The sequence below is a fragment of the Muscardinus avellanarius genome, assembly GCF_963383645.1.
Source record: "Muscardinus avellanarius genome assembly, chromosome: 15".
NCBI classification, from domain to species: domain Eukaryota; kingdom Metazoa; phylum Chordata; class Mammalia; order Rodentia; family Gliridae; genus Muscardinus; species Muscardinus avellanarius.
The window spans coordinates 27798171-27870259 of record NC_137801.1 but is presented as its reverse complement, the minus strand read 5'-3'; positions in this window follow the sequence as shown (position 1 = coordinate 27870259).

Genomic DNA, 72089 nt, shown 5'->3' with positions numbered 1-72089 from the left:
CCCTGCCCTTCACTTTGGTGTAAACAGAAAAGGCTTTGTGGTATTTCTTTTACCTCTGCAGGAGCTAGGGTTCAGACGGACCTCTGTGGACAGGAACCCAACAGTGATGGCGCTGCCTCTGGTTACTGGACTGTTTCATAGTAATTATATCATGTAATGTTCACAACCACCTTTGGAAGTAGGCAAAATGCCCTTACTTTAGAAATGAGAAGATGGAGGCTTAGAAAGCCTAAATTATTTACCAAAGTTCACTCAATTAATTTGTAACAATATAGAGTAAGCCAAAAAGATTCCTAAACACCAAGCTTACCTAAACCAAGTTCATTTTCTTTCTCTTGCCAGCATATATAAACATATGCTTTTAAAATAATGACAGGCTAAATCTTGTAATCAAGGTAGAGAATTCCAGTAAGTCTGCAAGTGGCATGTTGTTTTCACAAAGGATGACTAGGATATGACACTGCCTCCTTCTCTTACACCCAGCCAGAAAGCTGACTGTCAAATAGGACTGCTGTGATCTGTTTAGCAAGGTCAACTTCTTGATTGCTATGAATAATTGGACACCATTAATAATGGTCAGCTCCAGGATACAGGAAGTTGGCCATGTGTGGTAATTGTATTTTGAATTCCTGCAGATTATTTCCTAAGGAGCAGGAAAACTATTATATGGGATACAGATCCTCTAAATACAATAGAGATAATTGCTTTCCTAAGGTGAGGGGACAAGCCAGGGGCTCTTTTAATAACTTGTGTGACCTTCTAGTTAGAAATCTAGAGGTCAAGGTTTTGCAAGTTATGGCTAATACTGAGAAAACTGGTCATTACCCAAAGTCTTCAGTAGTTAACATTCTTATTCTTTCCTTCAAATTAACACGAGAGCTTTATGAGTTGGGGAACTACACTTTAAAATTTGAAACTCCGATGATGTCAGACCAATAGCTGATTAAAAAATTCTAATACAACTAATATCCAGCTAAATATGTCGTTGTTTAATGGGTACTAAATGTCTACTGCATATTGAGGGCTGTAAGTACTGCAGAATAATTATATCAAGCAGTATCATTATCTTTTTTTATAAGAGACTTGTCCAAACTGAAGGCTTTTAGCTGGGTGTGATGGCATACTTGAGGGGATGAAACATGAGGATTTCAGGTTCAAGACCAGCCTAAAGCACCTAGTAAGACTCTCAGAAACCTAAGGAGAACTTGTTGCAAAAATAAAAAGTGTCTAAAAGGGGATGGGGGTGTTATTCAGAGGTAGAATGTCCTTGAGTTCAATACCACCAAAAAAGAACAAAGAAATTGAAGGCTTTGAAAAATTCTTCCAGAACATAACAAAAAAATGAAAAGTTAAAAGGTACATTTCACAATCATGTGAAAAGGAGAAACAAAGTAATTTTAAAGGATGATAATATATTGTTTTAAGAAGTAAATTAAGAGCAAAAAAAGTAATAATTCAATAAACTACTATTTATTTCAACACCCTTTAGTCATAAGTTTGAACTTGAATATGAAAACTATCCCTTAAATTAGAAAACATTTTGTACAGAAAAAAATTAAAGTAAAATCATATCCTAGCAGAGGTATAACTAAAATAAAGATGGATGAAAACATGGAATAATGATACAAATAATCCAGGTGTGGTGGCGCACAACTGTAATTTTAGCACTTGAGAGGCTGAGACAGGAAGATCACAGGTTTGAGGATAGCCTCGGCAAGTACTGAGACTCTCAGCAACCTAGCAAGACCCTGTTTTAAAGTAAAAATAAAACAAGGCTGGGAGTATAGCTTAGAGGTAGAATGCCCCTGGGTTCAATCCCCAGTAACAAATACACACACACACACACACACACACACACACACACACACACACACAGAATTACCAAAGCTAAAGATACTCAGCACATGCTTTAATTCTCATCAGATTTTAGCTTTTTCACATTTGGAATGAGCTACTAGGAAATGAACCATTTTTAAACCTTCCTTCCTGCACTGGCATTCATTGTTTAGACGAACTCTGAAATGTGAAAGGAAAAGAAACAAGTGATCATAGATCTACATGTAAAAGCTAAAACCAGAAAACTTCACATAAGAAATATGTCCTCATGACCTTGAATTAAGCAATGGTTTCTTAGCTATGGCACTAGATGACAAATAGAAAAAGAAATACATATGTATATATTTAAAATATTAAATATATTTAATTTAAACATTTATTATTAGATATTTATTTCTTGTTAAATTTATATTAATTATTAATTTATATTATTTATATAATGTTCTATATAATTATAAAATTATATTAATTGTATCAATAAATTATATTAATGAATCATATTTATTTTTAACAAACATTTATTTTTTTTAATATATTTTTTATTGAAAGTAAATGTTATACATTTAATCTGTATTTGGTGCCCTCTCTCCCCCCTCCCAACAATTAATACCCAGGCTAACCTTGCTATATTCATACTTTTACACCTATTTGGAAGTAGCTCTTCATCTATCAAGTTCAGCCTCCTTCCTCTCTTAGTTTTCCATTCAAACTTTGCTGAGATTTCCCCTCCATTATCTGGATTCCCTCTGGTATCCCCAATGCTCACTCGTTTGAGCCTCACTCGTTTGAGCATATTAGAGGAAACATATGTCCCTTCTCTTTCTGTGTTTGGCTGATCTCACTTAACATAATGCTTTCCAGAACTTTCCATCTTCTTACGAATGACATTATTTTGTTCTTCTTTACAGCTGAATAGAATTCCATTGTGTGTATTTCCCATAATTTTGCAAACCATTCATCTGTTGATGGGAACCTAGGTTGTTTCCATATTTTGGCTATTACAAATTGTGTATGCATATGTTGCTATAGTTCTCTGTTTTCAACCCCTTTGGAAAAATACCCAGGAGTTGGTAAAGCTGGATCATATGGTGGATCTATTCCCAGTTTTCTAAGGAATCTCCACACAGATCTCCATAGTGGCTGAACTAGTTTGCACTCCCACCAACAATGTAAAAGAGTTCTTCTTTCCCCACATCCTTGCCAGCATTTGTTGTTGTTTGATTTCTTTATCCTTGCCAATCTGACTGGGGTTAGGTGGAATCTCAGCATAGTTTTGATTTACATCTCCCTGATGGCTAATGATGAAGAACATCTTTTCATGAATCTATATCTCTTCTTTTGTAAAGTGTCTATTCAATTCGATTGCCCATTTCTTGATTGGGTTGTTTGTTTTGCTAGTGTAGAGTCTTTTGAGCTCTGTAAATTCTGGTCTTAGAAATTAGACCAGAGAATGTGAAGTTATTAGAGGAGAGCATAGGCTCAACACTACAACATATAGGCACAGGCAGTAACTTTCTCAACAAAACCTCCAAAACTCAGGAAATTAAAGCAAGAATCAACAAGTGGGATAGCATCAAACTAAAAAGCTTCTTCTCGTCAAAGGAAACCATCAAGAACCTAAAGAGGAAGCCTACAGAATGGGAAAAGATCTTTACCAGTCACCATTCCAATAGGGGGCTAATATCCAGAATATACAAAGAGCTCAAAAGACTCTACACTAGCAAAACAAACAACCCAATCAAGAAATGGGCAATCGAATTAATGAATCATATTTAAATTGATAGATTACATTAATAAATTAATAGTAAATATATTTATTATTAAACTTATTAAATAATAAAGATATATTTTTGTGGTACTGGGGTTGGAACCCAGGGACATTTATACCTCTGAGCTATTACTCCCAGACCTATTTTCATACTTTATTTGGAAACAGGTTCTCACTAAGTTACTGAGAGCCTCACTCAGTAGCCGAGGCTGGCTTCAAATTTGTGCAATCCTCCTGTCTCAGCCTCCCAAGCTGGAATTACAAGTGTGTGCCACCACACCCAGAAAATATAAATGTATTTAATATGTAAATATATAATATATATATAAATTAGACTGCATCAAAATTAAATTATGTTTGTGCTGCAAATAAGACCATTAAGAAAGCAAAAAAACAGAATAGAATAAATTATTTGCAAATCACATATGTCATCAAGACAAATTGGATGTCTAAATGTGTCCCTTTTACTCTACTCCTGACTCAGGGGCACCTGTCCCATTTAGTTTGACGTTCCATTCATAAAGGAAGGTCATTTGCCTTTTGGGTTGTTTGTAGATGTCTCTCCATCAGCTCATTGGCCCCCGTCACTTCACACTTGCCTTCCTTGCTGTGCACCCTCACTGCTAAGAAAGGCTTTTGCTTTTCCATGGACCAATCAGAAGCATCCCTCCCTGCCCAGTGCCAGTTGTTGATGCTGGTGGTGTCTACCTGTTCTTCCATGATCTAGCGTGGACATCAGCTTTCCTATCATGCTTCTACCAGCTCCCAAGCAGCCATGTCCACAGCCTCAAAACCACTTGGCACCAGCCACCCAGCAGCACCTGGAAACTCAAGTTTATTTATTTATTTATTTTTTGCAATACAGAGAATTGAACCCAGGGGTACTCTATGTCTGAGCTACACCTTCAGCCCTAATTTTTATTCTTTAGTTTGAAATAGGGTCTCACTGATTTGCAAAAGCCCTCATTAAGTAGCTGAAGCTGGCCACGAACCTGGATCCTCCTGTCTCAGCTTCCCTTCCCGAATGCTGGAATTACAAGCTTGAGCCACCATGCCCTGCTCAAGTTTATTTTTAAGTGAGGTGGAAATGCTCTTAAATTACATTATGATGATGGTTACACAGCTCTGTGAATACACTAAAAAATTAAGTTGAGTACTTTCAATGAGTGAATCGTAAGGCATATGAATTATATTCAATAAATTTAGAGTTGTTTAAAACAAAATCAAACATAAGCAACAACAGCATTCCATATTGCCTCTTTCCCTAATGGCAGAACCATTGGGTTTTCAAAATGCAGGTCCAGGAGGAGAAAGCAACTTTCCCAAGCCCCTACACTGAGCAGATAGCTAAGCAGGTTCTCAAAGATTTCTGCATGAAAGTTTCCTAGGCCCAGTGCCATTGGCAAATTTCTTAACACTTTATGGTCTGATTGGTTGTTATTGTCTTTTCTTCTCAGCAATGAGAGTTTTATTGGTGTTTGTGTGCAGGTCCATGTCCATAAGCTGACATAGAGAGGGAACAAGGTAACCTAAAGGGAGTAGATAATGCAGCCTCACAGAAGCCTATTTCCTAGACAATGGTAAAGCACTATCAAAGGGTCTGAGAATGGCTTCTAGGCATGAGAAAATTACATGAACAGGAGGCGTTCCATCTAGAAATGAGGACCAGGACCCCAAATCCAGACTTCCCAATCCTTTATTATGCTTCATGGCTCAAGCAGGGACAGAATGAGTGAAGATCAAGTCCTCCTTTTTCTTTTGAAACTGATCCCTTTGCCCAGTAGAGAACATCTATTTCCTTCAAGCACTATTCTAAAATACACACAAGGCTCATAGCAGCCAAAAAGGGTAAAAAGATTCTCATCTCAGATGCGGGATTTCCAGCACCTTCAAGCACCTTATTTGAAAACCAGAAGGCTCAGAAAATTCCTCTGACACTTGCACAATGGATGAAGTGAATACCACATACCTGAGAGAGCTCAGGAGAAATACAATCCGAGCCCAAGAAAGAAGTAGCAGAGGAGTGTGTGTGTGTGTGTGTGTGTGTGTGTGTGTGTGTGTATACGCCTAGTTGAGAGAAGCCAAAATAAATACAATTTGAGCCCAAGTAAGAAGTAGCAGATATCTGTGTGGGTGCATGATGTGTAATATGTGTGTGATGTGTGTTTGTGGTGTGTATACATGTATGTGATATGTATGAGTGTGTGTATGATGTATGTGTGTGCTAGGAGTGGTGGGGAGTGGAAAGAGGGTTTAAGGAAAGTTATAGCATTTTAAGGGCTTCCCAAAATGGAAGAGAAATGACACAGAACTTCCCTCTGCTTGAAGAGGCATATGCGAGATGGAGAAACTGAAGGCGTATCTTTGTTCTCACTAATGCGCTCCATGCGTAAAAAGAAATTTAATAAATACAAAGGATTCAGGATTTGTTTTTGTCCAAGGCTAGTTCTTTTATCTATAATAAATTTGCAATTTTCAAACTCCTACTGCCCTCATTGTCTTTTACTTCTGCTTCAGTTATTTTTATTTCTTTTTCTTTTCATAAAATAAAAGTGTATCTCCAAGAGAGTGCTGGCAAGACTTGAAATAGAGTAAATTAGCTAGTAACCACTGTCTTGCCAACTATACAATCACTACAAACTTGCCTGAGTGTGGGAAAGAGAGAAGGTGAGGGAGGAGGTCGATAGCCTATAGAACTCCATGTTTTATTCATCTTTCCAGAAAGCTGTGGATATTAACTAATTGCCCTACTATATGCATCTCTGTAGGATAAAGATGTTGTGATCCAACTGTGCCCTACTTTAAGAAAAACTGATTTATAAGAATTGAAATTTATCAAAGCTATAAATTATGAAATGAATCAAAATATATTTAGAAAAGGGTTCAATATAAGGTTGTATTTTTAAAAGAGTGCTCCCCTAGTGCATGTAAAATATGACTTCATTTATAAAACTTTGAATTATGGTTCCACCAAAAACCATTATTAAAAACTCAAGTTTATAAAAGCAGGTACATTAGGGGGTTAGTTGTTATATTCATAAAAAGATTTCTTTAAATAGCATGCCACCTCCATGTCCCACCTCCAAGTAGTAAAATTATGAATTGATTTTCCAGCAGCTGATTAAATCAAAATTCAGGGAAACAAAGCTATTGTAAGAGCTAAGTATGCTGCATTTTTCTTGCTGTTTCTGTCAGTAAATAGAAAAATTGAAGTTCTGAGAAATTAAGTAGTCATTCTCATATTAAGTTTTATAATTAAGTTCTCCTAGTCTCTCATCTATAAAATATCTGTCTGTAATGCTAATATAGGTATAAATTTTTCATGCTAGTAAAAAAGGTAGGGAAAACAACACTAAATACTGAATAGCTCCAAAATTGTTCTATTCTAGTTTCTTATTTCATTTTTTATTTGTACTAGATGTACACTCAAAATATTTCAATGACACAAAGATAGATATGTGAAATCTAATTTTTCATGCACATGAATTGAAGTTGAGGAATATTAAGCAGAATGTCTAGAAGAAACAGACCCAGGAATAGAAGCCCCATACATGCTCTAATCTGAGGGTAGTCCTTGATATTCTTTGACATTTTCTGAGAAAAGCAAAATGAAGAGCTTTTAGGGACAAGTTACTATATACTGATGCTTTTCAAACTAACAAGCTGCATTTTTAAATAAGCCCCCATAAAGGTACCTATATCTTGAGCATCTTTAGGCACTAAAGAGCATGCACTGACCAGCTTACATTTCTACAGGCAACACACATGACCACATACTTTCCCTCTCTAGTCTACAAGGACCCAAGTACTGTGTAGCCCACCAAGAGATCAGGGACAAGGTAGTTTAGAAACTTCAACAAATATCATCTCCCAAAACAAAGTATAAAATACCAGTTCAAGGCGAGAAATGCATACTATATATTATGTTATGATGGATCTTTGAATACAAATTCAATTTAAATTTTTATCAATACGACTGGAGGTTTGATCGAAAGAAAGCAATGTGACCTATTTAAAATTGAATATAGGGTCAGTATTCCAGATAATTCCAAGGCAGACAAAAACTAAGCTTCATATAAGATTCTAAACTTGACTAAGAACTTTATCTTATTAATGCACTCTCTGGCTAATAACCAAGTCTGACAAGGCCAGGTAAAAGGAAATATAATTCTCGATGAAATAGGAGCACAGGACCACGTAACATAAGGGAATAAAATTGCTTCTAACAATCTATTTAAAGATTCCATTAAGTAATGCTGATTCGTTTTGAATCTTGATAATAGGGCTACCTATGAGTTCCACATGAATATGGAATGATTAAAAACAATGCTCTCAGACAATGAGTACTAAAGCAGGTTATGCTTGTGGAAAACAGATAAGAGACCTTTTGGTAAAACCAAAACACTGGGGCTGAACATACATACTGAGTGATCTATGAGAGGGAGACTATGGTTGAATGAAGATGTAAAAAACAAAACAGTGCTATGAATAGGGACAGCCATGCATGTAATTTTTGTCAAGACAAATTGGCTGATTAAAGCTGTGAGATATTGTGATAACACAAAAGGGGAGCTGGTGAGAAAATTCTCTCAGTTCAAATGAATAATAAAACTGAAAATGAACAAAGATTATAACATCACTTCAAAAAGTGAAGCTAATAATAATGCTCCTTGTGTCCGTAGCACCTTTTATCTTAGCAGTTCAAAGCACTTCACAAAAATCACTGAATCATGGCTTCTATGTTTGAAAGTAACTGAAAAGATGATTGAGTCCAAAATACATATCCAAAGATTCTACCTCCTCTACAACATCCCACACTCAAAGTCAACCTCTCTGAGCCCTCCAGGAACTTCCTCCTAGGAGTGTCATTTCCGACCCATAAAGTAGAGTTCGAAATCTTCATATTTCTTGTTTCCTTTGCAATGAAGCATATACTGAAATCCCTCAGAAAGCAGGGTTCTGACTTGGTAAGCCAAGAGAAAAGAGAAAGAAGAGAGGACCCTGGATGTTTGTAAGTAAATAGGTAAGTCAGAACTTACTTTGCACACATTAGAAAGTTTGCAATCAGTCTGTTGGATATTATGAATTGAGACCCAAAAGGAAGAAAAACCTTTCTTGGAAAGGCTCAGGAATTGTAATACCTCTGAAAGTAGGGTACAGATTGTACTTATAAACATGGGAAGGTGTGGTTAAAACTCTGTATAGGGAGAAGAAGCCAGACTTTCAGAACTTCTCCCTTCTCCGGGATAGTGAAGCAGTTGTCTCAGTGGTAGAAAATCTATGTAGTCATGGATCACACTGTGACGTTTTGTTAGACAACATTCCACATATACAATGGTGACCCCATAGGAGTACAGTGAAGCTGAAAAATTCCCATTGCTAGTGACATTGAAGCCATCATAAGGTCACAGCATAATGCATCGTGACTTCTGTGTTTGTGGTGATACTAATGTAAATAAATCCACTGTGCTGCATATAACAATAGAATTCACCATTAGGTACATGGCATACTATTTAATAATCATAATAAAGGACTATGTTACTGGTGTGTATATTTACTACACTATATTCTTTATTGTTATTTTAGGGAATATTCTCTAAAAAATTAAGTTTATTGTAAAAAATTAATTATAAAAAATTAAACTTAATTATAAAAAATTAAGTTTATTGTAAAACAGCATGTAAGGTTTGGGGAAAGGAAGGATGGAGAAAGAATGCTTAATGGGCCCAGTGACAAAGTTGAACAAGAAGAAAAACATATTCTACAGCATACATAAAATAAATGTGGTGGATAGCAATTAACTAAATATTTCAAAATAGCAATTAGAGATGATCTTGAATGTTCCCAACACACACACACACACACACACACACACACACACACACACACACACAATAAATAAGTACCGGAGGTGACAATTGTCCCCATTACCCTAATCTGAAACTTACACATTATATATTAGTATTTAAATGTCACAATGTACTCCATAGATATGTTTCATTATGTATCAACTCAAAATAAAATATATTTTAAAATAATAAATAAGGCGATCAGAAAAGGATTTTTTCTGGGTAACAGATGACCACAAATTTGAGGAAGTTCAGATGAACATCTGGGACAGGTCTAAGAGCAGGTACCAATGTGTGAAGGGTTCTTATCAGAAGGAATATCCAGGGCAAGGGTTTTGACAGAGGATTTATCTGGAGAGCAGTCATCCCAGTGTCTCCGTCAGCATTTTTGCTGCCATAATCAAAATAACTGGCCACATAACTTAGAGGAGAAAAGATTTATTTTCTTACAGTTCCAGGCTCAGTCCATGTGAGGTTGGGGACTGTGAATCTCAATGGGAGACTGAGGGGGGCGGCGTTTGGGCTGTGTTCTTTACATCTTGGAGGCTGAAAGCCAGAAAGGAAGAGTGAGAGCAACATGCCATCTAGCAAGCAGGGGGAGGAGGAACCACCCCCAGGGACCCACCTCCAGCCACACCCTACTGACCTACCAGGTACCACCCAGGTAAACCCATTACAATTGATTTATCCACTTCTGGGATTACAACACTCAGGACTCAAATATATCAACCCCAAGCATTAAGTGAGCTCCTTAGGACACATTTTATATCTAATTATAACACCCAGGAAGGAAACAACAATACAGCTCAAGGGGAAAACCAGACTTTGGAGGGCCTCTTCAACATTGAAGGAATTTAGTTTGCCTTTACTTGCCCTGAAAAATTCTTGACAGGCTTTAAGAGAATCTGCTCTGGGTTCTGGGCAGGGGTCGCGGGCTGGGCACGCCAGATGGGGCCCGGGTCGCGGGACTCTGGGCCCCTGCCGAACTGCGCGTAGCACGCCAGACCCCTGGAGAAACCAGACCCAGTAAGACGCTGGGTTCTGGGCGGGGGTCGCGGGCTGGGCACGCCAGATGGGGCCCGGGTCGCGGGACTCTGGGCCCCAGACCGAACTGCGCATAGCACGCCAGACCCCTGGAGAAACCAGGCCCAGTAAGACGCTGGGTTCTGGGCTGGGGTCGCGGGCTGGGCACGCCAGATGGGGCCCGGGTCGCGGGACTCTGGGCCCCAGGCAGAACTGCGAGTAGCATGCCAGATCCCTGGAGAAACCAGGCCCAGTAAGACGCTGGGTTCTGGGCAGGGGTCGCGCGCGGCGCACAAAAGCCGGGGCCTGGGTCGCGGGACCCTGGGCCCCGGGCCGAACTGCGCGTAGCACGCCAGACCCCTAGAGAAACCAGGCCCAGTAAGACGCTGGGTTCTGGGCGGGGGTCGAGGGTCGCGGGACTCTGGGCCCCTGCCGAACTGCGAGTAGCACGCCAGACCCCTGGAGAAACCCGGCCCAGAACAGAAAAAGATAAAGAAAAATATCGGAGAGGTGGTAAGAAAGCCGTTATGGATGCCAGGACACTGGAGATGCAGACAAAACTTATCTAAATGCACTGGAACTTATGGAAAAATTCGCCGTGAAAGAGGACTGCTATTTCTCTATATTGTTAAGAATCTCAGACATCACATATAAGGAGAGAGTTTAGCGGAGACCAAGGAGAAATGCGGTGTTGAAAGAGTTCTTCGCGATGGTGGTAGAGACTTGTATTCAGGAGAAGCAGAAACCGGATCTTACCAACTTTATTTTTTTGGAGAAATTACACCAAATGTCGAATGCTACCATCACGCATGCTTAGGAACACTGGACAACATTCAGAGTGGAAAAAGAGCCTGGGAAGGATTTGAAACGGTGGAGGCAGTGGCAATGCCAGTGGCCAATATTCGGGGGAGGCAGAGATCTGATACATTACAACTGGAACCTTTGAAATACTAACCACAGAGACAGTGATCGGAACCTGCTGAGGGGTTAGGCGGGCGCTGGGGCCAGTGGCCGACATCGGAGCTTGCTGTGAGGCAGGGCCACTACTGAGGCCTCCGTGGCTGGGATTGGAACCTGCAGAAGGGTTAGACCGATGCTGGGGCCAGCGAGGCTGGCATTGGAGCCTGCCATGATGCAAGGCTTGTGCTAGGGCCTCCGAGGTCGGGTCCGGAACTTGCTGAGGGGTTAGGCCGGTGCTGGGGTCAGCGAGGCCGGCATCGGAGCCTGCCGTGAGGCAAGGCCAGTGTTGGGGCCCCCGAGGACGGGACCGGAGCCTGCTGAGGGGTTAGGCCGGTGCTGGGGCCAGCGAGGCTGGCATCAGAGCCTGCCATGAGGCAAGGCCGGTACTTGGGCCTCCGAGGCCAGGATAAGAGCCTGCCGAGGGGTTAGGCCGGTGCTGGGGCCTCCGAGGCCAGGATAAGAGCCTGCTGAGGGGTTAGACCGGTGCTGGGGCCAGCGAGGCCGGCATCGGAGCCTGCCTTGAGGCAAGGCTGGTACTGGGGCCTCCGAGGCCAGGACAAGAGCCTGCCGAGGGGTTAGGCCGGTGCTGGGGCCAGCGAGGCCGGCATCGGAGCCTGCCTTGAGGCAAGGCCGGTACTGGGGCCTCTGAGGCCGGGATCGGAGCCTGCCGAGGGGTTAGGCCGCTGCTGGGGCCAGTGAGGCCGGCATCGGAGCCTGCCGTGAGGCAAGGCCGGTACTGGGGCCTCCGAGGCCAGGATAAGAGCCTGCTGAGGGGTTAGGCCGGTGCTGGGGCCAGCGAGGCCGGCATCGGAGCCTGCCTTGAGGCAAGGCCGGTACTGGGGCCTCGAGGCCAGGATAAGAGCCTGCCGAGGGTTAGGCCGGTGCTGGGGCCAGTGAGGCCGGCATCGGAGCCTGCCGTGAGGCAAGGCCGGTACTGTGGCCCCCGAGGCCAGGATAAGAGCCTGCCGAGGGGTTAGGCCGGTGCTGGGGCCAGCGAGGCCGGCAGCGGAGCCTGCCGTGAGGCAAGGCCGGTACTGGGGCCTCCGAGGCCAGGATAAGAGCTTGCCGAGGGGTTAGGCCAGTGCTGGGGCCAACGAGGCCGGCAGCGGAGCCTGCCGTGAGGCATGACCAGTGCTGGGGCCTCCGAGGCCGGGATCGGAGCCTGCCGAGGGGTTAGGCCGGTGCTGGGGCCAGCGAGGCCGGCATCGGAGCCTGCCGTGAGGCAAGGCCGGTACTGGGGCCTCCGAGGCCAGGATAAGAGCCTGCCAAGGGGCTAGGCCGGTGCTGGGGCCAGCGAGGCCGGCATCGGAGCCTGCCTTGAGGCATGACCAGTGCTGGGGCCTCCGAGGCCGGGATCGGAGCATGCCGAGGGGTTAGGCCGCTGCTGGGGCCAGCGAGGCCGGCATCGGAGCCTGCCGTGAGGCAAGGCCGGTACTGGGGCCTCTGAGGCCAGGATAAGAGCCTGCCGAGGGGTTATGCCAGTGCTGGGGCCAGTGAGGCCGGCATCGGAGCCTGCCTTGAGGCAAGGCCGGTACTGGGGCCTCTAGGCCAGGATAAGAGCCTGCCGAGGGGTTAGGCCGGTGCTGGGGCCAGCGAGGCCGGCATCGGAGCCTGCCGTGAGGCAAGGCCGGTACTGGGGCCTCAGAGGCCAGGATAAGAGCTTGCCGAGGGGTTAGGCCGGTGCTGGGGCCAACGAGGCCGGCAGCGGAGCCTTCCGTGAGGCATGACCAGTGCTGGGGCCTCCGAGGCCGGGATCGGAGCATGCCGAGGGGTTAGGCCGCTGCTGGGGCCAGCGAGGCCGGCATAGGAGCCTGCCGTGAGGCAAGGCCAGTACTGGGGCCTCCGAGGCCAGGATAAGAGCCTGCCAAGGGGTTAGACCGGTGCTGGGGCCAGCGAGGCCGGCATCAGAGCTTGCCTTGAGGCATGACCAGTGCTGGGGCCTCCGAGGCCGGGATCGGAGCCTGCCGAGGGGTTAGGCCGCTGCTGGGGCCAGCGAGGCCGGCATCGGAGCCTGCCGTGAGGCAAGGCCGGTACTGGGGCCTCCGAGGCCAGGACAAGAGCCTGCCGAGGGGTTAGGCCGGTGCTGGGGCCAGCGAGGCCGGCATCGGAGCCTGCCGTGAGGCAAGGCCGGTACTGGGGCCTCCGAGGCCAGGATAAGAGCTTGCCGAGGGGTTAGGCCGGTGCTGGGGCCAACGAGGCCGGCAGCAGAGCCTGCCGTGAGGCATGACCAGTGCTGGGGCCTCCGAGGCCGGGATCGGAGCCTGCCGAGGGGCTAGGCCGGTGCTGGGGCCAGCGAGGCCGGCATCGGAGCCTGCCGTGAGGCAAGGCCGGTACTGGGGCCTCCGAGGCCAGGATAAGAGCCTGCCAAGGGGTTAGGCCGGTGCTGGGGCCAGCGAGGCCGGCATCGGAGCCTGCCTTGAGGCATGACCAGTGCTGGGGCCTCCGAGGCCGGGATCGGAGCATGCCGAGGGGTTAGGCCGGTGCTGGGGCCAGCGAGGCCGGCATCGGAGCCTGCCGTGAGGCAAGGCCGGTACTGGGGCCTCCGAGGCCAGGACAAGAGCCTGCCGAGGGGTTAGGCCGGTGCTGGGGCCAGCGAGGCCGGCATCGGAGCCTGCCTTGAGGCAAGGCCGGTACTGGGGCCTCTGAGGCCGGGATCGGAGCCTGCCGAGGGGTTAGGCCGCTGCTGGGGCCAGTGAGGCCGGCATCGGAGCCTGCCGTGAGGCAAGGCCGGTACTGGGGCCTCCGAGGCCAGGATAAGAGCCTGCCAAGGGGCTAGGCCGGTGCTGGGGCCAGCGAGGCCGGCATCGGAGCCTGCCTTGAGGCATGACCAGTGCTGGGGCCTCCGAGGCCGGGATCGGAGCCTGCCGAGGGGTTAGGCCGCTGCTGGGGCCAGCGAGGCCGGCATCGGAGCCTGCCGTGAGGCAAGGCCGGTACTGGGGCCTCCGAGGCCAGGATAAGAGCCTGCCGAGGGGTTAGGCCGGTGCTGGGGCCAGCGAGGCCGGCATCGGAGCCTGCCGTGAGGCAAGGCCGGTACTGGGGCCTCCGAGGCCAGGATAAGAGCCTTTCAAGGGGTTAGGCCTGTGCTGGGGCCAGTGAGGCCGGCATCGGAGCCTGCCGTGAGGCATTACCAGTGTTGGGGCCCTCGAGGCCGGGATTGGAATCCTGCCAAGGGGTTAGACCGGTGCAGGGGCCAATGGCCAGCATCGGAGCCTGGCGTGAGGCAAGTTCACTCCTGCGGCCTCCAAGGTCGGGACCAAAGCCAGCTTAGGGGTTTGACCGGTTCAGGGGCCAGCGAGACCAGAACTGGGTCCTCCCATGAGGCAAGGCCGCTGCGTGAGCCAGCGAGGTCTGGATCAGTCCACTGAGTAGCCAGGCCACTACTGGGACCATCAAGAGTGGGATTGGTACTTGCAACGCAGCATGCACAGAGAAATATCGCAGAAAATATAAATCAGACGCTTCTCTTAATCAGCAATAACTAGGAGGAAAAGGGCAACAGGAAGAGGTTGAGCTATAGAAAGGGCCCTATAGTGAAGCAACTAATGTGATCAATCAGAGGGTATGTAATACTGGAGGACGGAGCCTCTTTAAAATGCAGGAGGTACATAAACAAATGTATCAAAGTAAATCACCAAAGAAATGTGGGATGGAGGGAGGGGGAGGGAATGGGACGGGGTCTGGAGGAGGGCTAATTGGATGATGTGTGCTTGTATATCCTCTCAAGTCTTGTACTCCAATGTGATTGATATATGACTACAATGCACCAATTTAAAAAATAAATTAATTAAAAAAATAAAAAAAAATAAAAAAAAATAAAAAAAAAAATAAGAGAATCTGCTCTGGATTCCTTCCTATAAGCTGCTCATGGGGAGTCAATACACTAAAATGAGTTCCTAGAGCTCCAGACTCCATCATATTGATCATGGAAGTTCTTAACCTTAGCCTAGACTTGGTCCTGAAAAGGGAGACTCTGTCTCAGTTGCTTGCTAGTGAGATCCACTTCCTGGTTGCCCTGGCAACGGGAAGTATGCTCCAAAGTCTGAGGCAGGAAGCTGTTCACCCCTCTAGCAGAACCTCTGCATTTTCTGAGAAACATCACCAAACAGCTCCCAAACTAACAGTAGTTGTTGCTTCCTGTCCTACAGCATGTGGGTTACCATGGCCTGATATTTACAAATGAAACTGGCCCTGAGCAACAGTCATCCCAATAGATAGCAAAGAAAATCCATTTATTTTTTCTTAAAGAAATACCTTGGTATGTGAGCAAATATTCTTGTGGTTTTGGAGGCTGTATTCAGAGCCACCCTGCTGCTGTTATGATGTACGTGTAGAAATTAAATTAGCTCACAGTACTCCTGCCAGGGGTCACTGCTAAGACCAGGATTTTGGATAACAGGTCAGCTGAAGAGACTGAATAGCTTCTGAACTTCAGTGCAAATGATTCTGGTGATACACAATTCAATAGTGACTACCTGGAATACCCTTAGAATATATTAAGCTCCCAGATATTATTAAAAACGTCTCTATTTCCTCAAGGACCTTTTAACTTTAGAGAATGAACCCAGAACCATAGTATATCATTTCCCTATCTTGAGGGTGTTCAAGAACAAAGATTTTTAACCCAAAGTCAGTGTGTAGAATTTAAGGCATCTCTGACTTGTTTGATTTTTAAAAAATCTTTATTTTTACCAACAATTAACTGGAATTTAGCATATTATTTAGCTGTGAATAAACAAAAATCCACAGTGGATTCAATAGTACCTGTTACTTAATCACCAACAGAATTCACAGATATTTTCATATTATAATTGGCCACATTTTTCAAAATGTGCTCATACTTCTTCAATATATGTTATTAGACTCATCAGATATTATTATTTAAAATGTTAACAAAAATGCACATGGATTTTTATTACAGTTTTTAATATGTTCATATTATATTTTAATATTTCAATACAATTACATAAATTGATAGCATATATAATTGAGTTTCTTTGCAGCTTTTTATTTTACCTTATACTTCTCCTGCCTTCTAAGATAAAAGAGTATGAAAATAAGAAGAAAGAAAGAAAGAAAGAGAGAAGAAGAGAGAAAGAAAGGGAGGGGAAAAGAGAAAATGAGGAGCTCAGAGGCATTCTTCAGGGATGATGGACTCTGGAAGTATGTTTGCATAAGTTATCATACAGCCCCACAAGAGTGAAAAAGGCCACTCAGATTTTTATAACAATGATGCTGCTCATAAAATAGCACTTTATTACCACTGTCCTACTATTAAAAACCAGAGATCCCTGCTAGAACTCTGTGTCCAGATGTGCACAAGCAATCTCCTTCATGAGGAGGGTCTAGCAAAGACATGTGCTCTTGGCATCATGGGCACAGCAGTGAACAGGTACAAATGAGCATATCCTACCACTCTCCCCCACCCCATTTCTCATTTGCTATTTCTCTACATTGAAATAGAATTACCTCCTTTATGCCTTCAAAACCTGCTACCATCTATAGCACTGCCTTCTAAATTTCCTCTTTTCAAATCACATCCCCATTTCTCAGCTTTGATCTTCTAGATTCCCTGTTCTGGACTCCTGGTTTACTTTGCATTCTCCCCACCTCCCCACATGGGTGATACTTAAAGCCATCACCCGCCCTGTGGGCCTCAGATATTCCCAAACAGGTGGAGGCCGCCTGCGATCCTGAGTAAGCCTGGCTTACAGCGAGGACCGCAGGCCCACAGCTAATGTTTGCAGGTTCACATCTCCCTCCCACAGTAGCTTTTGAATTATGCTAAATGGAGGAGTCTGTAAACTCACAATGAAATCAGTGCTCAGAAAATATAATTGGAACTGGCTGGATTTGCGTGGAGAAAAGGCACCTACTGATAGATCATACAGAATATCTAAGAAAGATGGGTGATTCCAGGAGTGAAGGAAGAGAGTAAGGAAGAAAAGCTGTAGGTAACTTCTCATGAGAACATCGTCTAGGTCACCTGAACAGTGGAGAAATGGGATGGACAAAGACAAACGGACAGATGACCAAGCTCCTTCAGTATTGAACATGGGTTAATTATAAGCAAAGCTGAAGTAGACCTGGAACCCTATTCTGATTTGCTGGTACAGCTGTTTTTCAGAAACAGATTTTTAATTGACCACTCCAAAGAATAAATTGGCCCTTTCTGCCTCTCAGGAAGATACTCAAGGAGGAAGAGAGACACTGAATTGGAATCACTGTGGTATGTGTACACTGCCAGAACAATCAGTTACAAATGCCAATGAGACAAGGTACAGTGCCTTCCAAGAGCCTAAGAGTGCCACCTTGCACTCAGAACCAATGTCTACCTCTACCACCGTGCACCAGGCCTTCTGTGACCTGGCACCATCTCATCTTGGGTCATTCTCCCTTTGATCTCTGCCTCTAATCACACTAGCTTTCTTTTTGTTTCCCAAACAAATAATATTTTCCCATTTAGAATGTTTGCTTTTACTATTTTTCTGCCTGGACAAATTAACTTCCAAATTTTTCTATGACTAACTCCTTTTCACCTTCCAAGTCTTAGCTCAAATGTCACCATAGCACAGAGGCTTTCCCTGACTACCAAATTAGTGTCAGTCCTCTTCCAGCCCTGCCTCCTACCACTTAACTTCATATTCCTCAGTACCCTAATCTTGTATGAAAATCTTTCTTTGCTCATCTTCCCTTTTCTTTTCCATGCAAGCAAGAACTCAACCAATTTAGCTTGGAGTTTTCAATTTCATGAATATTTCCAAAAAATTGAAATAGAATTAAAATAGGTAGGAAATCATAATCAATCCCTTGCATATTATTATTGTATTTTGTATTAATTTATATTATCTTTTCATAACATTATTATATTAATATTATATTTGCATATTATATTCCATATTTATGTTTTCATTGGTGTTTCATATCTGGGACAAAGGGTCAAAATGGGTTAATCTTTCCCAGCCATAGTCCCAGCCATTAAAAGAGTACCCACAACAGAGTAAGTTTTCAGTACATCTTTGTGTGGGTTGAGTCAGCATTAAATGACCATACCTAGCCAGGCATGGTGGTGCACACTTGTAATCCCAGTACTTGGGAGGCTGAGACAGGACTGCAGGTTCATGCCCAGACTCAGCTACTTAGTGAGGCCCTCTGCAACTTAGTGAAAGCCTGTTTCAAAATAAAGAATAAAAATATAAAACTGGGGTTGTAGCTCAGAGGTAGAATGCCCTTGGGTTAAATTCCCAGTACCACAAAAAAAAAAAAAAAAATGACTTTACCTGCTTGAAACGAGTCTATGGCTTGAAATAAGTCTAGGCTAATCAACCATTCCTACCCACCACAGTGGCAGAGGAGAAATCACAATGGAGTTAACTCTGGGCTATTCCATACACTTTACAGCAGCCAAACTATGGTGTCCTTCAACAGATGAATGGATTATGAAACTATAGTATATATACACAATGGAATTTTATTCAGTCATAAAGAACAAAATTACATCATTTTCAGAAAAAATGAATAGAGATAGAGAATTTTATGCTAAGCTAGGTTAGCCAGTCCCAGAAAGTGAAGAGCACTATGTTTTTGCTCATATGTGGAAGTTAGAGAAAAATTGGGAAACAGAGGGAGATAAAAGTAGATAAATAAAGGAAGATACTAGTAGAATAATTGAAGGGGCTTTGAGGGAGGAGGTGGGGAAGCGAAGGGTGAGACTTGATGAAAGAAACAGTTCATATAAAGCTATATTTATATATGAAGTTTTCAAAACCAATTTTAATATTATGTATGGGGAGGAGGAGGGAGTGGGGTGTGATTGAAGGAAAACACAAGAGCTGGGTGAGTGTTTGTTTCTATCACTTTGAACCTCATTATGATCTGTAAGTATAACACACTAATAAAAATTTAATTGTTTAAATGAAAAAATTCTGAGCTACGTCATTAATACATTAATTTGATGGGATCCAAATGCCACTGTTGCTTCTTCATACTTTAGCAATTGGCAGGTATTGCAGAATAAACAGGAGTCTCGGAGGTAGGCCGGTGTGGATTTACACCCCAGCCCTTCCACCTCTGAAAGCTTCACAATGAAGCCCTAACTCCAAAGTGACTGTGTTTGGAGATGGGGACTCTAAAGACGTGATTAAGGTTAAATGAGGCCTATGGAGTGTAACCATAACCTGATAGGACTGGTGAACTTATAAGAACAGGAAGAGACACCAGAGATTTCCATGTTCTATCTCTCCCCTACCTACCAAACATTCATAGAGGAGCAGCCATGTGAGGACAGAGTGACAAAGTCAATTCACAAAACCAACCCTGCTGGCCCCTTGATCTTGGACTTGTAGCCACCAGAACCATGAGAAAATAAACTTTTATTGTACAAGCCGCTGAGTCTGTGTTATAGTCTGCTATGACAGCCTGAAGCAGATGAACAAAGCTCTAAGCAGCGTGATCTCGTACAGGGTAGTAAACCTTCTTAGCACAGTTTCCTCCTCTACAACACCAGAAAAGAAAACCCAGTTTGGCTTGGCTTATAGTAATCACGTCTCTACGCACATGCATACGCATATGCATATGAATATGTATATGTGTATTAAGACAAGCATATTAAAACATCATGTTGTGTACCTTAAGGTATACAATTAAAAAGGAAAGATGAAAACATAGTGCTGGGGCTGCTGTGAGGCCCTGGGATGGTTTTCTGTAGACATTCAAAGGAAGGGCTTAAAGGCCATAGTGCAACATATGCTGCCAACCCCTGGGTCACCTGTTTACATCCTACTGATCCGTGAAGATATTTTTCTCCCCAAATCCAACTGAACACCTGTGAAGAAGCCAAAATGTTTGTCAACACAATATAGAATATGCAACTGAGTGTTAAGACTACATCCACTATCAAATACGTAGATAAATAAATGGGAGGAAGGATTTTCAATTCTGGCCAATCGATTTGTATTTATCAACATACCTTGCTTCAGTGTGAAACAGGGAATAAAAAAAGTTAACTTGCAATAGATAATAAGTAATTAAAAATTATTTGGATAACTAAATAGTGTGATTTTAAAATGAATGAATAAATAAACAAATGAATAGATGTTACTTCCTTATGTAACTTACATGGAGTGTCTGGGCCTCAGTTTCCTCCAATGTCAAGGGGAAAACTGGTTTACATTATTGTAAAGACCCTTCTGACTCTCAAGATCCAGTAAGAGGCTCCTTTTTTACCTGATCTGGCTGCCACCCCACCTAGTGGCCATCTGCAAACTCTTGCAGGTCAGCACCCAGATCCACCAGTAATCTAGATCAATGAAATCCAAGTTTATGTCTTTAAAACATCCCCCAGTACTTTAGTGTCTCAACAATACAAATTTTTCTAAAACCACGCATTGGAGAGGGTATTAGCATACAATTCCCAGGCTTGTGTCCATTCTCTGGGGAGGAATATAAACTGGCAGTACTAATGACAGAGCATTCATGGCTCAGATCACGATCATTGCACCAGAAAACCTGTTTTGATATGATTTAGCCCACCCCTATGTGAGCAAAATTCCAAGCACCAGTCAAGATGGTATTGTGTCTGGCCCCAGTGGTGCATGAGAAATCTAAGTTCTGAGAGCTTATTACGCTTGGACCCTGAGTGCATGACCAAAGAGAAGGGACATATTTGCTATACACGTTCACTAAACTACTGCAAATGGTGAAGATTTTCTCTTTTTGGAAAAGGAGGGTGTTAACTGAGTATTTGATTTTTTTTTCCTGTGAGGTATAAATTTGCAGAGGAAGCATTCAGTCAAACAAAAGATCTGTGTCCTGATAAAACACAGAATTGTGTTCTTTGCCCTGTAGAAGTCTCCACAGATCCTGTTGATGTGACCCCCATAGAAGAGTCTGACAGCATGAATAAGCACTTTGAGTCCCTAGCATTGGCTGACACTTCCAACAGAATGTCCAAATAGTTCTTCATACTTCTTTTATGCACTTTTTCTTCCTTTATGTATTTTTAAGTTGACAAATAAATGTTATATATATTTGAGGTGTACAGCACGATGTTTTGATAGATGTATGGAGTGGTCACATGGAATTAATTGATATATGTATTACCTCACCTATGTTTTGGGATTAAAAACATTTAAAGTCTTGAAAATCTTAGCCATTTTTAAATATATAATACATTGTTATTAGCTCTATTAACTATAGTCACCATGATGTACAGCAGATCTTTTGAACTCACTCCTTTTATCTTACTGAAATTTTGTGACCTTTGAACAACATCTTCAGGCTCTTCCTTGTAAACCATGTGGGGGAGGGGAGCAGAGGGATTTTGGTAATCGAACCCGAGGCCTTATATATGCTAGGCAAGTGATCTCTCACACAGCTACATCCTCAACCTTTAAGTTATTTTGATGGGAAGAATGTTTTCACATTCATGTGACCACAAATAACATCGATATTATATCACAATTATTGAAATAACATGCATTTTAAACACTGTAATCTTTGTATATTGTTTCATCATATAAATGTAGGTACAAAATACTGTTTATAATAAACATGCAAGTTGTTACTCTTGCTGGCAGCTCCTGACAATCCTGGTACACTTGACTTGCAGCATCTCTTCTCTGCTTATAAAGACATCACTCATTGAAATTTCAAGGTCCACCCTAAACCCAGTATGAAACCATTACCTAACTACATCTGCAAAGACCTTCCAGTTCTAATTTAACATTCCAAAGTTCTAGGTAGACAGGACTTTTAAATTCCTTTTCTCATAATTGACAAAAATCAAACATCTTTATGGTATCTACTATGATATCCTGTTATGTATACATTGTGGAAGAGCTCAATCCAGCTAATTAATATGAGAACTGCCTGACATACTTATTTTCTGTAGTGAGAGCACAAAATATACTCTCAGCTATTTTCAAAAATAAAATACTTATTATTAACTGTAGTCATCATGTGCCATAATCTCTTGAATCTATCCTTTTTAAACTGAAATTCTAGGCCCTTTGACCAACATTTCTCCAACCCCAGCCCTTGGTAATCATCATTCTAACCCCTGCATTCATGATTTCAACTTCTTTATATTCAGATAGACAGGAGTTTGAGGGAACAATAATCAATCCACTACCAAGATTGGGGTAAAAAACTGACTTCCTAGGCCTGTCTTCTTTGGTTTGGTTTTCTCTGTGTGTCCATTTTGTTCCTAATGAAAATGAGCTCAGGAGAGGCACAGCAGAATTGCTCCCTCTCAAAGACAGCATTTCTGATTCTTCAACTGTCAACTTTCCCTGTGCAAAATAATTTGTTTACATCTTACTATGCTCACAGGCTTTTAGTCTTTATCCTACCAGGTGCCCAAGAAGTCAGAAGTGAGAAAGCCCAGCCAGGCCGTTCAGTGCTATCTTTTCTCCAACCCCACTCTCATATTATTTGGTCCTTGCAGGGCAAAAACAATGTTCAAGATGAAATCCTAAACTCTAAAGCCCTCTACATACATCAGAGTAAACAAAAGAAGCCAAGAGGAGCGATAGAATGAGACTTCTTTGCTCCCTCTAGAGAGGCTCCATGCTCCAGCAAAATGGTTTATGTGTGAACTTAAACTCCCAGTTCTAGTAGTTAAGCTAGTTTCAAAGGGAAGGGAAAAGGTGCCTGTATTCGTTTGTCACAGCTGCTGTGACAAATCACTACACACTTGGTGGCTTAAAATGACACTAATGTATTCTCTCACTGTTCTGGAAGTCAGAATCCTGACATCAGACGGAGCCGATTCCTTCTGCAGACTCAAGGGCACAGTCAGTTTTCTTGCCTTTCCTGACTACCAGAGAACTCCTACATCCCCTGGTTGGTGTCCTCTTCCTTGAATCACCCCAAACTCCTGCTTTTGTTGTCCTGTTTCATCCTTCTTTTCTGTAGTTTCTTGTTAGTGTCTAGTGCACTGGAGACCTAAAGGTGAAGCTGATTCACGGGACACAGGGGAGGCAGGTTTCATGTACACTGCATGTTTTATTGAAAGAGCAGTCAGACTTTTATAGAGAAAGCTTCTATGGGATCCATAGACAAATTAACTATTTTAGACATTACAAGGTTATCTTAAAGCAACAGTGGATGTGTGTGAGTAAAGCCAAAGGACGAGTCTCAAAGCAACTTTTGTTTTACAATTAGAAGCAAAGAACACCTGTGTCTGCTCATAACATCTCAAGGTGTTTATCATACCAATAAGTTTTCTGAGAGATGTCTATGCTGGGAAGGACATTCAGAGAGAGGGCTGGAGCTGCTTCCGACCTTGAAGGCAACTGGGCAAAACTCATAGCTCACTGATTAGAGGAAGTATGCTTGCCTCACAGCCTGGCATTCCAAGCTGCTTCTCAGGAGCCAGAGTTGCTTCATTAACCCTTTAAGCAGGAGCCTGCATCTCAGTACTCTCACAGTTTCTGTAGTCAAATTCCCCCACCTCTGTCTTCAAGGACAAATGTGATTACAATTAGGTCCCATCTGAATAATCCAGAATAATCCTCCCTCTCAAGATCCTGAATTTAATCACTTCAGCAAGGTCCCCTTTTCTGCATAAGGAAACATTCATAGGTTCTAGAAGTTAGTACCTGGATGTCTTTGGGGGGCATTATTTAGTCTACTGCAGGATCTTTTTAATATCTGAACAAAAATGAAATGACCACCATGTACTTTAGGATTTGGCCATTAATACACAAGACAAAAGATTATAGTATAGCTACAGAGCTTCCCACTAGCTACACAGGCCATCAGAGACTCTGAAAAAAAAATCTATTCAGAGTTCCTGTTAGATGATAGTCATCCATAAGAAATGTTAGTTAAGTGTTCTAGCCTCCTTTGTTTTGCAAAATAAAGAAGTCAGCTGTCATCGTCCTTAATTCTGACAACTGCAGCAGACACTAATTGTAAAATAGATGTTGTCTTTATAAACTTGCAACTTTTGCTCACAGGCAGGGGCTTTGATTATTTTTCAATGTGAAGGTTTATTTTTGAAAAGGGAGAAAATAACAATTTATCTTCTCATGGAAGTTGGGTGGATTCACATGATTTTGGTGAAACAATAAGCCTGAACTTTTAAGAAATTATTTTAGGGCATGAGGATGTCTTTGACATACATTCCTGTCACCCCAGAGATGGGGCCTGGTATTATTAGAAAGGGGACTGGGAGGAAAAAAGAGAAAGTGGTTGGTTTTAATTGAGAGAGGAGAGGACGGGGAGAGAGAGGATATGGAGCTAAATATAGACAGAAATGACATCTGTAAGATTTTTACAATTGGTATCATTGGCACAAACCAGTAAGAATCAATGCCAGGTGAAAATTAGTCTCACAGCCGGGAGTGGTGGCGCATGCTTGTAATCCCCACGCTTGGGAGGTGGAGACAGGAGGATCGCACAGGTTCAAAGCCAGGCATGCTGGCTTAAGAGACCCTGCTTCCAAATATTAAAAAAATAAGTATAAAAATAGGTCTGGAAGTGTAGCCTGGAGGTACCCCTCCAGGTAAGGAACCCCAGTACCACCAAAAAAAAAAAAGTCTCACATTCTTACTTAAACATACCTATTGCTATCAGCTTTGAACAAGAAGTGAAATTTATCATGAGAAAATAAATACAGTAGTGTTGGTTCAGTATTCTCATACATTTCTCCACTTCCTTTTGGTACTACAGCTTATATAATTACTCTATTTTTTAATCATTTTTATAAAAATAGGGAATTAATTTTAACAAAACTGAAAAACATCAGCTTTAAAGCATCATAGTTTCTCTTTGGAGAGAGGTTTTGAAACAGAGAATTGAGGTTTTGAAAATTAGGGTAACCAATAGCTGAGTCCTCCCTCATGAGATTAAAAAGCCTCTTTTTTTACTCTGCTGACTAAAAACTGCATCTCTTCTTCTAACTTATGTCTCTTATTATGTGATCTATTACAATAGATCTATAATAGTTTCTCTCCCCTTTCCTTTCTCTTCCATCTCAAGTACATGCATGTGTACACACACACACACACACACACACACACACACACACACACACCCCTACCTTCCTGACCTCTATGACTTCCTTCACACCCACAGTTTAAATTCTCATTTCTACCTGAATGATTTCAAATTTGTAACTCTAGCCAGATTCTTTTCTCCATCATGAAATGCATTTTGTAAATATCTTGCCTTTACATAAAATTTAATATGTCTCAATAAGTATATCACTTTTACTCCCTAATTTATCTATTCATCTTGTTAGACCCACCTCTTTCCATGGCCTCTAGAGCTAGAAAACTATGAGTTTGGGACTATATTACACACAGGAAACAATTGTGGGTCTGAGAAGTAATCAGCTAAAGATTAAATTGGTCACTGATCAAGATAGGAGCTGAGGAACTGAGTTTCTTGAACTCCATGTGATTACTCAGAATTTTCCTTTTAGGTTTTTTTTTTTTTTTTTGCTACTAATGCTGAAGCAACAATACGGCATTGTGTTTAGCCAAAGGGAATGAAAACTTTACCTTTACTAACAAATATGACCTATATGGTTATGGTGATAAAAGAATCTGGGGTAGGATGTGATGGCACATGCCTGTAATCCCAATTCTTGGGAAGCTAAAATAGGAGGATTGTAGGCTCAAGGCCAGCCTAAGCAACTTAGCAAGACCCTCAGAAACCTGGTGAGGCCCTGTTTCAAAATATAAAGGGCTGGTGGGAAGGTATAGCTCAGAGATTTAATCCCCAGTACCCATGCTGCTGCCCCACACACAAAAGAATCTTGGAAATGAAGCAAAGAAAGCTCAAGAAAATAAGATAATGACATCAATGGCAAATTGAAAAATCTAATACCTTCCACGCCGGGCTGTACAGTTTATAAAGCACTATCATGTATCCCCTTAAATATTTTTTAAAATCACCTTATTCAAACCTATAAAGTTGGTAGTAAAACCTGTATATCCCTACTGGAGAAAATGAAGCTTGGGCTCTGTTCCTTTCTTCTTCCATTTGACTACCAAAAGAAACTGCCATTGTGCCATTTTTATAATAATACAGTCATTTGGTTTGGCTGATTCAGAGAACCAAGGAAATAAATGAAACAATTATAAGAAACAGATTTTTAGAATGGCAATGATAAGTCAGTTTTGTCAAAATTACCAATTCAGAATCCACACATAGACAAATTAAAATGTCACCATGCAATGGCACAACATGTACCACCACGCAACCCAGCCAACCCACATCAGCACATTAGCCCACTCCTATGAACACTTAGGGAAATGACATTAGTCACTCCGTGTCCTTGTGTGATGGAGGATGGCGGCACTGCTAATAATAAATGCAGGCAAGCAACGGCTAATTGACAGGTGAAAGATGAATTGGAAGTTTTCAGGCATTCTGCAACTTGGCCAGATCAATCTGAAGTGACAGCAAAGTCCTCAGAGATCAAGAGTTTTCAATACGTCAAGCAGGATCCATTCTTTACTTCCTGGGCTTCTAGAAGTAACACTTCTTAGAAGCTTCTCTCCTATAGGATACCAAATCACATGTAAATAATAAAACAGCCATGTCTCTCGACCAACACCTCCTACCACTGAAATAGGCTGACAGACATGGCAAAGGCAAAGAACACAGTCTCCTAGCTCAGAAATGAAGCATCAGGAATGTGTAATATAACCCAACATGGCACCAAAAGGACTTGGCACAAACACAGAAACTTCCTTCTGCTCAGACACAGGTCAAGCCCCACAAGGGCAGGAAGCATTCATTTCTGCTGGCTTAGTCTCCTCTGAGGCAGACTACCCTAGTCACAGAGGAGATGTTTATTTTATGAAAGATCCAGATGACAAGCAGGGCCCAGGCCTACCTAGTGCATTTGAAATAGGCTGAGTTCCCAAACCCTGAGTCTTGGCACACACCCAGTCATAAAACAATGAGCCTCTTAAACTAAAGAGTCATTGAGAAACATTATCTTAGTTATCTTCCTCATCCTCAAAAGAAAAAAAACTGGAAAGTAAAGCAGGGTCTGGTGGCTCACACCTATAATCCTAGTATTGGGGATGTTGAGATAGGAGGATTGTGGGTTAGAGACCAGCCTCAGCAACTAATGAGACTCTGTTTCAAAACTAAAATTAAAAAGGGCTGGAGGTTTCGCTCAGAAGCAAAATGCCCCTGGGTTCAATACCTAATATCACACACAAAAAAAGGCAGAAAAGTGAAACAGAGCATTATTACAAGAGAGTAATATCTATACCTTTAGGATACAGCGGTGCCATGTCATGCCTGGAAGTTATTGGTAACTATAGAAGTTCCTTGATAATTTGGTGATAGCAAAGTTTCCTGGATGCTTATTGTGTACCAATAACTACACAGAGAGAATTTCTACATTAATCTTAATGAAATCCCATGACATGGTGCTATTGCCCTCATTTTAGAGATGAAGAAGCCAATGCTTCATAGTCATGTGGCTAGTGACAGCTTTATCAGTCCTTAATCTCTCTATGATACTGCCTCTTACCCATCTCCAACTTTATAGGAAAGTAGAATATTAAATTCCATAATGATCTAATAAGACTGCAGCTATAGTTGCTCATTTTTCAGCAGTTTTTTATGCCTTAGATACTTTCCAAGGTGGTGGCTACTTATAGCTATCAAGCCTATCACCCTCCCTAGATTGCTTATCCCCAGAAACATTAATATTTCCTATGCTGCATTCAGAAATTATTCAAAGTACTTTTCTCAAAAATTCCTCTACAGACTTTAAATCCACTGTGGCCTTCCCATCCAATGACTATGACCATGTGGAGAGTGCTGTCATCTCCTGGCTTCTACCTATGGGCTGGAGCCTTCACCTTCCCCCCCCACCCCCATGGACTCCTCCTATTCTCAGATACAGCATTTGTACTTATCAGAGGAACATCTACATCCTCTGAGTCCTTTCCTTGTATGATTTTCAAATGCTGTGGCTAGGAAAAGACACAGAAAGAATTGGATTTTTTTTTTTTTGGTACTGGGGATGAAACCTAGGGGCATTATACCTCCAAGCTATACTCCCAGCCCTATATTTTATTCTTTATTTTGAAACAGGGTCTCACTAAGGGCCTCGCTAAGTAGCCAAGGCTGTCTGTCAACCACGATCCTCCGAATGCTGAGATTAAAAGCGTGCACCACCACACCCAGCAGAATTGCAATATCTTAATTTCTCTTTACCCTTGCTTTTCCAGTCCCACTTTCTACTCTACCCTGCCTTAGATCTTTCAACTAAACCAAGTTGATAGACAAGGGCTCCAGACTGGAAGAAGAAAGATGGATAAGGAGGCATTTTTTAAGAGGAGAGAATAATGAGAAAGGAGATAGTAGTTCAATATAACATTCTAAATGATGAAAAATACAGAAGTAGTTCCAAATAAAAAAGATTAAATAATTATAAATAAAATTACAAATAATAATATTAAATAATTATAAAGAATAAACCAAAATTGATAATTGAAAGTAGATGGTAGTTCAATATCATACTAGTTTACAGTCCAAAGATGTTAAGGCAGTTATAAATAAAATTTCTCTAGTCCATGAATAATGAGAAGCATTTAAACCATCATCATCATCATCATCACTAACAGGTGTAAAGGATTACTTTGTGCTTAATGTTCTAGAAAGAGTATCTCACTCAATTCCTAAAACAAACATGTAAAATATTACTACCTTTTCTGTGCCAGTGAGGCTCCTGCATGGTTTTTCTGGCTCTGTGGGGTGAAGCTGGCCCTCTAAAGGGCCTGAGGAGGAGCTCTAAGCCTGCACTTATCACACTGCTGTGTGATTTAATACTTATATATCATTTAGAGTCTAATAATCTGTGAGCTCCATAAAGGCAGGAGCTGGACCTTCTTTACCTTCTCCCCTGATCTTTCCAGGGTTCCACCCATAGTGAGTCTGCAGTTGACACTAGTTGAGTTGCACACATTAAAAGAAGAAAAAATAGAAAATATGAGAGATTCAGAGTGTATTTGGAGAACTTCAGAATTAGAAACACTGTTCTTGCCGGGCGTGGTGGCGCACGCTTGTAATCCCCGCGCTTGGGAGGCTGAGACAGGAGGATCGCACAGGTCCGAAGCCAGCCTCAGCTACTTAGTGAGGCTCTCAGCAATTTAGTGAGACCCTGTTTCCAAATAAAATATAAAAAAGGTCAGAGGTAGAAAAAGCCCCTGGGTTCCACCCCCAGTACCACCAAAAAAAAAAAAAAACCAAAAAAACAGTCTGTTCTTCTGTAATGAGAGGATCATGGCCCTAAAACAACCTCCTGTTCCTAAGTAAACTTGAAGTCCTAAAATAATGTGCATTACTCAAAATTGTGTTTGAATACAGTGAATTTTTCTTACCCATATGTATGTCTCTGGAGCCTGGCACATAGTCATTTGTAATGGGTTGTCTTTAAATGAATGTCAGAAAAGGACTATGGAATAAACAGTTTCGAACTGTTTATAAAAGTGTCACTTTTTATGCAATATTTTCTCATAATATATCTAAACACCCCTGAGTGGCTGCTGCTAAATTTTAGTCTATCTAGCTGAGGGATACATGTGAGTCCCTCCCTTCTGCATCTCCAAGCCATGGGTCAGCCCAGCCCTTCTTTCATTTTCTCACATTCCCATTGCTCAGTGTTGTGGAAGATGAAACACAATCCCCCAAAAATGAACCACTTAGCTTCACCATACCCCTTCTCCAGGATTAATGTCAATTCCCAGCATATTCAAGTGATAACCTACATTGGTCCTCATAATGCACATTGTGTTCCTAAATGACTCATTCCTATTATAGCCACTTTGCCTTATGAAAACTGGAACCAAAGAAGTAAAGGCTGCCTGTGGATTTCAGATACCCAGCATTCCACACAATGATCAACTGTAGATTTTATCCTTCAACCTATCACACCACAATAAGTCCTTAACTACTGACTCCCACACTGAGTGGGTCAATGAGCCTAAAATGAAATCTAAGTTTAAGGCATGCAGCCTCTTTTTCAGATGGAGACAAAAATATGCCAGTCCCAAAAGAAGGGAGAACAAACCTCTGACTACAAACTGGGGAGGTGGATTGGCCACAGCACACAAAAGTGAGCGGAAGAAACCTGCACAGAAGTCCTTACAAGGGACTGGGATGAGGAGAGCTCAGAAGGGCCTGTCTTGTTCTTTGCACACATACAGGGGAGCCTGGCTTGCACAACTTAACTAGAATGACCCTTAAGGTTTTATCAAGAGTAATATGCATTGACTACAAATTTCTATCCTGGCCAGATAAAGTGAATTGTTGATGACACTGGCAAACACATATGGAATTCATCAAACTCCCTAGATTGAAAGTCAAGATCAGCCTCTTTGAGTAATGATTTTCAGATTCCAGAGACTAAGGCAGCTCCTTTTCTTAAATGAAAGAGGAAGGAGCCAATGGGCAAGAACTCTATACTATGGGCAATCCTAACTAAGCTGGGAGCTGAGCTAATTAACAAAGCTCACTGTTAGAAAAACTCCAGGCAGGCCCAATTTATACAGAAAACTAAAGGTACTTTTAAGTATAGCAGATCAGTCATAATCTAATTTTGGGTATATTCAACTATCTGTACTTCCATTCTTATATAACATTATAAAGTATATGAAATACAGACATGCAGATGTCCAGTTAGGTTAACAACTATTCCTGTCAAATAAATAGTATACTTTAATGATATCCTCATTAATAAGTCCTGCTTGAGAAGGAAGGCTACTCCAACTCAGTGAAATCTCTGAATTCCAAAATAGAATGAATCATTACAAAAATAGGTATTTGTAAAGAATAAGAAATGGGTAGTAGAGTCCATGTTGTAGGTTACCTTATGTCTAAAATAAATAGTTTTTTTTTTAAAGCATGAGCCAACTTTGTGGTACCTGAATCTCAATGCTGTCAAGTAGCACTCGCAGAGAGTTCATTGACCATTGCTCTGGAGAAAGCTAGAGACTATCTGAAGTCCTCTTTGTTTCTCACTTTCTCTTTAGTCTCCACATATGAGAGGAAAAAAATGACCTTTCACTTTCTGTGATTGGTTAATCTCACTTAGCATAATATCCTCGAGTTCCATCCATCTTCCAGCAAATGACATAACTGTATTCTTTATAATGGGTGAGTATATTCCATTAATAGCACATTCCATTGTGTATATATATACAAAAATTTAGTAATTTATTCATTGATTGATACACCCAACCCTAGTGCAAGGAGTGTATACATATCACCTAAATTCATTCTCACATTTGTGATCACTTCATAATAAAGCTTCTCCCTGCAACTGTATTTGCAAAAATATTTGAGTACTTACATGTACTGAATACCATTTTAGATATTAAAAATCCATTGGTGAATATAATACATAAGTTCTATGCTCTCATAGGTATGAGCAGACCAACATCAAACCAGTAAGCAAATAAATAATTGTAAATGTTTCCTAGGAATAAGTGCCACAAAGGCAATAAAACAGTAAAATGGAATAGAAGGTGCCCAGGTTTTATCCAAAATGGTGCTATGTTGTCTATAGCTGCCACAGTCTTTTCTATCCAGATCATATGAGATGAAATGCCTTTGGAAAAATCTTTGGGTGATCACTTTCTGGATCTGGAGTCTATAGCAGTTCTCTTTCTGAATTAAAACAGAAAGAACTTAGAACAGTAGAGATCGGGAGTTCTTTTTTATTAGGGTTTTCAAAAAATACCTCTGAGAAAGTCACATTTGAGTTGGGGCAAGAATGTTAATAAGTTTTTATCCATGCAAAAATTTAGGATGCCAACATTTGGTGGAGAAAGGACAGAGGCGGAGTCAGTGGGAAGAAAGGCACAGGAAGAGATCACTGAGCCAGTCAGAGGCTGATGATTGGGGCACTGAAACATGAGAAAGCATTTGGATTTGTTTCCAAGTATAATGAAAATGCATTAAAGAATATTAGGAAAATAATATAACAGCCATCAGCTGCCTCACCTTATGATATGGGGAATAATGTTTTCTAATACCCAGAAAATAGAAAGCCATAGGACAGCACTAGTGTATAGGAAGCTCTTGCTTCTCAGGCAAGAGTTACTTATTTTCATTAGTGTACACACACACACACACACACACACACACACACACACACGAGCATACCAATATGTCCCACCCAGTTCCCTCCCCTTTTAAGGCTTTCGGGCTTAATAATACTCTTTTATTGCTTCTTAGAAAATAATGCATTAATTAGGTGTTTTCCTGGCTCAACATGAAGATTTTTACAGTGCTTTTGTTGGTCAGACCCCACTAGACTCCTCTTTCCATTTGGAGAGCTGCATCGTGTCTTTGACTAGCCTGATGGTCTTCCTAATAGGAACACACAATTCAACAAACCTTTTTATAATTCCTAAAATCACCTTGTTCTGAGTTCTATAGAAAAAAATTGTTAGTTTAACAAAATAGTTATGCTTTAAAATTGTGAAATATCACTACCACTTGATACCAATCGATTTGTAATCAGGTATACAAATTGTGATATTTGTTGGCATACAATTTTGAAGACATCAGTCTTAACTCCATATTGAAATCCAAAATCTACACTGGTGTTCTGAGATATGCTGTAGAAGATTCACATTTTATTTCACATAAACTTTATCAAAATATCACTGCATAATAATTATAATAAACAATATTTCAGTCATATGTTTATTCCCTTGTCATTTATCTCTTGATTTTTTCATTTTTAAATTCATTTCTGACATTAATTAAAGCTGAAGTATTCAGCAATTTTGAAAACATCTGCAAAATAAAATGGTGTGTTTGTATTTTTAGAGAAGTTTTCTCTAAATAATTTCAAATGCTCAATGTAGTTGATTTTAGATGAGAATGTAACTTACACAATATTCAATTTTAAAGTAATTTTACAGTACAAATAGACATCTAAAATGATTTTGTAGTCTTTAAAATGCAATTTGTTTTAGTTTTTACAATAAAGTTAATCTTACATATGAGTAATATGGGTCAGGGGGAGAGAAACAGAGAGAACAGAACAGAATTGGGCATATTAAATCAGGACCATTAAATAAAATGTAGATTATATGAGTACTGAAGCTGTAGTCTATGTTTATAAAATGTGACAAATGGTGCTCATTTAGAGAGAAAATGGAACAAATTCAATAGGCCAAGATTAAAAGGGAAGATGGTATGATCCAGAAGAATGTCCTTGCTTGATTTAAGCTTATGGGAAGGAGCAGAGATGCTTACTTTGAAGGAGGCCCTCTCTTTGTATGGTCTAGCACTTCTTCAGTTTTATCCTCTCCAACCCCATAGAGAAGCATGCTCTGATGTACACTGTTCCAACAACAGGCTCTTAGAACCCCTCTTCCTAGCTCAGTGCAGATTTGCTCAATAAGAAAATTCTGTTAGGAATGAAACTTCTTAAGTGAAGAAAGAAGATGTATTAGAGCCGGGCGAGGTGGCACATTCTTGTAATCCCAGCATTCGGGAGGCTGAGACCGGAGGATTGTGGTTCGCGGACAGCCTCAACTACTTAGTGAGGCCCTTTGCAACTTATTGAGACCCTGTTTCAATTTAAAGACTAAAAAATAGGGCACAGGGTGTAGCTCAGAGGTCAAATGCCCCTGGGTTTCATCCCCAAAACCAAGAGGAGGGGTATGTATTAGAACTGTTTGACAACAAGGTGATCTAAATTGAAAAAATTGTGAGCCTCCTTCCTCTGGAGACATTTGACCATCCAGATGAGGAGTCCTACTGTCTGACTACTAGACTTGCGTAGAAGACTTCGGAGGCTTCTTCCCAACCAGCCAAGAATATGGATGACTAGCTCCACTTATTGTAGAGCGATAAAAGTCTTACCTCCATGGATATAAATTTGAATTCAAGTTCAAATTACTTCAGAGCCAACGAGGCATTTTGGTACACACTTGTAATTCTAGTACTTGGGAGGCTAAGACAAGAGGATTGTAGGGACAGCCTCAGCAACTGAGTGAAACCTTGTTTCATACCATGCACTAAAATACAACACCATTTCTCCTGTTGGCTGTTTTATGATACCTCTTTCTATCCTGCCATGAACACCCTATCTATAATACAATGAAAGATTCAAACTGTGCTACATCTCATGCTCAGTCAGGTGCAGGATTACAGGACAAAAGTCCTCCAAGTTTCTACTGGAGCCAATTTGCATCTGGCTCTTACTGAGATACCCTTTTGCTTTAAAGTGATAATTATCTGACTGAGGAAAATTCAGAAGATTCCTAAAGAAAGAAATCAAATGTTCACAGACACACCTTGACAAACCTGGACAGACAGTTTAGTAAAGACGGGCATTGGTTAGCAGCAAATATCCTGCAATACAATCCTGTGATTATAGGCCCTGACACAGCTGTAGCATCTCACCTCTGATTCTCCTGGGCTTTATAGCTTTGCCTCCTCTGCTCCCTAAATCAGCTTAGTGTGTAGCTTCAGGTCTCCCTCAGATTCCCACCACAGGGCCAATATACTGACTATCCCTGTACATGCCTACATGGTCCATTTGGAAGTGACTCTCGCTGCCATCTTGTTTCTTGCTCTGTGACCTCCATCATATCCCTACAAGGAGGAGAACAAACTCTGCTTATGATCACCCAGCACCAAGCACAAGCTCTAATAGTGGTCATCAAATGCATTAGTCACTTGGTGGTTTCCACAACCATGTCTACATATGCTTATTGTGAGACTTAATTTCATATGTCAACTTAATTGGGCCACAGGGTACCCAAAGAGTTGATTAAACACTATTAGGTTTCTATGTGAGGGTGTTGTGCTGCATAGAGGGCAAAGTGGCAAGAAATAGTAGTTAGTCTTTAAGAGCAGAGGACTACAAGGAATTATATTCTACCAACAACCAGGCAAATCAGTAGGAGGATACATAGTTTTTTATCCAATAGGTTTTTTTTTTAATGCTCTATATACAAGTGATGTTAACATTTAAACCAGATGACTAGGTAAAGCAGAGTGATTTCCCTAATTGGGTGGTCCTCTCCAGTCAGTTGAAAGTCTGAAGAAAACCAAAAGACAGGGAGGGAGAGAACTGCTCTGACCTGGCTTCCTGAGCTGGGACATTGGTCTTCTGCCCGAAGAGTAGAATTTGCACCATTGGCTCACCTGAGTCTCCAGTTTGTCAACTACAGACCTTAGAACTTCTCAACCTTCATGGCCACATGAGTCAATCCCTTGTTGTTGTTGTTGTTTTCCTCTCTCTCTCTCCTCTGTCTCTCTCTCTCTGTGTCTCTCTCTGTGTCTCTCTGTGTCTCTGTCTCTCTGTGTCTCTCTGCCCCCCCCTCACACACACACACACACACACACACACACACACACACACACACACATCTGGAGAACCCCAACTAATACACTGACCAATCTGCCAACTATTTAATAATGTCATAAAAAACAGAAACTGTTCCTTGAGATTTTCTGGCCATCTTTTCCCATGTACAGCCCCATGTTTTGCATGCTGTGAGTGTTGTATAAATGCTGCTGACTAAATCTCTGGAGAAATAAAATCTACTGTTGAAATCTCTTACCGAGAGTGTGATATATTGGCATAAGCAATATTGATCATCATGTCCATTAGTGCTCTCAGCAAGCCAAGGAATTTCCTGTGGACAAATAATTCGAGTGGCCCTGGTCACCATAAAGTTATAGAAAGGAGATGTTCTTTTGTCTCGGTAGAGGACTGCTGAGTCAGTTCTCCTAAGGCGGCTTCCTCTGTGTTTGCAATCACTTCATTATTCCTAATTTGGCCAGGAAAGATGCAAAGGAGTAAAAAAACAAATTGCTTCTTGTCACCCCAGGGATCAGAGTGAAAATTAAAGAACTGAAGTCCTAGAGATTTTGTGGGTTATTTCATTCAAAGGATAAAACTTTATATTTTTAAAGTATAGGAATAAGCAAGAAAGAGACAAAGAATAGCAGGCTGAGCAGAGGCTCACTGCAGAAAGCATTCAACAAGCTACAGGTCTGATCAAAGAGAAGAGAAAAGAACCAGGCATGTTCGTCTCTAAAGGCAGCCTCGCTGAGGCATGTAACATTTCTCTCTCCATAAATATTAGACACCAGTTTACTCATCCACAGCCAGTGCCATTTTTCAGTCCAGTCTTCAGAATTCAAAGACAAGTATGCAAAAAGTCCATTTAAAAAGACTACTTACATTTGGCCAGTCAAGCCCAGTGAATAGGCATGGGGATGGATAAAAATTGTCATGACCCTGGAACAATCAAAATTGTTTTCCATGCAATTGATTAAAAACTTGGGCCCAAATAACCTTCATGGAAAGCCTGCCCTGACCTTGTCAGGCCCTAAGAGTTTTTCCATTCCCATTTCCAAAAGCAATGCTACTGACCTCTGTAAACAATATGCAACTGGGATTCCAAGTTTCAAAAAAAAAACATAGAAATATCCTGTGCAAGTGCTGCACCTCTTGCTTCTTGGGAAATCAACCTGAAACTTAAACATAACCTGGGATTGGCACAGAGTATGTTTATAGTTTGAACACTGATTAAATTCCTCCGAGTCCCACAGGCTCTTATCTACAAAGCAGTACACTCTGCTTTCTGTAGCTCTATAAACACATGCATTCTTTCCAGTGGTTAGATTGCCTCCTGTGAATATGTTACATTGGTAAATGAAACCAACTGCCTTTTTGTTTTCTGGTTGTGAGTCTATCATTTAACCTGAGTCTACACATACGGTTCTGAGTCAATTGAATTACCTGTTTTCCATTATTTCTGATCATTTTAGAAAAAGACAAATAAATTAATTGAAAATATGTTAAAACCTATGATGGGCATGGTGGCTCACGCTTGTAATCCCCGCGCTTGGGAGGCTGAGACAGGATGATTGCATGGGTTTGAAGCCAGCCTCAGCTACTTACTGAGGCTTTCAGCAACTTAGTGAGACCCGGTTTCCAAATAAAATATAAAAAAGGGGCCTGGGAGTATAGCCCGGAGGTAGAAAGCCTCTGGGTTCCACCCCTAGTATCACAAAAAAAAAAAGAAAATATGTTAAAACCTGATTGAGCATTGTCAATCTCAAAATCGAAGTCAAAATGAATATCAAGAGAATTGTAAGGGATGTTAACTGCTTCATGAAAAGGGCATAACTCTTTGCTGTACACTAATAGAAACACTAATTGAAGAATATCTGCAGAGTCATATTCTTAGTTGCCCTGCCTCTATATCAAAGTCACTACCCACTGGTCAGAGAGAGTTAAATATATAATTAATATCAGGGAATGACTTAGGCACCAAGACACAAGAAAAATATTAAGATATTACTTAGAATTCTTTCTAGAGAGTGCATTGGCCCAAGGGGGGCAAGATTCTATTCTAGCAGAACTGTACACAAAGCACAGAAGAATAAGGAGTCTAAGTGTGTTGACAAGCTCAATTTTAAAATGTGTACACAGAAAACCAATCAAATCTCAAGCTTGAAAGTTAATTTGGGGCTGACTAGAATAGGTCATAAATAAAAAGGTGATGTGCTGGGCAGATTCAAGAATGGCAATGAGCAGATAGAAGTATTGTAAAAAGGCCAAAAGTTACTACTGTACCTGGGGCTGGCAGAGATTTTAAACAGTATGACCACACCCCCTAAAGAAAAGCTCAGTTCATCTAAATCCCTATATCTCACCAAACACAGGAATCAACTCAAGATGGATCAAAGACTAAGAAATTAGACCTGAGACTGTGAAGTTAGTAGAGGAGAGCATAGGTTCAACACTACAACATATTGGCACAGGCAGTAACTTTCTCAACAAAACCTCCAAAGTTCAGGAAATTAAAGCAAGGAGAAATAAGTGGGATAACATCAAACTAAACAGTTTTTTCTCATCAAAAGAAACTATCAATAACCTAAAGCGGAAGCCTACAGAATGGTAAAGGATCTTTATCAGCCACCATTCTGATAGGGGGTTAATATCCAGAATATACAAAGAGCTCAAAAGACTCTACACTAGCAAAACAAACAACCCAATCAAGAAATGGGCAAATGAACTAGACACTTCACAAAAGAAGAGATACAAAGGGCCAATAGATACATGAAAAGATGTTCTTCATCACTGGCCATCAGGGAGATGCAAATCAAAACTACATTGAGATTCCATCTAACCCCAGTCAGAGTGGCAAGCATAAAAAATTAAACAACAACAAATGCTGGTAAGGATGTGGGGGAAAAGGAACTCTTTTACACTGTTGGTGGGAATGCAAAGTAGTTCAACCACTATGGAGATCTATGTGGAGATTCCTAAGAAAGGTGGGAATAGATCCACCATATGATCCAGCTATACCATTCCTGGGAATCTTTCCAAAGGGGTTGAATTCAGAGAAATACAGCAACATATGCATACCTATGTTCATATCAGCACAATTTGTAATAGCCAAAATATGGAACCAACCCAGATCACCATCAACAGATGAATGGATAGCAAAATTGTGGGAAATACACACAATGGAATTCTATTCAGCCATAAAGAACAAAATTATATCATTTGCAAGAAGATGGAAAGCCCTAGAGAACATTATGTTAAGTGAGATCAGCCAAGCACAAAAGGAGAAGATACATATGTTTCCTCTAATATGCTCAAACTAGGAAACACAAAGGATACCAGTGGGACTCCAGATATTGGAGGGGAAATACTAGCTAAGTTTGAATGGAAAGATAGGAGAGGAGGAAGGCCAATCTTGATTAATGAGGGTCTACACCTGAACATGTGTAAAATTATGAATAAGACATGGTTAACCTGGACAACCATTGGTGGGAGGGGGGAAGGGAAAACGGGGGCGGGGGGGAGAGGGCACCAAATATAATTTAAATGTATACTATTTATGTTCAATAAAAAAATTAAAAAAAGAAAGGGATTATGGGAAAGCAAGTGTCTACCTTTCCAACTTCCAGAGTAGGTGGCAGCAAGAAAAGGGGAAAATTTGGCTCTTGGGCCCAATGAGTATTTGTTACATAAATATGACTTAAAAACTAAAAAAAAAAAAGAAAAGAAAAGAAAAGCTCAGTTCTATTTATATGTACTATCAATGAACAATTAAAAACAAAAAAATTTTAAATGATACTATTAACAACTAAAACAGGTATAAATCTAATGAGACATGCACAAAATCTATACACTAAAACTATCACGTATTACTAAAAAAAATCAAAGACCTAAGTAAATGGAGAAAAATGATATGTTGATGAATTAGAATACTCAACATGGATAAGCTATACTTTCTTCCCAAAATGACCTAGAGAGTTAATGAAATTCAAATAAAAATTAATGCAGGAACTTTTATAAATATAGACAAGCTGATTCTAAAATGTTTATAAGGGCTGGAATGAAGCATAGTGATCAAGCACTGGCCTTGCATGTGCAGTACGTTGGGTTCAATTCCCAGTAACAAAAGGACAAAAAAAGACCCTCTCAAATCAAGCTTAAAATTCATATGAAAATGTCAAGAAACTAAAATAGCAAAACATTTTTAAAAGAGAAAAATGTGAGAAGATTCACACTAAAAAATTTTAAGACTTAAAGGTACAGAAAATCAGAAACTTTTCTGTACACAACCATAAATCCACTGAAAAAGAAATTCAGAAAACATTTCCACTCAGAATGTCCTAAAAAGAAATGAAATACTTAGGAATAAACTTAACCAAGGAGGTAAAAGACTTCTACAAAGAAAATTATAAAACATTGAAAAAGAAATCAAAGAAGATCTTAGAAGATGGAAAGATCTGCCATGTTCATAGATAGGCAAAATAAATATCATCAAAATGGCTGTATGTGCAAAAGTTATCTACAGATTCAACACAATGCCCATTATTACCAAAATCATTCCTCACAGACATAGAAAAATCAGTCCTTAAGTTCATTTGGAACAACAAAAAACCCAGAATAACCAAAGTAGTTCTCAAGAAAAAAAAATCAGACAGGAAGAATCACAATACCTGATTTTAAATTATAGTGCAAAGCCATTGTAATAATAACAGCATAGTACTGGCACAAAAACAGATGCATAGACCTATGGAGCAGAATAGAAGACTCAGAAACAAATCCACATACCTACAGCCAATTGATATTGATATTTGACAAAGGATCCAAAAACATACACTGGAAAAAAATATAGCCTGTTCAACAAATGGTGTTGGCAAAACTGGTTAACCATATGCAGAAAAATGGAGATAAATCTCACTTTCTAACCCTGCACAAGAGTCAATTCAAGATGAATCAAAGACTTGGAAATTAGACCAGAGACCTTGAGGCTCCTTGAAGAGGGCATAGGTCCAACAATGCAACACATAGGCACAGGTAAAAACTTTCTCAACAAGACCCCAAAGGCACAACAAACTAAAAGGCAAATCAATACATGGGATTACATGAAACTGAAGAGCTTCTGTACAGCAAAGGAAACTGTCAAGAACCTCAATTGAGAGCCAACAGAATGGGAGAAGATTTTTGCCACCTACCCCTCTGATAGATTATACAAAGAACTCAAGAAACTCAGCACTAAGAAAACAAATAACCCAATCAAAACATGGGCAAGTGAATGAAATAGAAACTTCATGAAAGAAGAAATTCAAATGGTCAATAAATGCATGAAAGCATGCTCAACCTCACTAGCAATCAGAGATGCAAATCAAAACTACCCTGAGATTTCACCTAATTCTAACTAGAATGGCAACCATTCAAAACACAAACAACAATAAATGCTGGTGAGGATGTGGAGAAGTGGGAACTCTAAAACATTTTTGGTGGGATTGCAAATTAGTGCAACCACTTTGGAAAACAGCATGGGGGATCCTCAGAAGAATGGGAACAAACTTACCATTTGATCCAGCAATACCACTGCTGGGTATCTACCCAAAAGAAAGGAAACCAAACTACCAAACTAATGCATGTGTATCTATGTTCATAGTTGCACAATTCACCACTGCCAAACTATAGAACCAGCCAAGATGTCCATTAACAAATGAATGGATTACAAAACTGTGGGATATGTACACAATGGAATTTTATTCAGCCATAAAGAAAAACACAATTACATCATTTATAGGGAAATAAATGGAACTGGAGGACATTATCCTAAGTGAGATTAGTCAGTCACATAAAAGAAGATATTGGATGCTTTCCCTAATATGTAAAAGCTAAGTAGAAATGGATAACAGGAGGAACTCTAGATGAAGAAGGAGATCCTATAGAGAAGCAAATAAGGTGACCTGAGGGGGTGGGAGGGGGGAAGAATGAAACTCTCAAAGCACATGATGTACTTAAACAAGCATATCAAATTCAATCACTAAGCCAAACATGGGAAGGAGGGATGAGGAGGGAATGGGGTAGGGATTCGGTATGGACTAATTGGATGATGTGTGCATGTATATGTCCACAAGCCTTTTATTATATTAAAATGTATGACTACAATGCACCAATAAAAAAAATTTTACAGGCCGATTAAAATTTATGACCCAAGATTTTACTTTCTGACATCAGGCTGTTTATTTGTTTTTATCAATAATAGTGCAAGTGTCCTTACCTATAAGAATTGGATTCCTGTCTTCATGAACAATTTAACCATGTAAATTATATATGTATTTAGTACATATTTTACAATGATTGTACTTCAACATCACCTGTATAAATTATGACAAAGAAAAAATACTATTTTAAAGGATAAGGACTTCTGGGAAGATGGCAACCGAGTAAAGTGGCATTTACAAATCCCACTAACAATCGATCTTTATTACTACAAAATCAGTGCTTTTCATAGCCAGAAAACACCACCAGCAGAGAAATAAAAGCTGTAAGTACAAGGGGCAGAGAGAAGGAAGGTTAAAAGAATGGCCAGACACCAGAGAGGAAACCAGCCCGCACATGCCGCTGGAGCCATCTTCTCTCGCAGCACCGAGCTCCAGAGAGGAGGGGGACTCAGAACGGAGCTCAGAACCAGAGAGGAGATACGCTGGTCTCACGGCCTGGACGCAGCAGCAGTGCCATACTGATGGTGGCAGCAGTGAACTCACCGGATGCCTCCAGACCAATGCACTCAACAGCCCACCAGGATTCAGAGAGGAACGGCGAACAGCGAGCTGAGGTGAGTAACTGCGGAACAGCCGGGTATAATTCACCAGTTTTTTCAGCACAAGGAGTGTCTAAAGCTCCCAGGGGCCAGGCTTAGCATGCCCTTCAGGGACTCAGATTGGAGCTCAAAACCAGAAAAGAAATATGTCAGCCTCACGGCGGAGGGTGTAGCAGCAGCGCCATATTGCCTTCTGTGGCAGCAGTGAGTTCACCGAGTCCACGACAGCGCACTCAACAACCATTGGCATTGGCTACTGTTTATTGTCATTTTATGAAGCAGAGAAACAAAATGTTGGTGTTCATGGTTCCTGACTTCTGACCCCTGGTACTCCATCATCACCAACCCTCACCACTCAAAAAAGTACTGCTTACCTGTTAACTCTTCTAAATCCCCACTACTAAGACTGGTCTATACACAATACTCACAATCAATGGGAAGATATCAGAAGAACAGACCTGAGAACATTGAAAATATGAGAACCAGGAATAGTGGAGAAACAACAGAAGTCACAAATACTGACCTACAAGAAATGCAAGGAGAGTTCCGAATCTTGATTTACAATATAATGAAAGAATTTAAAACAAGTCTAGAGGAGGTGAACGGTGAGTTGGAAACACTAAGAAAGAATCAGAAAGAGGTCTGGAATGAAATGAAAGAGTCAAAAAGTGAAATAAAGACAGCAATAGAAAGAAATTCTGGAAGATTAGATGAAATGGAAAACAGAATTTCAATGTTATAAGACAGTACATCCAAAACCGAAAACACGGTCAGCGATATACAGAAATCTTTACAGCAACAAAACCTAAACATCCATCAAATATGGGATAATATGAAGTGTCCTAACTTACAGATGATAGGCATTGAAGAAGGGATAGAGGTACAGACCAAGGGCATCCGTATCTCTTCAAAGAAATAATTTCAGAGAATTTACCAAACATGGAAAGAGACTTGGAGCTTCATGTCCAGGAGGCATACAGAACACCATTGAGACAGGACCAAAGAAGGACCTCCCCACGCCACATAATAGCCAAAATGACCAACATAGAGGCCAAGGAAGGAAACTTTAAAACAGTGAGAACAAAAGGACAGGTGACATATAGAGGCAAAACAATAAGAATCACCCCAGACTATACAACCCAGGTCATGAATGCTAGGAGAGACTGGTACAACGTGATTCAGACCCTGGAAGAAAATACCTTCCAACTGAAACTACTCTATCCAGCAAAACTACTATTCAAAATCAATGGGGAAACAAGAATATTTCAGGTTAAACAGAATTTTTAAAAATTCATGAATTCAAAGCCAAAACTAGAGAAAATTCTTCAAGAAATAAACCATAAAGAAGAAAAAAGAAGCAGACTTCAGAACCAGAGAAGAGAGGAAGTCCATAAGTAGAATTAGGATTACAGTTAGCGTTAGGACTAGTATAACATTTAGTTTAATTTCTTATATGTGTTAGTTTTAGCTATGTTTAAAAACTCGGAAAATTGTTTTCATATAATATATATGTGCAATTATGTTCAATTTCAGTGTATTGTAAGAGTTTCACGTTGGTTTAGAATTAGAATTACAGTTTGCGTTAGGGCAAATATAACATTTAGTTTAATTTCCTATATGTATTAGTTTCAGCTATGTTTAAAAGCTCAGAAAAGTGTTTTACATGTCATATATATGTGCAATTATGTTCAATTTCAGCGTATTATAAGACTTTCACATACGTTTAGAATTAGGATTACAGTTAGCATTAGGACGAATATAACATTTAGTTTAGTTTCTTATATGAGTTAATTTCAGCTATGTTTAAAAGCTCAGAAAAGTGTTTTACATATGATATATATGTGAAATCATGTTCAATTGCAGTGTATTTTAAGAGTTTCACATACGTTTACAATTAAGATTACAGTTAGCGTTAGGACGAATATAACATTTAGGTTCGTTTCTTATATGCATTAGTTTCCGCTATGTTTAAAAGCTCGGAAAAGTGTTTTACATGTCATATATATGTGAAATCATGTTCAATTTCAGTGTATTGTAAGAGTTTCACATTTGTTCAAAATAGTATTACAGTTAGCGTTAGGACAAATATAACATTTAGTTTAATTTCTTATATGCGTTAGTTTCAGCTATGTTTAAAAGCTCAGAAACTTGTTTTCATATCATATATATGTGCAATTATGTTCAATTTCAGTGTATTGTAAGAGTTTCCTATGTCATATATATGCGCAATTACGTTCAATTTCAGTGTATTATAAGAGTTTCACTTACGTTTAGAATTAGGGTTACAATTAGCATTAGGACAAATATAAGATTTAGTTTAGTTTCTTATGTGCATTAGTTTCAGCTATGTTTAAAAGTTCGGAAAAGTGTTTTATATATCATATATATGTGTAAAAAATAAATAAATAAATTTTCTGGGAAAAAAATAAATAAAGGATAAGTAGTCACTGGTGCAACAAAAATGAGATATATTGTAGAGTTTTTTGTTCTCTTACCTGTCTGAAAATGCACAGGGAATTAGATTTTTCTATGTTTTGATGTATATTAAAGCCATTTTTTATTTAAATTTATTTATTTTTTAATTGGTGCATTGTAGTCATATATCAATCACATTGGAATACAAGACTTGAGAGGATATACAAGCACACATCATCCAATTAGCCCTCATCCAGCCCCCATCCCATTCCCTCCCCGTCCCTCGATCCCATGCTTCTTTGGTGATTGACTTTGATACATTTGTTTATGTACCTACTGCATTTTAAAGAGGCTCCGTCCTCCACTATTCCATACCCTCTGATTGGTCACATTAGTTGCTTCACTATAGGGCCCTTTCTATAGCTCAACCTCTTCCTGTTGCCCCTTTCCTCCTAGTTATTGCTGATTAGGGGAAGCATCTGATTTATATTTTCTGTGATATTTCTCTGTACATGCCACGTTGCAAGTACTGATCCCACTCTTGACGGCCCCAATAGTGGCCTGGCTACCCGGTGGACTGATCCAGACCTTGTTGGCTCAAGCAGTGGCCTTGCCTCATGGGAGGCCCCATTTCTGGTCTCGCTGGCCCCCACACTGGCCTAACCCCTCAGCTGGCTTCGATCCCGGCCTCGGAGGCCGCAGTAGTGGCCTTGCCTCACAGCAGGCTCCGATGCCGGCCACTGGCCATGGCACTGGCCTAACCCCTCGGCAGGCTCCGATCCCAGACTCGGGGGCCCCAGCACCAGCCTTACCTCACAGCAGGCTCCGATCCCAGCCTCGGAGGCCCCAGTAGTGGCCTTGCCTCCTGTCAGGCTCCGGTGCCAGCCGTTGGCCCCAGCATCGGCCTAACCCCTCAGCAGGCTCCAATCCAAGCCTTGGAGGGCCCAGCACCAGCCTTGCCTCACGGCCGGCTCTGATGATGGCCTCATTGGCCCCAGCCCCAGTCTAACCCCTCGGCAGGTTCCGATCCGGCCTCAGAGGCCTCAGTAGCAGCCTTGCCTCATGGAAGGCTCTGATGCTGGCTGCTGGTCCCAGCACTGGCCTAACCCCTCTCGGCAGCCTCCGATCCCAGCCTCGGAGGCCCCAGCACCAGCCTTGCCTCACGGCAGGCTTCAATGCTGGCCACTGGCCCCAGCATAGGCCTAACCCCTTGGCAGGTTCTGATCCCAGCCTCAGAGGCCCCAGTTGCAGCCTTGCCTCACAGCAGGCTCTGATGCTGGCCTCACTGGTCCCAGCACCAGCCTGACCCCTCAGCAGGCTCCTATCCCGGCCTCGGAGGCCTCAGCATGAGCCTTGCCTCACGGCAGGCTCCGATGCCAGCCTCGCTGGCCCCAGCACCAGCCTAACCCCTCGGCAGGCTCCGATCCTGGCCTCGGAGGCCCCAGCACTGGCCTTGCCTCATGGCAGGCTCCGATGCTGGCCTCGCTGGCTCCAGCACCAGCCTAACCCCTTGGCAGGCTCCGATCCTGGCCTCGGAGGCCCCAGCACTGGCCTTGCCTCATGGCAGGCTCCGATGCTGGCCTCGCTGGCCCCAGCACTAGCCTAACCCCTCGGCAGGCTCCGATCCTGGCCTCAGAGGCCCCAGCACTGGCCTTGCCTCATGGCAGGCTCCAATACCGGCCTCACTGGCCCCAGCACCAGCCTAACCCCTCGGCAGGCTCCAATCCCGGCCTCGGAGGCCCCAGCACCGGCCTTGCCTCACGGCAGGCTCTGATGCCGGCCTCACTGGCCCCATCACAGGCCTAACCCCTCAGCAGGTATTAAAGCCATTTTTAAAATTAAAAATATAAAGGTATAGAAGTTAAGAAAGAATTTATCAGTAAAAGGATATGCAGATGGATCAATGGGACAAAACAGAGTCCAGAAATAACCTACAAAAATATGGCCAATTGATATTTCAGTAGTTTTTTGAGACATAATTCACATACCATATAATTCACCTATTTGAAATGTTTAATTCAGTGGCTTTTAGTAGATATCATAATCAATTTTAGAACATTCTTATCAAACCAAAAAGAAATGTCACATTAACAGTCATTCCACACTTTTCCCAATTTCCCTAGCCCTAAGAAACCACTGTTTCATTTTAATCTTTACAGACTTTTCTATTGTGTTGTTTTTATATAAAAAGAATCAAACAATTAAACACATATATACACATTTATACACACACACACACACACACACACACACACACATATATATATATATATATATATATATATATATATATATATAACCACTAGGATGCCTATTATCAAAAAGGTAATAAGTTTTATCAAGTACATACAGAAATTGAAACTTTACACTTTGCTGATGGAGTTATAAAATAGTGCAACCACTTGGAAAAATAATTCAGCAATTTCGTAAAAATTTAAACGTAGACTTAGCATATGACCCAGCAATTCTACTGCTATATGCCAAAAAGAATGAATAAATGTGTTCACAAAAACATTACACATAAATATTTGTAGCAGCCTCATTCATAACACCTGATAAATGAAAATAATATAATTGTCTATCAAATGATGAATGAATAATAAAATGCTCTATATCCATATAATGGAATTTTTTCAGCAATAAAGAAGAAGTAAGTATTGATCCATAGCATAATATGGATGGTCCACATACTGTGATGCCATAAATATGAAATTCAGAATAGGTGAACCTAGAAAGACAGAAAATAGATTCATATTTGCCTAAGGCTGGAGACGATAGGAAAAATGAAGGTGACTGCTACGGGGTCTGGGATTTTCTCTGGATGTGTGAATATACTAATAACCAATGAATTGTATACTTTCATTAAGTGAATTCTATGGCATGTGAATTATATCTCAATATAACTGTTACCAAAAAACCCTCACATTTCCTATTGTAGCTTTGTCTATTACTTTCTCCAATCCATACATTTTGAGAGTTTCCATATTTTGACAGGTGTAGATCGTCTTTCAAGTTTCTCAAGTTTCTTATGAGATGTAGAATATAATCTACAGGCTCAAAATAGCACAGAAATCTACATGGCACAATTTCTTCCTTAATCCTATCTCACTGAGTTAAAATATGCATGGAAGAGGTAAAATAGTATATTGTTGGGGTTACTGAATATTCCAGTTTTGATATAGGAAATGGAACTGTCAAAGAAAGTTAAGACAAAAATACAAACAAACCAACTCAATTTCTCAGCCCCTATTCACATGATAAATCTTACCACAGTGCTAGGCACTGTGCTAAGCTGCTTATATTTATGAAAACAATGTCATAAAAGTCATATGAAGTAGACCCTACTTCGCAGGTGAAAAAAATAAAGCTTTGGAGAGCTTAAATGTCTTGGCTGAAGATATCACACACCCCAGCCTCTAAGCCATCCTGCCTGTTTACACTTTCAACTCTCTTCCAATTCACAGTAAATATCTCAAGAGCAGGAACAGTGTTTTGCTCACCACTGTGACATCACTAGCTGCTATACCATAAGTGTTCAATAAATATTTGATATTGAATCAATAAACAACTCTTTGCAAATATATATTTAATGTTTTTATATGTCTAGATTTTTGTTGTTGTTCTATTCAAAACTTGTGGATACAATGGAACTTCTAGGTGGCAGCAAGTCCTCCAAAAAAAATAAATAAATAAAATAAAAATACAGGCTGAAAATGCCAAAAAGCAACCATTTCAGGGCTCATCAGATTGGGAAATGGTTATTCACAGAAAGACTACTCAACTTCAGGTAAGCACAGTGGCTGTTTCTGCTATTCTTATGTGAAATTGTTCTCACATTCCTCTCTGCACATCTGCTTCCCTTCTCACTCTGGGGGATGGTTGGCATGATAGCTCTACTACACCAGAAAAAGCTGTAAAAATAACACCTTCACTTCCAGAAGACCATTCCTGGGTCCATATGCTATGTATTATTAATTCTGCCTTCATATTTTATTAATCTGCCTGGACCCACTGGAAGCCAGTAGTGTCCCTTTCCAGATGTGATAGCCAAAGTGGTCTCATGATATTGTTAAATGTCATGAAGCAAAAGAGCCGCCCCATTGATAAATGTTGGTTTAGATCTCTATCTCACACCATACAAAAAAGCCAACTTGAAATGTATTGGAGACATAGATTTTAGAGCTAAAACTACAGAAAGTCTAGAAGGAAACAAGGAATAAAGTCTTTACGATCCTGGTCTAAGCAAATAATTGTTAGATATAATACCAATAATCCATAAGAAAAAAACTGATCTATTTGGGCTTCATCAAAAAAATAATTTTACAGCTAGGGGCATGGTAATGCACACTTGTAATCATAGCGCTTGGGAGGCTGAGACAGGAAGATTGCACAGGTTTGAAGCTAGCCTCAACAACTTAGTGAGGCTCTCAGCAAATGTTTCCAAATAAAATATAAAATAGGTCTTGGAGTATAGCCCAGAGGTATAAGACCCCTGGGTTCCATCCCCAGTACCACACACACAAAAAAAAAACTTTACTTTAAAATCACCAATAAGAAAATGAAAAGACAAACTAGCGACTGCAGAACAAAGTCTTACAAATTTTCCTAAAATACATAAAAACACTTAAAATGCAATAATAATAATTTGACAAACAACCTAAATTAAAATGAACAAAAGATCTTAAGAGATATTTCACCAAAGAAGATTTATAAGGCTAATAAAAACATGTGGTATGCCGGGCGTGGTGGTGCACGCTTGTAATCCCCGTGCTTAGGAGGCGAAGACAGGAGGATCGCTCAGGTTCGAAGCCAGCCTCGCTGGCTTAAGAGACCCTGTTTTCAAATAAAAATATAAAAAATAGGTGTCTTGGAGTGTAGCCCAGAGGTAAAAAGGTTTCCAGGAACCCCAGTACCACACACACACACACACACACACACATACACACACACACACACACACACACATACACACACACACAAAAAAAAAAACATGTGGTATGTTCAACATAATTATTCATTAGGGAAAAAAAAACCAAAAAAATCAAAACCAAAATTTAATTCCACTATGCACCCAATAATGACTTAAATTTTAAAAGACATGTAGTTAACTGTTAGTGTGGATGTGAAGAAATTGCTGGTGAAAATGTGAAATGACAAAATCACTTTAGAAATGTCTATCTGGCACTTATTTTAATAATTATACAAAAACTTACTCTGTAACCTCACAATTTTATGCATAGAAATCTACCAAAATGAAATGATATATATCCATGCCAAGGCATGTATACAAATATTCATCAAATCATTATATATTACAGTTAAAAACTGGAAGCAATCTAAATGTTCATCAGGTTATAAGTAAACAAAATATGATATATCTATATAACACAATATTACTCAGCAATAAAAATCAGCAGACCACTAATACATGTTAAAATATTAATGAACCTTAACAGCATTTTTATAAGTGAAAGAAAATGGTCATTAGAGAATTGTCTGGAGTGAAAAAAAAAGTGTTCTAAAACACAAAAATGTAATAACTAAACAATTCTATAAATAAACCAACAATCATTGAATTATACACTTAAAATGGATTAATTTACAGAGTATAAAATACTCCTCAATAAATCCTCCAGAAAAACAAGACAGCAAGGAGTAGGCAGTGAAGAAATATAGATGAAACTAGAATAATAATATAATTGTTGAGGTTGGGTATCGGGGATCATATCATTCTTTCTTTAGTACGGCCGAATCCTCACTCTGACCTTTATGTACAATTTCACATCCATGATTTCAACTACATACCCTCAACTAGGATGGTCATGGCTCAATTATTCTGCTTCTGATATGCTTTCAGGTCAACAGTAGCCCAAGGCGGTGTCACATCCAATATCATTCACCTACCTTCATCTCATCACATAGACACTGTATTATCTCACATCACAAGAAGAGTAAATTACAATAAGCTACTTGGAGTGATTAAGATCACATTCATATAATTTTATACAGACTGTTTTATAATTGTTTTATATCATTATTATTATTGCTACTCACTGTGTCTAATATGTAAATTAAACTTTAGCGTAGCTACTTACATGTAGGGGAAAAACATGGTACAACCTTTATAAAGTTTGGCACTAGCTGAAGTTTCAGGATCAACTGAGAGTCTTGGAATTCATTCTTCATGAGCATGAAGGACTACCGTACTTTTGTTTATGATTGAGGGACACTGATGTACACAAATATCATTGTACTTCATACTCAAAAGTGGCCCTTTAAACAGTCAAAGTTGTTATGTAGGCTTCCAAGAGGGCTTAGAATGGTTCTATTTTCCTGAACATTTTGATTACAGCAATATTTTCTGAGAGAATCTTACATTCTCCTAATGGATGAATTTTGGCAGGTTATTCTCCTTAAAAGCTTGCCAACAGAAGCACTGAGTTCTTTGGAATTCCCTCAATAGGCTGAAGTTGTGGAGAGCAGCTTCAGCATCTTAGCACCTTCTTCTGCTAACCAAACTCAACACTCTCAAAAATGTGTTGTTTTCTTTCCTGAGAGCTGATGTTCGTTGAAGTTTTACATTTAAGATAATCTCAGTTTTTCTAGAGAAACGGTAACATGGTTGAAGGACCACAGAACTTGAATTCAGCACAGGTTTAGATGCAGTTCCAAAACTTATGTGATGTTTGACCTTCAGCAAATTACTTAATTCATGTCCTCATCTGTAACACAGTAATAATAAACCTTACCAGCTCAACAGGGTGCTACATGCCTATAATCTCAGTATTTGGGAGACTGAGAAAGGATGATTACAGGTTCGAGGTCAACCTCAAGAACTTAACAAGACCTTGTTTTAAAATTAAAAAAAAAGTAAGGGATAGAGTAAAGTTAAGATGTAGGGAGCCTCTGGTTTCTATTCCTAGTATCAAAAAAAAAAAAACCTTGACCTTTCAGTAGATAATTAAATCAGATAACCCACATAAACATCTAACAATCTGGCACAAAGTATTTAAATAAATTATGGTTACATTTATTTCGCCTCTAAATCATTTTTAAATGAGAAGTATAACTTACAATAATATGTAGTAAATATTGTTATAATGTTACTAGAGCCCACAGATTTCAAACCCATCTTTATTGAAAAAGCTAAAATCCAAGTGTAACCAGAGGAAAACCTAAGTAAGTCCATAAGCTCCACTTTCTTTTAGTTGACTTTTAAAGTCACTAATTTTGGAGATTACACAGCTGAGCAATAGAGCCACCAACTGGCTAAAACCATCCTTCTGAGCATACTGCATTTCTGTTTTTGGTCTGGCAAAAGTTGCTTTTCAAGTATCTTCCCCTGTTCTCCAGGGGACTGTTGCCTTTCCTGTTCTTAGGGGTTCAGTTGACTTTCTTTCCCTATTCTCTGATGAAAGATGCTTTTTGTATCATAACAATACAGAATTATTTGTATCTGCAAGGTTAGCTATTCCTGGGAAAAGGGTTAGAGTTTCTAATCCTTAACTTTTCTTTACATTTACAGAATTCAGAATTTCCAGTGACCTACAGATAATGGCTTCCTGTGCATCAAAGAAACAGACCACCAGAAATGTGTAACTACTCCAGCTATCTGACATGTCTCTCCCCAAATTCCTCTGAACGCTTTACACCTACAACCCCTATGCAAGATTAGATGATTTTTTTAAGATAAAAGTTCCTATCATTCAACTTGCCAACTTGCTGCCAATAAAGCTCTTCCTGCCCCATTGGTCTCTTGACTGTTTGGCTTGATGGGAGAGGTAGCAGAACCAGACCTTTTATGGTTGCATGAGGAAAGGTGCCCCAGAATAATTTCAAGATGGAGTCTGGCTAGAACCTGAGTCAGTCTTTCTCTTTCTCTCTTGATTGCCTGCTTGCTCACTTTTGGTACTAGGAATTCAAGCCAGAAGTTTTCTACCTCTGAATTATACCCCCAGGCCATTTTACTTTTTATTTTGAAGCAGGATCTAAGTTACCACACACTGACCTTGAACCTGCAATCCTACTGTTTCTGCCTCTCAAGTACTGGTATTACAGGCATGCACCACTGTACCCTGAAGAAACCTAATCTTTGATTCTTGAAGTCAGTTTAGCAAAATTTTTAAAGGTCTCCTTTTATTTTATCATATATTGACAAGTTATTGTTGTGTATATTTGGGGGGTATAAAATGTTATGATTTTAATACACTATGGATTGTTAAATCAAGCTGATTAACATGCCTACCACCATAAATATTTAACACTTGAAATGTACTCTCAGCCATAGTGAAATGCACAGTACTCAGTTATTAGCTATAGTAATGACATTGTGCAATAGATCTCAAAAAAAGACTCATTCTTCCTACCTAATTGAAGCTAACAACCATACATACCCTGCAGCCTATAGAATGCACCGTTCTACTCTGTTTCTATGAGTTCAATTATTTTAGGTTCCACATATATGTAAGAAAATGCAGTATTTGTCTTTCTGCATCTGGCTTATTTCATGTAGCATAATGTTCTCCAATCTCATCCAGGTTGTTGCAAATGACTGAATTTATTCCTTTTTAAGGACTGACTAGGATTTCATTGTGTATGTATATATCCATGTCTGTTGATGGACACACACTGACTCATAAACCTGGCTATTGTGACAGGGCTACAGTGAACATGGTAGGGTGAACATCTCTTTGATATTCTCATTTCAGTTCTTTATAGTAAATGTCCAGAAGTGGGATTGCTAGATAATATGATAATTCATTTTTTTTAGATTCATACTGTTTCTTATACAGATATACTAATTTACATTCTCAACAACAGTGAATCAGAATTCCCTTTTCTTCACATTCTTGCCAATAAGTCTGCAGAAGAGCCACCATCTCATTTCACTCACCAGCCTCTTCCTGGCTGTCCAGTTTTTCATGGCATGCCCATTTGACAGCACTGGAGATCTTATGTATTTATTGTTGTTGTTGTCTACAGTCTGTTTCTCCCACTACATCCTACTGGCATGTGAACTCTACCATTAGGATGGAGTCAAATTTACCTTTGATATCACTAGTGTTTGAACAGTGAGTGATATAGAGGAGTATCACAAAAATAACCATTCTCTGAGTAAATAAGTGGGCAAAAAAAAATAAAACTTAGCTTGAAATATTATATTACAGCTTGAACTAATTATTTGCTTGAAATTTTTTTTCTGTTCTAGTGTGGGTATCTACTATCAATGCCTAGAGACAAAAAAATGATATCTTCACAAATGTGTCTGTCTTTAACATTTTAAAATAGATTAATTGAATGTTGACATTATAAGGGAAATAATTACAAAGTTAATGAGCCTCTTCAAATCAGATAATCCTATCAGTCATCTAATATATTTTTCCACTGTAAAAATATGGTAATGATGGAAACATTTGCGAAGAGTTACATTCATTGATATATATTTTAGTTTCTTAACCAATCTACTAAATTCAGTAAGCTAGTTACAGAATTACTAATGAATAAAATTCTGAAATAATGGCAAATTAGAAAGGGAGAGTAAAAATTAAAATACTACTGCTTTTTAAAATCCATATTCTATCAAATTTAGGAGAAGAATTCATAATTTGTTTCTAAGCCCTGGAATAAACATAATGGGCTTGAGTAATCAATAATCCAGGAATCAACAAATTCTTACTAATGTTGCCTCCTTGTTATACTATAATAAAGCAAATTGCTGTTAAGCTTATTTATCTTTATCATTTATGCTGCTCCCTGTGGATAAACCATGGATAGCTAAATAAATTTAGCAGATGTGAGGAAATAGTTTATTAAGGCACACTGAGGACTGAATTGTAAATGAATGCCTTCAGGACACAGATTAACCGTAATTGTCTCACTATGTCCATTTTGGGATTCATCAAGTTTCTGTGCTGAGCTTGTGATAGGCACTGGGCCTAGACCCACTTGCTGTTTCTTGGTTCAGCACTGCTCCTCTGGCTTCTAATACTTTCTCATTAAGACTAATCGTGCACATTCCATAAGATCCTGAACTTCCCAGCATCAAGCAACAGCTTCAGGATTCACATGCATTTTACTCATATTAATTCATTCATATAAATTTTCCCTTATCATCATCAGCGTACACTAGTTCAAAATAGAGGTTGAGAGACTAATTAAAGATAAGAAATTAAGTGAAGAGAACTGGAAAGAAATTAATTCAATAACTATGCTCAGCCCTTGTTCCTTTCTCTTTCTTTCCCAGAATGTATTAGTTGGTGTTGAAATGCATCAAATTGAAAAGACTAGGCCCAGCACTAGAGGGTCACTTAAGGTTGGATTATTTAAATGAGTAAATTGAAGAGCTCTGTATTAGCATATCACTAAAATATCTCAGCAGTACTGAGACAGGCTTTCTTTTCCAGTGTGAAAAGCCAAGGAGTTATTATCCCACTTCAGCAAGGTGGACTTTTCACTGGATCTTGAAAATGTAAATCATAGGCTATATTTCAATTCAAAATACTCAATTATAAGCCAAAGCTTAGATGAGAGGGACTTTCAGAAAATAATATTATAGGTGCTAGACTGAATCCCTCAGAGGAGTTTAACAAGGTACATCTTTTTCTGTCCTTGGCAAGGAGGATCAAAAGTGCTCTTCCTGCATTCTGAATTTAGTTCTTTCAGCCTTGACTGTCTCAATATGTTATCTGTTTGTTCTGTATACACAGAAAAGGTTTGGAGACACTATCTGCATTTGAATAAAAGGAATGCTGTAGTTTTATCTACCAAACCTTAATAGCATTCCTAACAATAGTGGGATCTCCAGTTTCAAAATGTCAAAAACCTCAGAAAACTGCCTGTCCATCATTTGTCTCATTTATGCTTAGTTTAAATCAGTGGGATAAATGGTATATATCCCCAAAATTCACATCTACCCCAAATCAGAGAATGTGGTCTTTTTAGAAAAAGAATCTTTGCAGCTATAATTGATTAAGATGAGGTCATGCTAGATCAGGGAAGGCCCTAAATCCACTGGCTAGTTAGTGTCTTTATAAGAACAGAAGACACACGAAGACACTCAAAGGGGAATGTCATCTGAAAACAGATGCAGAGCCAGGAGTGATAAATCTTTGAGCCAAGACATGTCAGAGATTGTTGGCAGCCAGCAGCAACCAGGAGAGAAGCAAGAAAGAATCTTCCCCAGAGATCTGGGAAGGAGAAAGGCCTTGCTAACAGTTCCACTGCAGACATCCAGCCTCCAAAACTACAAGACAATGAATACTGTTTCAAACCACCCAGCTTGTGGTAACTTGTTCTGGCAGACCTAGCAAACAGAGCAGAAGATTCCAGAGACATTTGCAGGTCAATTCATAAAAGAATTTTTTTTCCTAAGCTTGAAAAACAAAAATAAATATAGGCTAAGACCACATACACTAGAAATAAATGCCTCCACATTCTATCAGGAGAGGTTTCTAGACACCGTTGGAACTCAGAACAATATTTGCCCTAACTTCTTTTCTACTTTTCTTGCTTAACTTAAAGAAAAAAAAATGTTGTATTGACAATTACTTATCAAATGGAGACTAATTTTTGACTCAAGCTCTTTAGGATTTAAGGAACAGCCTATAATTGTAAGGCTGTAACTTGTTCAGGCCAACTTAGTGGACACATAAGTTGAATTTTCCTGGGTAATACTACAACAAAATGGTTCAGAAAGTCAAAAGTTAACCAGAATGAAGAAAATCACAAACTAAACAATCTTTCCAAAACTAAGGTGGAAAAACTTAAGGGAAATATAGTTAAGTCAAATGTGTGACTTTGTTTACATATAAATTAGACAGCATGAAATTGAGCGCCACGGGGCAAAGGTTAAGGAATTTGGATCCAATTTGTAACTTGCAGTTGGCAGCAAACAGGAAAAAACAAAGACAAAAATACATCCTTCAAGATTCTCCCTGCCCAGTGAGGTTCACCGACTAATGGCCCTGTTCCAATGTTCTGCACATCTTATTCCAGCACTCTGAACAGAACACAAATTTTAGAAGTCTTTTTAGCCACAGAAGCGGGTCCCAGCCTATTCTGGTATTGGTGTCTCACAGAGATTAGAAAGGGGGAGAATCATGTTGTTCTTATTCATCCCCAGATTTTTAATGCCAAAGTACAGAATGGAGATTTCAAAGAAAATGTACAACAAAGGAGAAAAAAATCAATAGTAAAAGCCAACTAATGGCTCACCACTGTAACTGTCTGATATGCACAATACACAGCTGCAGGAGGAGGAGGGAAGGGGGGTAAAACGCTGATCAGAAGAGTTCTAGTCCGTTGGAAAAATCAGAAGTGAGGCTAAAATGAGATGACAAAAAGAATATCCATTCAAGTCACTCTGTTTTTACCTCTCACATTCTCATCTTTTGAGTCCTTCCTCAAACACAGAGCCTTTTCTTGGAGGAGGAGGGGAAACCTGGGCTGGTTTTATCAGGTTTATCCATAGTACAAAAGTTGTGGAATAATGCTTTTTTTATTGCACATGGATACAAATTAAATCCTAGAAAAAAAATTTTGGGGATAGTTTGGATATGGTTGGAGTGTGACCCCCCCAGGTTCATATACTGGAATCTTGGTGCATAAAGTGAGAGTATTGAGAGGTCGAAGTTCTTTAAGAGGCAGGGCGCTGGAGAAGGCAATTAGGTCACAGGGGAGTAGCCCTCAGAAAATGTTAATGTGATTCTCATAGAATCATGTTATTTCATGGGAGAAAAGATTGTTACAAAGCAAGGTGACCCATGTGCTTGGACCTTCTGCATGGGGCTATTTTCTTTTCTATGCTGCCACATTGTGATACGGTCTGAGGGGTCCTTGACAGATACCAGTACCATGCTGATTGACTGTCCAGTCACTGAAATTGTGAGCCAAATAAACTTCTTTTTTTTTTATAAAGTAAGCAGCTTCCAGTCCTTTCTTACAACAACACAAAATATACTCAGACACCATTCTTTCTCAACATTTGTATGCTCTAGATCTGTAGCCCTGTGAACAAAAGGATGCCATGTGATTCTACACTTCTGATTTGTGAGAAAGCAAAATTAATAAAAAAAAAAAGCAGTTCCTACCATGACCCACATGAAAAGCCCTAAGTGAGACTGACTAGCATGGCAAATTTTGAGAGTTAGAGACAGAGAAAAGGAAATACAAAAGGTCTACGGAAAAAGGGTGGGATTTGAAAAGAAAAAGATCTTGAGTAAAGTCCTGGCTTTGTCTCTTAGTTAACTTGGTGGCCTTGAGCAAGTCCTTTACCTTCTAGATTCTTCAGACTTCTCCCACAATAATAGGGATAACAGAACCAACTTTACATGGTAATCATAAGGACTAAAGGCAGAAGCATTTGCTAACATATATTCTTATTATTATAATGTACTGTTTTTCTTATTGAGTAAGACAGCCCCAGCCTAGAACCAAATTATCTTCATTCTTTGTTCAAACACAATTTCATTGTGATGGCAAACGTGTGAATAGCAGAAAACACAGATATAACTTCCACAGAGCACTTTTTTAAAATAGAAACTTAAATAAATTATCAACATTTAGATTCATTTGGAACAACAAAAAACCCAGGATAGCCAAAGTAGTTCTTAGCAACAAGAACCATGCAGAAGGCATCACAATACTTGACTTCAAACTATACTACAGCTGTTGAGCCTGGCATGATGGTGCACTCTTGTAATTTTAGTACTTGGGAGGCTGAGACAGGAGGATTGTGCAGGTTCAAAGCCAGCCTCAGATACCTAGTGAGGCTCTCAGAAACTTAGAAAGACCCTGTTTCCAAACAAAATATAAAATAGGTCTGGGAGTATAGCCCAGAGGTTAGAAGTCCCCTGAGTTCAATACCCAGTACTACAAAAAAACTATACTATAAAGCCACAGTAACAAAAACAGAATTATATTGGCACAAAAACAGACACATAGAGCAATGAGGAGAATAGAAGACTCAGAAACATATCTCTACACTTACAGCCAATTGATTTTTGACACAGGGGCCAAATATATACACTGGAAAATGTTGGGGTCTGCACAACCACCTGACAGAACTTCTGATGAATCTGCAACATGTAGTGCCAAGCAGATATGGAGGGCGTAACTACTCCCCTTGCCTCCGCTAGCCCAATTTGGTAATTTTGAGCCTTATTGGCTCATATAATGCTTCCATGCTCGTGAACCTCTCACACATTGTATAATGATTGGCTACAAGTTATGTGCTTTGTGCATGTAAGAGTGACCTTTAGCATGATAGGTTAGAATAGTTTCCTGTTGGAAATCCCCCTTGCTGCTATTTGCTTTAAATTGGGTTGCCTGAGAAAAATAAATGAGATCCTGCTTGACTCGACTTCCGGCTCGTGTGCTTCTGTTCAGGCCGTTGGCACTCTCCTTCCTGCTCAGACCCACCACTGATGGGCTGGACCCATCAGAAAAATAAAGATGGCCTCTTTAACAAATGGTGTTGGCAAAATTGGTTAACCATATGCAGAAAAATGAAAAATAAAATAATAAACACTTTTTCATCCTGCACAAAAGTCAATCCAAGATAGATCAAAAACTTGGAAATCAGACCAGAGACCTTACAGCTCCTTGAAGAGGGCATAGGTTCAGCACTTCAACACATAGGCACAGGTAAAAAGTTTCTCAGCAAGACCCCAAAATCACAAAAAAAGTTAAAAGGAGGATCAATACATTACATTCAACTGAAGATTTTCTGTATTGCAAAAGAAACTATCAAGAACCACAATAAAGAGCTGACAGAATAAAAGAAAAATTTTGCCAAATATTCCTCTGATAGAGGACTAATATCTAAAATATACAGAGAACTCAAGAAACTCACAGCTAAGAAAACAAATAACCCAATAAAAAAATGGGCTAGTGAACTAAACAGAAACTTTACAAAAGACAAAATTCAGGTGGCCAGTAAATGCATGAACAAATGTTCAACATCATCAGCAATCAGAGAGATGCAAATCAAAACTACCCTGAGATTTTACCTTACTCCAATTAGAATAGCAATCATTCAAAACACAAACAACAACAGATGCTGTCCAGAATGTGGAGAAGTAAAAACTCAAATACATTGCTGGTGAGATTCCAAATTAACTCAACCACTTTGGAAAACACTACAAAGGACCCTCAGAAGAATGGGAACAAACCTAACATATGATCCAGCAATATTACTTCTGAGTATCTACCCAAAAGAATGAAAAACAAACTACCAAACTAATGCATATGTATCTATGTTCACAGCCACACAATTCACAATTGACAAACTATTAAACCAGCCAAGATGTCCATTAATAGATGAATGGATTACAAAACTATGGGATATGTACAAAATGGAATTTTACTGAGCCATAAATAAAAATACAATTACATCATTTATGGGGAAATGAATAGACTGGAGAAGATTATGCTAAGTGAGATTAGCCAGTCACAAAATGTAGGAAATCAGATGTTCTCCCTACTATGTGGAAACTAGAGAGAAAAAGATCCATAGGAAAAAGAAAGTGAAACCACAAATAAGGGACCTAATTGAAGGGGATGGGAAGAGGGAAGAGGGAAATTTCCTAATGGTCAAAGTCAATCAGTAAGCCAAACATTAGAAGGAAAGAGAAATGAGGGAATGGGGTGGGAATTGTGGAAGGGCTTAAATGAGTGATGTGTGCATGTGTGCCTCTACCATCTTGTACCCCATTAATATGTATGACTACGATGCACCAAAAGAAAATTTAAAAATAAAAAATAAAAGACTATTTTACACACACATTTGAAACCCTCTGTTCTTTGGCAACCATAAGACCCATAAACCAACCTTCTCATACAGCAGTAATTACCAGGGAGACAGCGCAAGTACTCCCCTTCCATATAGCCAAAAAACTCTGTGCTGTCTTCTGACACGGAGGCTGGGTTCTGTGTAATATTAGTCACTTTTCATCGCTGTGACCAAAATATTTAATAAGAACAATTTAGAAGAGGAAGGATTTATTTTGACTCATGGTTTCAAAGCTCCAGTCCATGTTAAGTAGAGTGTAAGGCAGACACATCATGATAGAAGGGTGTAGCAGAGGAAAGCTGTTCAACTTATACTAGTCATAGAAGGAAAGAGGGGTCCAGGGAGAGATATAGTCAAGGCCATACCATCAGTGACCTACTTCTTCCAGTGATGTTCACCTATCTACAGGTTTTACTACATCCCAATAAATTCTCTTGAATTACCAATCCATCAACTGGATTAATCCACTGATGTAGCTATAGCCCTCTCAATCTAATCACTTTCTAAAAGCCCCACCTCTAAACCTTGCTGCACTGAAAACCATGCTTTCAACACATTAGCTTTGGTGAAGGGATATTCCAGATCTAAACCATAATAGGTACTATTTTTCAAAGTGTTTGCTTGATAGTTTTTTATTTCTGTCTACTTTGCTCAGTATGGTAGACTGAATAATGGCTTACCAAAGATTTCCATGCCTTAATCCCAGTACCTATGGATGTGTTGCCTAACCCAGTCAAGAGTCTTTGCAGATGTGATTAAGTTATCAATGTGAAATGGAGAGATTATTCTAGGTTAACCAAGTGAGCTCAATGTAATCAAAAGAATCCTTATAAGAATGAGGCATGTGACCATCTATCATGGCCCAAAGCACCAACTATACAAGGATATTCTTATTCTTATCAGGGAGGACACTGCAGGGCATGGATCCTTTCTTTCAGAACTTGTTCAATGGCTAGTCTTTTCTTTGAAATGTACAAAGTTTGAGTCCAGGCTCTGCTACAAAAACCAACACATTGGTCCTTAACTGAGGTTTTCTTAGAGCAAAATGCTCATATTTGTCTGAGTATTCACATTTAGATTGGCATTCATATAACTGAGACAGAAATAGTATTAGTGTTTTTATTTTTGTTTTTGTGACACTGAGGATTCAACCCAGGGGCATTCTACCACAGAAACACATCCCCAGGCCTGTTTTTTTACTTTTTATTATGAAACCGGGTCTTGCCAAGTTGCTAAGGCTGGCCTCAAACATGAAATCCTTCTATCTCTGCCTCCCAAATGCTTAGATTATAGTCCTGTGCCACCACACCCAGCTCAGCAATAGTGTCAGTTTGAATAAGCCCAGCATTTGAAGGAACCAGTGTGAGTTAGGGTTAATGCAGTTAACAATTAACAATATAACAATTTGTCTATAATGCCTTTATATGCATTTTCTATGTTTCTATTTTGTGCCAATTTGATTACTAGGTTTCCTCTTTAATCTATAGCTGTTTATAGCTTATGATAAACATGTACAGAAAGGTTTTGCATAGGAATTCTCTGATGGCTAAATAAATTCAATTCTTCCTCAGGTCAGTCATTTTCCATTGCTATAACATCTTAAGGAGGCTTTAATTAAACCTCCAATGTATTCAATTATCAACATCAATATTATTGTATGACATATATACAGAAGGTAATTAAATTTTATAAATAGGACTAATACTACACCATATCAAAGTATACTCATTGTGTGGTTCAATTCCATTATAAAACAAATCACTAATGCTAAATCAACATAATTGGCCCTTGTCCACATACCAGGTATTATTATAGATAGGTATGGCTACAATTAACTATGATTAGGTTATTTCTGGAGACATTAGTCACACTGTTTAGTTCATATACTAAGACTTGTTCCCATCCTGTACTATTATATAGCAATTCCCCCAGAGGAAAGTCATGGATAGTATGTAGAATAGTTTCTGTGCTTCCCTGGTAACTGCACTATAGGCTATGTCTTAATATGCTTTACCCTTGAGGAGTAATAGTGCATACTATAAATTACAAGCACCCTCAAAGAGTTTTCACAGGTTGAATATTGTACTCATCAGTTTTTTAATTATTGTGCCAAAATACTTGACACAAACAACTTAGAGGAAAAAAAGCTTTATTGAGCTCATATTTTTGGAAATTCTGTCCATAGCTGACTGGCTCAAAGGCAAAAACCATGTCAGCAGGTTGCATGGCAGAGAAAAGTCACTCTCTGTTCATGGAAGCCAGAAGCAAAGAGAAATGAGGAAATGGAGAAAAGGGCCAGAAAAAGATACAGCCCCACTTCTCAGCTTGGCTACACAGCCTAACACATGAGCTTTTCCAAGGGAGTGTGTGTATGTGAGAGTATTTATGTATACATACATACATACATACATACATACATACATAGAGGGGGGGGCAGACAGACAGACAGACAGACAGACAGACAGACACTGGATTGAATCCAGGGACATTCTACCTCTGGAAAATATTTTTATTTTTTATTTTGAAACAGGATTTCACTAAGTTGGGTGGGGGCCTTGCTAAGTTGCTGAGGCTGGCTGTGAACTTCTGTCTAATCTTTCTGTCTCAGCCTCCCAAGTACTGGGATTTCAAGTGTGCACCACTATGCCCAGCTGGGATATCCTATAAAATAAGAGTCCCATAGATATCACCCTTAAGTTTCAAAAATTAGGATGGAGAGCCATCATCCATGGTGATTTGGGCCTCTAACTGTATAGAAATAGTCAAGGGACCACAACTCTTTTAAAAAGAATACAAGCCTTTTCCCAACACTGAGTCCTATAGTATCCAGCATTATTTTTTAGTATTCCTTAAATTTCATCATCTTTTCAGGCTGACTTCCATCCCTTGCCTTCTTCCTAGAATAGAAATTCTTCTAATCTGCTTATTCTAGTCAATAAACCTTTTCCTCTGAATGCTGCTCTTCACCCAAAGCAAATTCAGTTTGATCCATAATGCCTGAAAAGATGATTCTGTCCCCTAAAACCTCTTTCTACCTTGTGACCCAATGTTATAAACTCTACCTGGCTTGTTTTGCCACTGTGTACTAATGGCCCAATGCACTGGGACATCTGTTTTGTATTTGTTGAGTCCCCTATACTACCATTATATGAACAGTAGTCACATCCAAATTGACTTCTTTTGACTATGCCACAGGACTCCCACAGCCTCCTTCCTCATTGGATAGGGCTAATCCCCAGAGGAATTCACACTCTCCTGTGATACCTACTGTATTAATCCCATTAGAGCCCCATTATCTTTTTCTCTTCTGTTTAATAGCTTTCTACCACAAAACAAGGGACACATGTAATCGCAAAATGAACACAACAGCGGATTGGACACAACACTGCTGTAGGGGTTTTTTTCTCCATTATTAAAAGGGAACATGCAGCTGGGCGTGGTGGCGCACACTTGTAATCCCAGCATTTGGGAGGCTGAGACAGGAAGATCGCAGTTCGAGGACAGCCTCAGCTACTTAGTGAGGCCCTTTGCGATTTAGCGAGACCCTGCTTCAAAATAAATAATAATAAAAAATAGAGTTGGGGTATAGCTTAGAGGTAGAATGTCCCTGGGTTCCATTCCCAGTATTTACAATGCTGAGATAGGATGATCACAGATTCCAAGTCAACCTCAACAACTTAGCAAAGCCCTCTGCCCTCTGCAACTTAGTGAGACCCTGTTTACAAATAGGACATTTTTAAAAATTGAGTTGGGGGTATAACTCAGAGGTAGAATGCCTCTGGGCTCAATCCTCAGTATTAAAAAAAAGAGGAACATGCTTAGCATTTGATCATCAAGATTTATAGTACCACAAAAACTAGTTCATTGACAGTTCTACCCCATGGTTGTATAATAGCTAAGTAGGGAGTCGTTTCTGAAAATTCTTTCCCAAATTATATCCTTTTTAGTGCATATAAGGAGAAATAAGAATCAACAGAGGCTGATCTAGTCTTAAAGTTCCACTCAGTAACTAACAATTGATCTAAAGGATCAAAATATTTAACCAAAGTATCTCCTAGAGTCATCATACCATTCAAGGTTGCAAACTTCCCTTTGACCTTATCAAATTCTAAAAGTAGGAGTGATCTTAGCAAACATAAGCACCCACTCTTTCAGGTATCTGGTATAATAGTGATAAGAAAAATATTCTCTTGCTCTGGACCTTTTGACAAAGATGATGAATATTAGATTTCCCTTTTTCATAACTCATTCCTTCATTATAATGCCCTTAATTACCATTTTTCTTCTTTCCACTTAGTCATTGATTATTACCTAAACTTTCCCACCTATGGAATCAATGTTAAGTTCTACTGCTGTGTTTGCCCACATTGTCAGGAGCAATACCTGTTTATGAAATATCTCCTACTCAGTCTATTCCCATGTGTATAGGGCTGGAATACACAGGTATGGAATTAAAGGGGTATCAAAAACACTGGGTAATATAATTGTATCCATTGTCAATCCCAACTTGTCAGATGGGAGGGCACAGTCAATGCCAGGAACCTCTTAGGAATTATGATCTAAAAAACTTAAAGGTGTATAGTTATATTTTCTTACATAGGGATCATCCCTGATTCTGTCACCTGCAGTTTCAGCCTTGGTCTCAGAAGCACTGCATCAGGTACAAAAACAGAGAAAAGAAAATTGAGATGATATGGAGAAGAAATATAGATTTGTATAAGCATATGCCCACCCTCCTTCTACTGGTCCCACAGAAAAGTAGAGAAATCTACTAGGTGAAATCATATGCCTTCTGTTCCACTATATCCCCAAGTCTCAATAATAATCATTTTTCTCTGAAGCTCCCATCAGGTTAAATGTGAGCAGACACTCAGAAAAGGCAAGCAAATTAGGCCTTTATGCCTTTACGCACCCATCCTATTTTAACCAGCAAGAGTTTCAATTATCCATTCTGATTATCTTCCAAGTCACTCCTCTGAGGATAATACACAGCATAATCTAGAAAGCTGATGTGATACCTACTTGTCTACTCTTGATGTTATGGAGGTGACAAGTTATACTCTGATCATCAACCCATCTTTGCACTGCTGTACCTCCTCCATGTCCATTCATCTCAAGGACCCTGGTTGCCACCTCCAGTGAGCATACCAGATTTGGCAAATTCAATCACCTTCCAATCCTGAAAGGAGTATCTTATGATGGACATCAATATGTCCTACATCACAATTCCCATGGTGATTTCCATAGGAAAAGGTCCAATAGGTCATAGGGCACTTCTTTGATAGTGTAGTTTCAACTGAGCACAGTGGCTTATGCCTATGATCCCAGTACTTGGGAGGTTCAAGGTTAGCCTTAAAATTTAGGGAAACCCTATTTCAAAATAAAAAATACACAATTTCCATTTTATTATAGAACTTTTCTGAGACTACCTTCCAGATTAATGTGTTTCTCTGATATCAGCAGAGACATTTTGGATATTTCTAGTTTCCACATTATTTTATGTCCTCAGATATAGGGGCAGCAAATGTCAATACACACTAATAATTGTCTCTTAAAGGGTGTGCAGGATTTTGCTGCATCTGGAAAATCTCTGGTCCAAAATCCTAGTGGTCACCACTGGCGGTACTAATAGGAGTTTGCCATAAATTCTAGTTTGAATAAGTATATGTTGCAGTACTTGTCAAAATCTTTGGAGAAGCGACCAATTCTATAATTCAGATACTCTGCTTGTGTTGAGGCTGCCATTTAAAGCAGAATTTTTTTATAGTTTTATGTATATAATCTATCAATATTTCCAGATGTGGAATATTCATCCTCCAAAATTCAAACAAAGTCAGGCATGGTAGCACAAGCCTATAATCCCAGCTACTTGGGAAGCTGAGACTAGAGGATCACAAGTTTGAGGCCAACATCTGCAACTTAATGAGGTGCTATCTCAAAAATAAAAAGGTCAGAAGATGTAACTCAGTGTTAGATAACACCTGGGTCCAATCTCCAGCACTGAAAAAAATAAATCTAAATAAACTTACCAGATGTTATATTTCTCATTTAGTTCTCAATACAGGTAATGACAGCAGCTTGTTTTTGTCATCTGTGGAATGTCTATTTTGTATCAATTTTAAACTATAATCTTGGTCAATTCTATAGAGTCCCATTTAAAACGTCCAATAAATATTGGCTGAAAGGTCAATTTGCATGCCTTCTGTTTCACAATACTAGGTCAGGAAGTAGCCCCCAAAGAGAGACAATATATAATGTATTCAAGTAGCTATAAGCATCTCATCTAAAGTCCATTTAAACACTCTAATTTTCATCAAAACATTGACCTAAATCCCACCAACCACTACATCCCAATATCCTCCAGTATAAAGAACTATAACACTTGTTAGGGATTCACCAAAAGATTTTGCAATCATAGTGCATTTGACTCCCATATCAAAGAGTCCCAGAAACGTTTCTTCAGCTTTTTTTCCCTATTTATGTGCATATAACGTTGTTCTCAGCCGGGGACTGAACTAGAAGATCCTGTTCCTTTATTAGTCTTCATCCTGATTAGCTTGCCATACCATCATCACCCTAGGAATGGAAGCCTTCCTACATTTAAAATTTTTCAAACTGTATTAAATTGGACCAGCAAGTTTTTCCTCGATTCACCTAGTTTTCCATAGTGTTGCATTAAGAGTTTGCTTCTGTCCCATCAAAACTTGCTTTATTCTTGCCATTTATAGGTTAATATATAAAAATATCTACCCTACTGGAATGAGTCCCTTCAATAACCCCTTTGCCGTTCCTTAATTCTCTTGTGAATTGCTCTAATTTTTTTAGGATATATAGACCAATAAGGAGAAAATGTAACATCAAATCTAATAAAGCCTCCTCAGCCATTGCTTGATTTTGCAGCAATACTGTTACACAAGGCTGTTCATGCAAAGGAGGACTTCTTAATTATAGTATTCATCATGACTTGGTTATGAAGCATCTTATGGCATTCTGATCAGTATAAAGTCAATCTAAAATGGCTTACATGTACAATATATTATCCACTTAATTTATGGAGTTGCATTTGCTCCATTTAATGAAGCAAAAGGAGAATTCCCATTCTCAAAGTACACAAACTTTATACATTCTTCAAGGTTATCTATCCCCTAGCTGGACCATATATAACCATCTGTGATTGTTCAATAACTTTGTGTCCTTAACCAACAGACATGTTGTTAGCATAAATTACTCCCTGTGGCCCAAAGTCTCAGGTATACAGAGACACTCTTATCAAGCAGAATCATACAAGGTCTTAAGGTTATCTTCTAAGAAATAGGTCAAGGATCAGCACTTTCTTTGTAATGTTCAATTTGAGCAAACCAAGTCTGCTGGCCTACCACTTTACTGTACAACTTTAACTTCCATTCAAGGTTTTTTTGAACTAAAAATTTCATTTCCCTAATATCCAGTAATCAAGAAAACAAAAAAGGCTGTGTGACTTATAGTTCCTCATGGATCCTATAGAGGAGCAAATAAGGCGACCTAACAGTAGGGATGGAATGGGGGAAGAGAGAAACTCTCTAAAGCACATGATGTACTCAAACGTATCAAAATCAATCATTAAGGACTTCCGGGAAGATGGCGACGGAGGAAAGCGGCACTTACAAGTCCCGCTAACAATCCAACTCTACTACCACAAAACCAGTGCCTTTCAGAGCCAGAAAACACCACCAGCAAAGAAATAAAAACGGTAAATACAAGGGACAGAGAAAAAGGGCTGGAAAAACAAGAGACCAGAAAAAAACCAGCCCGAAGTGCCGCGCCCGCGTGGTGTGGAGCGGCGGGAGCAGCCGGAGTGGCCAGAGCCACAGTGCGGATTGGGGGGAGCCGCGGAGCGGAGCGGCCTGAGCAGCCAAGCGGAGTGGCCAGAACAGCCGGAGCAGACAGAGCCGCGTTGCGGAATTGCCGGAGCGGCGACGCGGAGTAGCCGGAGCCACGGAGCGGAGCGGCTGGAGCAGCTGGAGCGGAGCGGCCAGAACAGCTGAGTGGAGCGGCCAGAGCAGCCGAGCAGAGCTGCCAGAGCAGCCGGAGCAGAGCAGCCAGAACAGCCGGAGCAGCCAGAGCCGCATGGCGAAACGGCCGGAGTGGCTGGAGTGGCCAGACCCGCGGTGCAGAGCAGCCAGAGCCATGGTGCAGAGTGGCCGGAGCACCTGGAGCAGCCAGAGCCGTGGTGCAGAGCAGCCAGAGCTGCGGCACAGAGCGGCCGGAGCGGCGCAGCCTACATCTCCCCTAGCAGCACCAGGCTCCAGAGAGGAGGGAGACTCAAAACAGAGCTCAAATCCAGAGAGGAGGTACTCTGGCCTCGCGGCCTAGGATGCAGAAGCAGCGTCTTACTGCTGGCGGCAGCAGCGAGTTCACCAGACGGCCCTAGACCAACCCACTCAACCAGCCACCAGGCGCCTGAAAGGAGGGGTGGACAGCGAGTCAAGGTGAGCAGGTGCTGAACAGCCGGGTGGCAGTCAGCAGTTTTGTTGGTGCAGGGAATATATAAAGCTCCCAAGGGCCGGGCACAGCACAACTGGCAAGGACTCAGAGCAGAGTTCAAAACCAGAAAAGAAATACGCCGCATCATGGCCGAGGGCGTAGCAGGGGTGCCATATTGCCAGTGGCGGCAGCAGCAAATCCACCGAGTTCACTATGGCTCCATCAGCGCACTCAACAACCGTGAGTCAAATTGCGGCCCCTAGGGGAGAAATCCCAGTACTGTACTCCCAGGGACTTGCGCAGATAGTCTCCCTGGGTCGGAAATTTTAGCAGTGCAGCCCAGTGAGGGAGTGGCAGAGATATCATACCATAGTCACAACCCCTCACTGGAGAACGCACAACTTGGCACCCCCCACTGTCTAAGCAGCCTTGATTGACTCCCTGGGTCTGAGACTTTGTGATACAACCCAGTAAAGGAGTAGTGGTGACTGAGATACCACAGACTCGAGATCCAGAGCATCTTAAGTGAACTCGTAGTGACTCAGGGAAGAACCCAGAGAAGGCACAAACTTCCAAAATCATGGGAAAGAGAAATAACAATGGAGCAGTGAATGCCAACAACCCCACAACATCATAATCTGATAACACAGAAATCCAAAGATCTCTAGAAGATCAAATTAGGAAAATATCTTTAGAAATAATAGAAGACTTTTGAAAAGAATTTAGAGAGAGAGTCAAAAAGAGATAAAGGATGCAATTAATGAAGTAAAGGCCTCAATTCAAAGTATAAACAACAGATTAGACCACATGGAGAATAGAATCTCACTTCTTGAAGATGATCATTCTAAAAATGAACGCATAGTTTCTAATTTAGAAAAAAAACCCCAACAGCAGGAATCTGACATTGAAGAAATATGGGTCCATTTCAAGAGAGCTAACCTAAGAATAATTGGAATAGAGGAGGGAAAAGAAGGTGAAACCAAAGGGATCAACAATCTCTTCAAGGAAGTAATAGCAGAAAATTTTCCAAACATAGAGCAAGAGGTCGATACACAGGTCCAGGAAACTTATAGAACTCCCTTTAGACAGGATCAGAGAAGAGGATCCCCACGCCACATAATTGTCAAAATGACTAATGTGGAAGCTAAGGAGAGAATCTTAAAGGCAACAAAAACAAAAGTCCACGTGACATACAGAGGCAAACCAATTAGAATCACTCCAGACTTCCCAAACCAAGTTATGAAAGCCAGAAGGGCTTGGAGTAACATATTCCAAACTCTGAAAGAAAACAACGTCCAGCCAAAAATTTCCTACCCAGCAAAACTATCCATCAAATTAGATGGGGAAATAAGAAGCTTATATGACAAACAGCAACTGAAGGAATTTATGTCTTCAAAACCAACGCTAGAGAAAATACTCAAGGAGATTAACTGCAAAGAGGAAATGGGTAATACACGCCAGAACCAAAGAAACAAGAATTCCCATCCAGCAGACAACTAAGCAAAGAAGAATAAACAGTATCTCAAACAGAAATAAGAACTTAACATGTTGGGAATTAAAAATTATCTCTCTATAATCACACTGAATGTAAACGGCCTCAACTCCCCAATAAAAAGAAATAAAGTGGCAAAATGGATTAAAAGCCAGAATCCATCCATCTGCTGCTTACAAGAAACACACCTTACAAGTAAAGATAGAAACAAACTCAAGGTAAAGGGCTGGAGCAAGGTAATCTATGCTAATGGTACTCGAAGACAAGCAGGAGTAGCAACTATGATATTAGACAAGTTAGACTTCAAACCCAAACTTATTAGAAGAGACAAAGAAGGTCACATTTTACTGGTAAAAGGAATAGTCCAGCAAGAGGAAATAACAATAATCAACATCTATGCCCCAAACATAGGGGCAGCTACTTTCATAAATCAAACTCTTTGTGACATGAAGTCACACATAAATCCCAACACAATAATACTGGGAGACTTCAACACACCTCTCACAATACTAGACCGATCTTCCAGACAAAGGGTCAGTAAAGATGTCTCAGAACTAAAGAACACCATTAACCAAATGTACCTGTTGTACACATATAGAATATTTCACCCAACTACAGCAGAGTTTACATTTTTCTCAGCTGCTCATGGAACCTTCTCCAAAATAGATCACATCCTGGGACACAAAATGAGCACTAGCAAATTAAAAAAATGTTACATACTTCCCTGTGTCATTTCAGACCATAATGGAATGAAACTAGAAATCAACTATAAGAAGACCCAGAGAAACAACATAAACATGTTGAGACTGAACACCACACTTCTGAATGAAGAATGGGTCATAGAAGATGTAAGAGGTGAAATCAAGAAATTTCTAGAAACAAATGAAAATAAAGAAACAACATATCAAAACCTCTGGGACACTTTGAAGGCAGTATTAAGAGGAAAATTTATAGCACTGAGTGCTCACATAAGAAAAACAGAAAATCTTCAAATAAATAGCCTTATGACACACCTCAAAGCCCTTGAAAAGCAGGAACAATTGAACCCCAAAGCCAGCAGAAGACAGGAAATTATTAAAATTAGAGCAGAAATTAATGAAATAGAGAATAAAAAAACAATACAGAAAATCAACAAAACCAAAAGCTGGTTTCTTGAAAAAATTAACAAGATTGATAAACCACTAGCCAACCTAACTAAAAAAAAGAGAGAATCAACCCAAATTATGAAGATAAGGGATGAAAAAGGAGACATTACTACTGACAGCGTAGAAATCCAGAGGATTATCAGAAACTACTTTGAAAATCTATACTCCAACAAAATGGAAAATCTGGAGGAAATCGACAACTTCCTAGATAAATACAACCTTCCTAAACTGAGTCAAGAAG